Source organism: Lactuca serriola, chromosome 4 (assembly GCF_051521515.1).
Source record: "Lactuca serriola cultivar US96UC23 chromosome 4, Lser_US96UC23_V15, whole genome shotgun sequence".
NCBI lineage: Eukaryota > Viridiplantae > Streptophyta > Magnoliopsida > Asterales > Asteraceae > Lactuca > Lactuca serriola.
Window position 1 is genome coordinate 124,352,611 of NC_136411.1, and position 72,089 is coordinate 124,424,699.

Consider the following 72,089-nt stretch of genomic DNA (forward strand, 5'->3'; position numbering starts at 1 on the left):
GTCAAGAAGAAAGATGGTTCACACCGGATGTGCATTGATTACCGAGAGTTGAACAAGTTGACGGTCAAGAACCGTTACCCATTACCGAGGATCGACGATTTATTTGATCAGTTGCACGGAGCATCTTGGTTTTCCAAGATCGACTTGAGGTCGGGATATCATCAAGTGAAAGTGCGGGATGAGGACGTACAGAAGACAGCATTCAGGACGCGATATGGGCATTATGAGTTTGTGGTGATGCCTTTTGGGCTCACCAACGCCCCGGCTGTATTCATGGATCTCATGAACAGGGTATGTAGGCCGATGTTGGATCGGTCAGTGATTGTATTTATCGATGATATTTTGGTGTATTCGAGATCTAGAGAGCAGCATGAGGAACATTTGAGGGAGGTTCTTGGGGTTTTGAGATCGGAGAAGCTTTATGCAAAGTTCTCCAAGTGTGACTTCTGGTTGCGGGAGGTCCAATTCCTAGGACATGTTGTTAATCAGGAAGGGATATTGGTCGATCCGGCCAAGGTTGAGGCGGTGATGAGTTGGGAGGTGCCGAAGTCACCCTCTGAGATCAGGAGTTTCCTTGGATTGGCAGGGTATTATCAGAGATTTATTAAGGACTTCTCCAGAATTGCAGTGCCACTTACTAGATTGACCCGAAAGGGGGTTGCATTCTCATGGGGACCCGAGCAGCAGACCTCTTTTGAGACACTTCGCCAGAGATTGTGCGAAGCCCCGGTGTTAGCTCTCCCAGAAGGGATGGAGGATTTTGTAGTTGATTGTGATGCATCTATTTCGGGGTTGGGTGCAGTTCTGATGCAAAGAGGGCATGTAATAGCATATGCATCGAGGCAGCTGAAGCCTCACGAGACGAGATATCCCACGCATGATCTAGAGCTGGGGGCGGTAGTGTTCGCCCTCAAGATTTGGCGTCATTACTTGTATGGGGTTCATTGCACGATATACACGGACCATAAGAGTTTGAAGTACTTGATGGACCAGCCCAACCTAAACATGCGTCAGAGGAGGTGGTTGGATGTGGTCAAGGATTATGATTGCGAGATCCTGTACCACCCGGGCAAAGCTAATGTGGTAGCAGATGCGTTGAGCCGTAAGGGGGAGAGCACTCCACTACGAAATGTATGTTTGAGGTTGACCGTGATAGCTCCAGTACTGGATGCCATTCGTGGGGCACAGTCTGAGGCTATGCAACCGGAGATGTAGAAGAGAGAACGGGTCGTTGGGTTGGTTTCAGAGTTCGTTACCGATGTTCGAGGGTTGATGACCTTTCAGGGTCGGATTTGGGTACCGTTTGTGGGCGGTACGCGTACTACTTTGATGGAGGAGGCACATCGATCGAAATTCTCGATCCATCCCGGGGCTACAAAGATGTATTTGGATTTGAGGAGAGAATATTGGTGGCCCTGCATGAAGAGGGACGTCGCGTGGTTTGTTGAGAGGTGCTTGACCTGCCGTAGGGTTAAGGCCGAGCACCAGAGACCGCATGGCAAGTTGCAGCCATTGGAGGTTCCCGAGTGGAAGTGGGAACAGATCACTATGGATTTCATCACCAAATTGCCGAGGACTGCCAGAGGAGTTGATGCAATTTGGGTGATTGTAGACAGATTGACGAAGAGCGCTCACTTCCTTGCCATTAGTGAGAGTTCTTCAGCAGAGAAATTGGCGGAGGTGTATGTGAGAGAAGTAGTATCTCGGCATGGGGTGCCGATCTCAATTGTTTCAGATCGTGATGTGCGTTTCACTTCTAGGTTCTAGAAGAAATTTCATGAGGAGTTGGGTACTAGATTGCATTTTAGTACCGCATATCATCCCCAGACAGACGGTCAGAGTGAGCGGACGATTCAGACGCTCGAGGACATGCTTCGGGCGTGTGTGTTGGATTTTGGGGGTAGCTGGGATGCGTATTTGCCCTTGGAGGAGTTTTCCTACAACAACAGCCATCATTCGAGCATCGGTATGCCGCCCTTTGAGCTGTTGTATGGTAGGAGATGTCGGACCCCCATTTGTTGGGGAGAGGTGGGACAGAGAGTGATGGGCAGTACAGAGATCGTGCTTCAGACGACAGAGCAGATTCAGCAGGTTAGACAGAGGTTATTGACCGCCCAGAGCCGACAGAAAAGTTATGCAGACAGACGCCGATCCGAGCTTGAGTTTCAGGTCGGCGACTTCGTACTCCTGAAGGTCTCTCCTTGGAAAGGAGTGATTCGATTCAGGAAGAGGGGCAAGTTGGGGCCCCGGTATATTGGGCCTTTTCGTGTGATTGCGAGGGTAGGCCGGGTGGCCTACCGTTTGGAGTTGCCAGCGGAATTGAGTCAAGATCCACAACACTTTTCATGTGTCGCAATTGAGAAAGTGTATAGCCGATGAGTCGGCAGTGGTTCCATTAGAGGACATTCAGGTGGATGCGAACATGAATTATGCCGAGAGACCAGTGGCCATCAGAGATCGGAAGATCAAGGTTCTGAGGAATAAGGAGATACCTCTGGTGTTAGTTCAGTGGCAGCACCGGAAGGGATCGGAAATGACCTGGGAGCCGGAGCGTGAGATGCGGGAGCAGCATCCGGAGCTATTTTCAGAGTGAGACTTCGCGGGCGAAGTCTAGTCCTAGTGGGGGAGAGTTGTAACAGCCCGGAATTCCAGGTATCGTTATATTTATGATTTTTGGGTGTTTTAAGAGGGGACTCGGCGAGTTGGAGCTCAGACTCGCCGAGTAGGATCGCGGATCTGGTCGCGGGTTCGCGACTGGACTCGACGAGTCCGGATATGGACTCGGCGAGTCTGCGCTGTTTAGCGAAACCCTAACCGTCCAGGTTTGGGACATATATAAGGGGCCTTATGGCCGTCATTGTTCATCCTAGTCCTTTAAGAGAAACCCTAATTCGATTGTGAGCATCTGGAGCAAGGTAGAAGACCATTATTGATCTTGGAAGTGTTATTTTGCAAGGAGGAGGAGGCTTGGTTAAGGGAACAACAAGAGAAGCCACATTCTGAGGATTGGGGACACAGAGCAACGTTATTCAGGTAATATTTTCGAGTTGCATTCTTCTATGTTGATGTGTATATGGATTTAGGGTTTATTGAACCCTTTTGTGGCTAGATTGAGTGTTTCCTTAGTCCCCCAAGCGATTGGAACCCTATATTGGGACCCTTGGAAGTCCAGAATGTCCCATGCCTGAGCATTTCGGGAATCAATGGAGGTTTTGGATTGGAATCCTTATGCCTTAGGTCAAAACGTAAATTATGAGTCATGGGGTGTATTATGAGCACCGAAATGAGGGCTTTACGTGATGAACCAGTTTAGGAAGGCCAGACCTGTGAATTGTCGGAGCAGATCTGACCTTAGAAAGCAGTTTGAGCGGTTGCATGGCATGGACTCGCCGAGTCCGATGAACAGACTCGGTGAGTAGCTTGAAGATTGCCTTAGAGTGGTCCTGTCCGGATTATGAGTTGGATCGGTGAGTCAGGGCGAGTTAGAGAGGGTTAATAGGTGGTCTGAGTCGAACTGGGACTCACCGAGTTGTTCTTCAGACTCGGCGAGTTGAGTCGGGGTGGCCCCGCGATTCTTCCAGGAGGAACTCGTCGAGTCAGGGGGGATACTCGACGTGTAGAAAGGGAATCTTAGAGAATTGGTGAGAACGTGTAGACTCGCCGAGTCGCCCTAGCACTCGCCGAGTCCGGTCAAAGTTGATCGTTGACCAGAGTGGACCTGTGTTGACTTCTTAGGGATAGTCAACATTAGAGATATAAAGTGTTAACTAGGGACATTATGATGTTATAGGAGGATTAGAGCTCGGAGAATCGGGCACGAGGGATTCCCAGGTTGTGAGATATCGAGACACGCGAGGTGAGTCTTCTCACTATACTTTACCTTGAGTAGGTAACCAGAGTTATATGATAGAGTATTTGTATGCTATGTATGTTATGTGTTGCACTGCATTCTTCTATGTGATTTATGCTATGCTTGTTTACAGAGTTAGAACCTGAGGGTTCACAGAGTATGGGTGCACGGACCCACAGAGTTATAGCCTCGAGTGGCTAATATGTGTTATATGGTATTTTGGGGAAGTCACTAAGCTTTATGCTTACAGTGTTGGTGTTATTTGTTTCAGGTACTAGTGAGGATCGCGGGAAGGCGCCGGCCTGATCAGTGCACACACGCGGGATTTTTATATTATGTGATCTTGGGGTTTTTATACATGTTATGAAATGAATTACAAACAATGATGTTTTTATGAATATTAAATGAAGTTTGTCTTTATTAAATGCGAAAAATTATTTTTAAATTCTTGGCGTTACACTATTAGCTCCAACAACACTCACACACTCACTAAGAACGATGGGAGGCTCTCTCTTAGGGTTTCACTCACTGATATGGAGGCTGAGAAATGAGCCATAGAACCCTTTAAATAGTGCACAAGTCAGAATAGGGTTTTGCACCTGGGCCGGGTACGCCCAACGTACCTTGGTGACTCCGCGTCTAAAATGAGCGCATGAGTATGCGCAACTTACTCTCGAGTACGCCCAGCGTACTCATTTGCCACATATTTCCTCTAAAGGGCTAAACTTGACAACAAGAGAAAAAGAAGGAGGATTGAATAGCTGTACTTGAATCTTGGAATGTTACAATTCTCCCCCACTAGAGCCAGACTTCGCCCTAGAAGTCTCATACTGAAAACAACTCCGGATGTTGCTCCCGCATTTCTGACTCTATCTCCCAAGTCAGCTTAGACCCCCTCCGATGTTGCCACTGAACCTGAACCAGGAGCACCTCCTTGTTCCTCAGAACCTTGGAATTTAAATATAAAACATAAATGTATAAGTATAAAATGTATATGGGTCAGGTTATAAAAGGAGTAGATCAGTGACGATTCATACCCGAATCTTTTAATAAAAACATTAATGGGTAAACGAATAAAAAATTACGATCCAGACCTATATCATTCTTAGAAGGTCGGGTTGGATCTGGGTCAGACTTCGGTCAATTGCCTCCGATGCCACCCTAGAATCTACCCATCTCTAACCACCACCATGTGAAGCAATTCCATCATACCCTCCATCTGGAACTTGTCAATGATCTCTCTCGTTTCCACCTCTTGTATTCTCTATCAACAGCACCTTGGTCGTCAAAACTTACCTCTCAATGTCTCTCTCTTTCGTGTTCATTTTTGGTTTGAAAATTTTTCGGTTTTGATTAACGATTTAAGAACGAAATCGTTTTGGATTTCAAACTTTTTTCATGAATGATAGGTTGTAAATAGTTTGATTTATGGTTTTTGCTTTCGGATTTTACTAATTGGTGGTTATGGTGGTGGGACTGGTAGCGGTGAATGGTGGTGATGTTCGGATATCGGTAATGGGTTGTGTTTTTTAGACTTTTGAAGTATATTTTTCTCTAGTTTTTTTTTTTGAATTATAGACAATTGTGATCGATGGTGGTGTTTATATGGACAATATTGATGATGGTGGTGGCGGTGTTAATATTGGTGATGGTGGTGAGCGATGATCGTGGCAATGGTGATTTCCCCTTTGTTTTGGAATTACAATCCCTAATGATTAAAAGTCAAAAGGTTGCTAGTCTATCCAAGACTGAACTTCAATCCCTAGTAAGTTTCATTATAAATAGTTAGCATGACTAAGTCATAAGTTTGTTATACATGATATTTATGACTAAATAATAAAACCAAAATACTAAAATCTAGTATCTTATAAGTGTTCATTTAAATGTAAAATAATGCATGTCTATTAGAGACTAAAATTTATTCTATAGAAAGTTTCCCTCCAAATGAAAAATTAATGCAAGTATATCAATGACTGAAATTTAGTCCCTAATAAGTTCTCTACAAAATCAAAATTGGCACAAGTCTACCAGGGACTGAAATTTAGTCCCTAATAAGTTTCCCTTTAAAGTCAAAATTGATGCTAGACTATTAGAGACTGAAATTCAGTCCCCAATGTGTTTCCCTCCAAACATAAATTGGCATAAACAAATTAGGGACTAAATTTTTGTCTCAAATATGTCTAGTCAATCTCTAATGATACACACATTAAAATCAATCCTAGATAGTATCTAGGACTAATTCATCAGTCCTATATACATGGTATCCAAGACTAATTAATCAGTCTTTCATATTATAGTCATAGGATGCCCCTTTTTCTTGTAGTCATTATAGTGTTAAACCATTAAACGAGTAATGGTGCACACGACTTTATGAACGATATTAATGGCTATAAGTTGGTGAAAATATAGATAATCATGTATAGTAGAGGTGTGAAAAAAACGAAGTGTAAAAATGACGTTTGGTGCCCGAAAAATCGAAAATAAGAAAAATTATAGCTAATTAGCTATGATTTTTCTTATTTTCGATTTTTTGGGCACCACTCGTCGTTTTTTCCGCTTCGTTTTTTCACACTTCTATTATACATGATCATCTATATTTTCACCAACTTATAGCTATTAATATGATTCATAAAGTCATGTGCACCTTCGGGATCAATTACTCCTTTCACCAAATACATACACACGAACATACATATACACATACACATACACCTACATATACATGTATACACACATACATGTATACACACATACATACACACATACACACATACATATACATACGCACACACATACACGTACACACATATACATACATGCACATATAAATATACATATTTCCCTTTATTATCATCATTTTTTATTATTTATAAATTAAACATAGATTATTTCACCTTATTGATGTGTTAAACATAGTTTTTTTCGTTTAATCGTTTGTTTGTGTGTTAAACACATTCATTGCAATTATTATATATTATTATGATGTTTATAAATATTATTATTAGTAGTACTATTAGTTTGTTTGTGTGTTAAAAACATTCATTGCAATTATTATATATTATTATGATGTTTATAAATATTATTATTAGTAGTACTATTAGTATGATTGTTAATTATTCGTGTCTTAAATATGTAAAAAAATGATCCCAAAAATAATTAATACTCGAATAATGAAAAATAATAATAATAATAATGGAAATTATAATAATAATAATAATAATAATAATAATAATAATAATAATAATAATAGATGTATCATTATTTGTATGGATTTTTATGGATTTTTGTAACTTGAAATGTGTATTATGTTATATATGTATCATTAGTTGTATATTATATAGAGAAAATGACAAAAATAGCCATTTACATTAATTGCATTACAAAAATAGCCAAAAAAAATCGAAATTACAAAAATGGTCACCCATTTCGCGGATGAGAAGGTCCCATCTGCGAAATGGGCTTCTCATCTGCGAAAGTACAAGTACCTAAAGCACAGTTGTGCTTTAGGTACTTGTACTTTCGCAGATGAGAATTTTTTTTTTTAATATTTTTTTCTGTATAAATAGGGTTAATTTCGCGGATGGAATACGTCCATCTGCGAAATCCTCTCAGTCTATCTGTGAAATAGTGTATTTTTTTGTATTTTTTTTTAAGTTTGACTATGAAATGAATTGGTTTGACTACGAAATCACGTTGTGAATAATAGTAAGTCAGATCCACAATATGAATAAATTCATTTGTTGATTTTACAAAACTAATTTATACGTAATGAAAACGTTAAAATATTATAAAACTATATATGAAATATATTTTGATTCATATGTAAATTTCACTAAGTTAATTTGCAACTGATCAAAGAGTTGAAATAGTAAGTCAAATTCATATTGTTAATGTTACAAATTGAAATATTTACAGTTTAGATTCACAGTATGAATCTGAACTGATCGAACTTTTTCACATTGTGAATGTTGAAAATTGAAATATTTACAGTTTAGATGCATACTGTGAATCTACATTAATCGAGGTTTTTTTTTTCTTTTTTTTAATCGGTATTGATGTTTATTAATAAAGTATAAAAAATTAATATTTTTGGTATAATTAGTTTTTTTTGGATAAAAAAACTTAAATATTGAAAAAATAACAAAATAAAGTGGGTTTTTTTTCAAGGAAAAAAAGTTAGTTTTTTTTTTAATCAGCTACCACCACCATCCATAACTCCATGCCACTTCCTTCGTCATTCCTATTCCCTAGCATCTCTGATCCCTCCTTTCCGATAACGGTGGTTATCCCACACTACCCACCTCTGCCGCCATAGCATTGATGTCACCGTGACTCACCCCCGTCTACTTCACCTCTCCATCGCCGAACATATTCGTCCCCACCATCAATGTAATTTTGCTTACCCTTTTTCAATATTTGACAAACATCTATGAAGCAACCTAAATTCTGTAATTTTACCTACCTATGAAGATGTCAGAATGCCCTAATTTACCACCACCAGCCGTCAATGAAACCCACAACCACTTCCAGCGCCCTTCCTTTTCCCTAGCAGCAAAGGTTGTTTGGCAAGCACCGATATAGAGTCTGTTGGCATGGCTTAATTGTTCGAACTCCTTAGTTAATTAGAAATCACAAATCTAAGCCTTCAAACGACTTTGTGTTGAGTTGATATCCAAATACTAGTCGTTGTGAGTAGCATTTAGTTAAATCATTGAAATTGTTTCTCTGAATGACTCGATTCGAATTTCTCTCATCTATTCACGAATCGATTTGAGTTTCTCTGATGGAAATTGAAGCATTTTACTGTAAGTCGATGGATGATAATTTTTTTTTCTGAAAGTGCGTTAGAACAAATTAATAGAAATAACGATTTCATTTTGATGCTTCACTGATTTTCAGATATTCTTGAGGATATGAGGATTTTGTAGGTTTTTTTCTTGATTTGTTGAAATCAGATATCAGATGGCAAATTATTGTTGTGTTGATTTCAATTGGAGAATCGATTTGGTGAGGATGGAGGATGATGAAATGGTTTTGATGATGCAGGGAAATATTCTGAATTGGAGTTTGTTCAGCGGAACATGAATGAGGAAGGGAATTATGATGATGGCTAGAAAGATATAAGAGAAAATGGTGGGATGGATCGAAACTGACCTTCTCTTTTGTTGTTCCATTGTTTTAGCAGGTAGATGGTTGTGGATGGCATAATTGAAACAGAAAGAAGGGATCTATACATATGGAGGTGAAGAGAGGGGAATCGCATAGAGATATGGTGTTCATGTGTAGTTGGATGTTGGATAAGACTATAAGAGGGAAGATCTTATTAGGCTTTCTATTGAGTTCAAGTTTTTTACAAAAATGGTCCCTACAATTTAGTATTTAAAACCAATAGGTGGAAAGACGAAAATACCCCTGTCTTTATTGCAGCTAACGACATATATGGATGGAAGTTAGTGTGAGGGGCCAAAAACAATAAAAAAAAAATCCAATTTTGGACCAATGGTGCACCAAAGTTTCGTTTTGGACCAAAAGCGTATAAATTTACCAACCACAGGGACCATTTTTGCAATTTTGTCATATATATATATATATATATATATATATATATATATATATATATATATATATATATATATATATATATATATATATATATATATATATATATTAGGTCATTTGAAATGGTCTAATTTTGTGAGATCGTGAGACGCAATTCTAGACATTCATTTGGTAGATAAAACAAAAAACATTTTTAAAATGTAAAATAATTGAAAATTGTCGAAAAAAATTTTCAAATACTATTTTCGGAATTTATATTTTCCAAAAAAATACCATAAAACTAATACCGATGATCTAAAAAAATGATAAAAACAACGTACATCCTCATAATTTGGATGATAGTTTAGCTCAAAACAAAAATAATACATATCTAGAAGGTAAGAAGCATGGGGCTGAGGGATGTTGTTGGAATTGTAAAAAAAAAACTTGTATAACCTTGCAAATCAATATTCATTTTATTATGATAAGTGTATATAATAAATGTATCCGAAAACACCATAAGCCCTACTCATGAAGATAAAAAGGACCCTGGAAAATAGTTTTGTAACAATATCGATCAAAAATAAAAAACATCCCGTTTTTTTTTGAAAAATACGTGAAATATTCTAATAGAATATTACACTAACATATTCTAAAAAATAATTTTAAAATGCAAAATCAATGGAAAAATCTAAAAATTCTTTTTTTTTAAATATTATTTTCGGAACTTGCATTAACTAAAAAAAAATAAAAAATAAATAAATAAATCCCATTTGTTTAAAAAAATACGTGAAATATTCTAATAGAATATTACACTGTACGTATTCTAAAAAATATTTTTAAAATGCAAAATAAATGGAAAAATCTACAAATTCTTTTTTTAAATATTATTTTCGGAACTTAAATTAACTAAAAAAAATAAAAAAAAATCATGTTTTTTTTTTGAAAAATACGTTAAATTATTCTAATAGAATATTACACTCTACATATTCTAAAAAATAATTTTAAAATGCAAAATAAATGGAAAAATCCAAAAATTCTTTTTTTAAATATTATTTTCGGAACTTGAATTAACTAAAAAAAATAAAAAAATCCATCTCACAGTCTCACAAAATATAGGTGGTCTCAAATGAACCTAACTTGTATATATATATATATATATATATATATATATATATATATATATATATATATATATATATATATATATATATATATATATATATAGGTTCAGGTTCATTTGAGACCATTCTAGTTTTGTGAGACCGTGAGACCAAATCTAAAAATAATTTTAAAATGCAAAATAAATGGAAAAATCCAAAAATTCTTTTTTTAAATGTTATTTTCGGAACTTGAATTAACTAAAAAAAATATTAAAAAAATATAAAAAAAAATAAAAAAAAAATAAAAAAAAATCCGTTTTTTTTTTGAAAAATACGTGAAATATTCTAAATAGAATATTTCACTGACATATTCTAAAAAATAATTTTAAAATGCAAAATAAATGGAAAAATCTAAAAATTCTTTTTTTAAATATTATTTTCGGAACTTGAATTAACTAAAAAAAATAAAAAAAAAATCTATTTTTTTTGAAAAATACGTGAAATATTCTAAATAGAATATTACACTGTACGTATTCTAAAAAATATTTTTAAAATGCAAAATAAATGGAAAAATCTACAAATTCTTTTTTAAATATTATTTTCGGAACTTAAATTAACTAAAAAAATAAAAAAAATCATGTTTTTTTTTTGAAAAATACGTTAAATTATTCTAATAGAATATTACACTCTACATATTCTAAAAAATAATTTTAAAATGCAAAATAAATGGAAAAATCCAAAAATTCTTTTTTTAAATATTATTTTCGGAACTTGAATTAACTAAAAAAAATAAAAAAAATCCATCTCACAGTCTCACAAAATATAGGTGGTCTCAAATGAACCTAACTTATATATATATATATATATATATATATATATATATATATATATATATATATATATATATATATATATATATATATATATATATATATATATATAGGTTCAGGTTCATTTGAGACCATTCTAATTTTGTGAGACCGTGAGACCAAATCTAAAAATAATTTTAAAATGCAAAATAAATGGAAAAATCCAAAAATTCTTTTTTTAAATGTTATTTTCGGAACTTGAATTAACTAAAAAAAATATAAAAAAAATAAAAAAAAATAAAAATAAATCCGTTTTTTTTTTGAAAAATACGTGAAATATTCTAAATAGAATATTTCACTGACATATTCTAAAAAATAATTTTAAAATGCAAAATAAATGGAAAAATCTAAAAATTCTTTTTTTAAATATTATTTTCGGAACTTGAATTAACTAAAAAAAATAAAAAAAAAATTCTATTTTTTTTGAAAAATACGTGAAATATTCTAAATAGAATATTACAATGTACATATTCTAAAAATAATTTTAAAATGCAAAATAAATGGAAAAATCAAAAAATTCTTTTTTTAAATATTATTTTCGGAACATGAATTAACTAAAAAAAAATAAAAAAAAATAAAAAAAATAAACAAATGCGTCTCACGGTCTCACAAAATATAAGTGGTCTCAAATGAACCTAACCCTATATATATATATATATATATATATATATATATATATATATATATATATATATATAGGGTTAGGATATTTTGTTTTTTATATTTATTGTGTGCTAGAATACACCAATAGAGATTTAGTAAACTAAATAATTATTTATTTAAATAAATATAGATATTAAATTATTTCTATAATTATATGTATATTAAATGATATCCATAATTGTAATTCTCTTTTTATGGAAACTAATTAAATTCGTCATTAATGTTAGCAATAACATTTTTTCAGAATGAATTCACATCTAGGTTTTTATATATTAGTTCATATTTTATTTCAGGGCTCAATCACTTAAAATACAGTAAAGTTGCATAGAATATGAAGAACGAAGGTGTATTCTACTAAAATATACTATCATTCTGCTGTAATGCACTCTCATTCATCTAGATATGAATTTATTCTGAAAGAATATTATTGTTGGCATAAATGAAAATTTTAATTGGTTTCCATAAAAGTGGGTTATGAGTATGGATAGCATTTAATATATATAATTAATACTAAATTTCTATTGGTGCATTCTAGCACACAATAGATGTAAAAAACATTTGAACATATATATATATATATATATATATATATATATATATATATATATATATATATATATATATATATATATTAATTGTGTCCCTTCATGCAACAACCTAGGCTTCTCCGTTTAGTAGGACCGGCTTTGGTTTTCTCCATTTCTGCATATAATTTCTTTCAATCCGGTAGAAAGGTTCTTGTAAAACAGCATACTCAACAACACTTATATACATTAACAACGTTTTCTCCTGAAAATGATTTATAAAATTAAAATGAAACATGCATGCAAGCAATTCTTGACATTTTTATTTGTATACCTTGTGAAATTCTAATGCGCTAAAATCGTTCAAATGGAGAGCATATTCAAAACAAATCTTGCCAAATTCAAAACTAAAAAGAAACTTGAAGAAAAAAGAAGATGTAGAACAAATGAACTCACTTTCCAAGAGTTCTTTTATCCGGTTCCCGTCCATTCCAACCCTACACAAAGTATCACACCCAATTAGGACTACCAAAGATTAAAGAAGCAAATAAAAGCGTACATTTGTATTAGTCTAGCTATTTATTTGTATAGTCATTTATTCTTTGCTGTATACTTGAGGGGTGTATATGTATTTTTATTGACTATATATATGAGGTAACCCCCATGCCTCTTGGTGTGGAAAACTCATAATTACAATTTGCATAAACAGAATGTAAACCACATTCATAGAAGTACCAGTGTTATCTTACAAATGTTATTCTACAAACACACAAAAAATTAACATATTAGAACCATGTTAGCAATATAACGAAAGAAGAGAACCAAACATATTAGAACCATGTTTCAAAATAAGTCAAAACTCCTATTATTATTAATCAGTTTCAGTAACAGCATACTTACAGCCTTTCATTGATCTCTTTTTGATTTCTGGAACACATATGTATTGATGCACCGAATCCTGCTAATTCCTCCACTATTGAATAGCTACAGCAAACAAAAAAGAATTTAAACACAAATGAATACAGTTACCATATGTATATAACATGAATGAATATAGAAGCTGTCAACAACAGTTGTTTGAAAAGTTAGTTTATAGATATTAGAAACATATCGATTCGATGGCAAGTAAGATGACTGATCCTCTGTGACGCGTAAATATAACCATACCTGCTTCGGTGCTTCCGTTTATGATGGTAGATGAGGGTTCAGTAAGCCGGTTTCCTACTGGCCGAGAGAGCGGTGACGAACAGAAAGACGAACACGTTAAATCGATTTGGGTAAGGCTCACCAGCATGGGAATCCGTGTGCGGCTCACCATCGTTAACATATTGTCCGACCACCTAGCTCAACGTCGTCCGGTTGAACCGCCATCGTCGCCCAACCGGCGCGTACGACTGTATTAGCGGAAGTAGGCGATGGTGTGATTTTAGGGCTTATTGAAGGAAGAAGCAAGCGGGCATCTACCGGTTTCATAGTTTCGTTTTGAGAGAGAGAGAGAGAGAGAGAGAGATTAACGTCGACGATGAAGCGGTGCAGAATTGAAGGGGCATTTGTGGGTCAAAGGCAAAGAGTTTTTTACCAAAGTCTTGTAGTTAGGAAAACTATTTACCAATTAAAGGCAATTTTTTACATAATTACATATTAATTGTAGGTTTTATTTTAGAAGAAAAAAAACTAATTGACCTTGTTTCCTTCACGCGTTTTCTCCTACATCGTTTCCTCTTCATTCTCCTAACGCCTGTCATCGTGGGCACAATTTACAGCCTTGTTGTGCTTGCCATCGCTAATAAGTCGTTCCTCTCAACGACACCACCTAGCTAGGCACCTACCGCTGGTGTCCCTGCCATTTCCGGTAACCCGTTCTTCTTGTCGGTTCTGTTTGTTAGTGCTTGGTTTAATCTCGATGTCAATTTCTTTTTCTCTGGAGTTGCAGTAATTAATGTGTAATCTTTTGCTCCCTATTGATATTTGTAGGCTTTGTTTAACTTTTGTAGCATGTATTCTATTTTTTAACTTTGATGAAGTTGCAGTCTTCTGTTTTTGTTTAAGATATTATATCAATATTCTAGTAGCATGTGTTCTCTTTTGTTTGAAGTATCATGTTTTGTGGGATTATTTAAAGTTGATCACTTGATTGTATATGACAGATTATAAATAAATTGACCTTCAATTATCCCCTCTTGTCAAAATACTGAAAGCGAGAGTGAAGCATGTGTTTCGTTTACATTCTAACTATTTTACCATAGTTAAGAGAGTCAAGACAATCTTCCTTTTCTTTTGCCCTAAGCCCCAATCATCCGTGGAGCCTTTTCATATCATAGCTAGGCCTCCTCTTTTTCGATGACTTAGGAGGGAAATTCTCTTCTCGCAATTAGGAGTCAGTGGATGACATCCCATTCTACGAGTTTACTTACGGCTGGAGTTAGCAGAGAGTCAAAAAAATTCAGGGAAACTTTTCAAGTAGGATTCAAACCTACGCCCGACTAGTCAGTTAAGCCGACCGCTCTACCACTGAGCTTGAAATAAAAAAGAGGTTTTCCGGTGATTAAGGTAATTGGAGTTATGCTCAACAGATTTAGTTGTTGTTTCAATGGAGGAATGGTTGTTCAATTGTTTTACCTATTGATATCTCAATTTTGCACTAATTTCAAACTTATTCGATCCATTTTCTCCATCGAAAGCATTAACCCAGATGTTCAACATGATGTATCAATTCAAGCCGGAGATCTCTTGTGTCGCAACACTGAAGAAACACATTGGGTGCACTATGTATATCATCAACGAACCCACCCACCTGCGTTTGGCCATCGCCTTCAAAGTCGCTGTGAAGAACCACCATTAACTTCGAAACATATTATCGTTGAATCTTCGACTCCCATCCAAGAAGTTGGAGCACTTCCTCTCCCTTATCCTACCACCAACAACAAATCCTCCCTCGTGTGCAACAATGTCATCTATGCGGAATATCTTCAGTATTGATTAAATTTACTGAAACTAACAAGTGAAAGATATATAACGGCTAGGGTTTCGAATTATTATCAAAGAAAAATACAAATACAATGAAAGAGAAAGACATAATATATAGACTAGTTAATTAAGGCTTCCTAGCTAAAAGACCCGATCATAAAACCCAATATAGGATAAAGCCTAAAATCTTATTAGACTAACATCCCCCTCAAACTCACAATGTAACAACAATAAGCATTGAGGGTTTGCCAGACAAAAAATGGAATCAAGGAGCAGTCAACGGCTTTGAAAGAATACCAGCAACCTGCAAAGAGGAATGAACATAAGGAAGGGAGATAGTGCCCTTCTGGAGATGATGTCGTGTGAAATGACTATCAATCTCAATGTTTTTTGTGTTCTCATGAAACACTGAATTTTTGGCAATCATTATCGCACGCTCGTTGCCACAATACAATGGGGTAGGCTGAGAGATGCGAACGCCCATATCTGCAAGAAGCCATCTCAACCAAATAATCTCACAAGTGGCGATAGTCATGGCTCGATACTCAGATTATGTAGAAGATCAAGAGACAACATCTTGTTTCTTGCTTTTCCATGATATCATTGAATCTCCAAGAAAAACACAATACCTAGTAGTGGACTTACGATCATAAATATCGTTATCTCAATTTGCATCACTATAGGCACGCAACTCAAGAGATGATGTAGATGGAAACGCAAGAGTGTGGAACTGAATACCACATAGATATCTCAAAATATGAAGAACAACTCCCCAATGAACAGTAGTAGGAGTAGTGACAAACTGGCTAACTATATGAACAACATGAACAATATCCGGTCTAGTGACAGTCAGGTAAACCAAACTCCCTACAATGGTAGGATAAAGGCTTGGATCAGATAATGGGACACCATAAGTTGGAGACTACTTTGCATTACTCTCTATAGGCATATCAACTGTTCGATTATCTGTGAGTCATGCGCTTCAAACAAATCTGAAATATACTTCATTTGAGATATAAGATAACCATTTAGAGACTGAGCAACTTCAATCCCCAAGAAATAACGCAGCAAACCCAAGACTTTTATAGCAAAACGGTGAGCCAAATCACGCTTTAAAGACTCTATACCATTATGATCATCACCAGTAATAATCATGTCATCGACATATAAGGAAAGAATAATCCGACCTGCATTTGTACATCGAAAAAATAGAGTCAAGCCATGGTTACTTTGTTGAAAACCAATCGAAGTAATCACCGTAGAAAATTTTTCAAACCAAGCACAAGAGGCTTGTTTGAGGCCATATAGTGCCTTCTGAAGTCGACAAACTTCACCTGGTTGGTGAGCAATACCAAGGGGGATGAGACATGTATACTTCCTCATGAAGATCACCATTCAAGAATGTATTCTTGACATCCATCTGATAAATCTTCCATTGGAGAATGGAAGAAACTGCAATCAAGGTGCGAACAGTCATCATTTTTGCAACAGGAGCAAACGTCTCCTCATAATCCATACCATACTTTTATGTGTACCCTTTCGCAACAAGTCTGGATTTATAACGCTCAACAGATCCATTCGACTTTGTTTTGATTTTATATACCCAACAACGACCAATTGTGTTCTTTCTGGGCGGAAACAAAACCATATCCCATGTATGAGTCTGATAAAGAGCTGCAAGTTCCTCGACCATAGTGGTCTGCCAAAGGGGATCAGAAACATCCTATTTGTAGGATGTTGGCACAGAGAGACGATGTACATTAGCAATAAAGGAGGAAAACACTAGTGAGTAAGAGTAATAGATAAAGCCATGAAGCTTTGTGGACTTCTTATTACGATAAGGCCTCAATGGAGGGGGGGTCTTGATGATCTGCATGTAGAGGATCAGCGATAGGTGGTGGATCAGTGACATGTGGTGGATCATCAATGTCAATGCTAAAAGGATCAATAGTACGAGACTCCTTTCGGGCTGCATCATGTGACTGAACAAGAATGCTATAGAATGGAATATGCTCCAAAAAAGTGACATTGCGAGAGACATAATTTTTGATTTAATGGATCATAGCACGGATAACCTTTATGACCAATACCATATCCCAGAAAAACACAGAACTGATTTTGAACACAACTTATATCTCTCTATATGAGGCTTCGAGACAAAACATATACACCCAAACACTCGTAATGAAGAATAATCTGGAAGTTGTCCAAACAACATTTAATAAGGAGACTTCCCCGAAGTGTATGTAGTAGGAATATGATTAATAACAAAAGTGGTGATATGAACAGCTTCTCCCCAAAACATATTGGGAACTTGAGCACAAAGTAGTAAGGATATTGCAGTTTCTAAGAGATGTCGATGTTTTCTTTCTACAACACCATCATGTTGAGGAGTGTCGGTATAATGATTGATGTACAGTGCCATCATATGCCAAAAATTGTTTAAAATCATTGGAGGTAAATTCTCCTCTCAAATCACACCGTAAACATTTTATGACAGCAGAGTGTTGAGTCTTGACAAGAGCTCCGAATTCACTATATATGGTGAAAAAGTCAGACATGTGCTTCATAAAATAAACCCACGTATAAGGAGTGTAATCATCAACGAATGAAACATAATAGTTAGCTACCGATTTAGAGGTGATCGGAGATGGACCCCACACATCATAATGCATGATATCAAAGGGAGCAACAGAACGAGTGACACTTTTATTAAAAGGTAAAGCAGAAAATTTTCCCATTTTACAACCACGGAAATAAAAAAAATATTATTAGTTTTCAAAGAACCTAATACACCAGTGGAAACCAAAAACTGTAAACTAGACACTGACACATGTCCCAAACAAGAATGCCAAAGATAAAAAAAACAGATGACGAAGGGTTTAAACGAAAGACAACAAATCGACACTAGATGCAACAACATCAGCAACATGTAGCTGCTTCAAAATATAGAGCTCCCCAAGTCTACGGCCTATCCCAATCACCCTCCGAGACCGAATGTCATATACACAGCAGAAGGAATCAGAAAAGAAGACCCAACAACCAGGTTTACAAAATTGGTTGACCGATAAAAGATTTAAAGCAAGGGTGGGAATGTAATACACATTTGTTAAAGATATATAAGGAGTGAAAATAGAACCAAGACTCTCTACTGACATGGGTTTAGCACTAGCATACATAAAAGAGACAGGTGTTGGGCCCAATTTAGCAAATTGGGCCATTAGTAGGCCACTAGTAGGCTTGGGAAGCCCATCTAGTGTTGGGCCTTTTTATATTATGATTTTGAGCCTTGGATATGGACCAAGTTGGACTACGGGTAAAATGGTCATTTTACCATAAGGAGGATTATTGTTTTGGACTAAGTGATATTTTGGCATTGGTAGCTCGGGGAGCCGAAGGATAAGCAGTTTGGGGATTGTCAGATAACAGCCAGAGGGGTATCAGCAGGACTTCAGCAGTGCAAGGTGAGTCTCCTCAGTGTGTGCATGAGTCTAAGGCCATAATGTCGGCCTATTATGTTTGTGTACAGTAGGAAGACCTAGGGGTTAGCCCCGGGCACTGTGTGTATATGTTCCGGATCACGATCTGATGTCGAGCGAGGCCCGAGGAATGTTAGTATGCTAGAGGTCTTTGTGATTCTTGCATGTGTCAGTACGATGGGTTCCGGATCAGGGTCCGATGTCGGGGCAAGCCCGAAGTATGTTTATATGGTAGTGTGTTCCGGACTAGGGTCCGATGTCGGGGTAAGCCCGAGGAAGATTTATATGTGCATGTTAGATTATACTTGTTGTCTTTGTGACACATGCATGTGCCTGGTAGGGAACTGAGTGTGGGTGGGGTCCCGTATCTCATCACTAGCTGAGTATAGATGGGGTTCCATATCATAATATTAGCTAAGTAGGGGCAAGGCCCGAGAGTAGTGAGTGTGGGCGGGGGCCCGTATCTCACTAACAGCAGGAGAATGGATGGGGCTCCATAGCTTATCAGTAGTAGACCAGGGGCGAGGACTTAGAACAGAAGTACAGTAGAGTAAGGTTATTTATGTGCTAGTATGTTATATGTTTATATGTGTATAGCGGGAAAGGCCCGATGCAGCGGGCGGGGGCCCAATATGTGGTTATGTGTATGGTATGTGGTAGATTGGGGAACTCACTAAGCTTCGTGCTTACAGTTTTCAGTTTTGGTTTCAGGTACTTCCGGTAGCAGAGGGAGGAGCTCAGGATGACTGCATGGCACACACCAAGAAGTTTTTAGCCTGGGATGTTTACTCTGATAAAAAGAATATGTTTTGAGATGATAATCTGATTTGATATAACGATTTTTGTTTATGAATGAAATGGTTGATAATTATGGTTTTTTTATTAATGATTTAAAAAGAAATTTTTGGTCTGGATTTTTGGGGTGTTACCGAGATGTCCATTTCACTTCCAGATTTTGGAAGTGGTTTCACGAGGAGATGAGACTCGTCTCCACTTCAACACCGCTTTCCACCCACATACATATGGACAGAGCGAGAGGACGATTCAGACTCTCAAGGACATACTTCGTGCATGTTTATTGGATTTCGGTGGCTGTTGGGATACGTATCTTCCATTAGCAGAATTTTTGTATAACAATAGCTACCACGCCAGTATAGATCGGCCTCCCTTTGAGATGCTCTACGGGAGGAAGTTTAGGACCTCAATTTGTTGGGGTGAGGTCGGTCAGAGGGTCATGGGGAGTACAAAGGTGGTACTCAAGACCACAGAGCGGATCCAATAGGTCCGGAGAAGGCTCCAGACTGCTCAGAGTCGGCAGAAGAGTTACGCCGACAAACGGCGTTCAGACTTGGAGTTTCAGGTGGGCAATATGGTCCTCCTGAAGGTGTCACCCTGGAAGGGTGTTATCAGGTTCCGGAGGCGGGGCAAGTTGGGCCCCAGGTTCATAGGTTCGTTTAGGGTGTTGGCCGGGGTGGGCCGGGTTGCTTACCGGTTAGATTGATGAGATTTGTAATCGAGTTTAAAATCAATTCAAGTATGAATTTAGAAAGAAGAATAACGATGAACACGAGAGTAAATATAATATTTGTTCAGCTCATATTATGCTTTTGATTTTACAGAGTACAAAGAATAATCTGTAAAAGCTGAGTGAAAAAGTTCTACTACTCACTTAGTACAGACCCCTATTTATAGGAGAACAAAAGCATAACAATACTAAGGACTAGACATTAAGACTACTCTTTATAATGCCTTAGTACAAATAACATTACATCCGAAGACCCTTCTTACGAAGACAAAATAAACTTCGTAACAATCTAACTGACACTTCGACTATTACAACATTTAAGCCCTAACAATCTCCCCCTTTGGAATAAAGGTCGAAGTCTTCAAGACGTCAGTGATTGAACGGCATACATCAGCACTCTTCGGATTTCCATGTACCAAGAGATAACTTTCTTTATCTCTTTCTTATCTCCTTCCGAGTTCTTCTTGCAATGGTTCATATGAACAATTAAGTTCGTATATTGTGAGTTGGTGTATCTCTCCACTTCACAAGTTTGAAATAAAAACCTTTTAGCTCTTCCAGCTTTGTCTTTCCTGCAAAAACAATCCCCAATGGCTTTAAACGGATTTCACCGTCTTCGTAATTTTTCAACTCATTCTGCTTCTTCGAAGGTGCCATTGGTGCAGTTATGTCGAAGCCTTTGACAGTAGCAAGTTCGACATCTGTTTGAGCTAAGCACTCAAAATAATTCTCTAAAAATATTTTTATGTGCTTACACCCAAGACTGAAAACATCTGGTTCTGTTTCTTGGAGAAAAGAAAATGACTTATCTTTAAGCATCAAGGCAATGTTGATGAGATCATATGTGTTCATCAAAGGAAAGTTTGCCACTGTAAATTCTTGTAACTTTCCACTTGCTCTTGCCACAGTGTACTTCAAATTTTGAAACTTCCCTTCGAAAATGACATCCCTTTTTATAGATATCACCTTCTTGATCTTCTCCAAAAAACCATACTTCTTCTTGAGCCTTCGCTAATACAACATGAAATCTTATCTTCATCTTCTTTCCTTCTTCAATTTCCATTGATTTTGTTTCAGCCTTGAACTGTGGCATAACGAACATCATTTCATTGACTGGAAAGTCAAGTTGACCAAAATCTGTGTTCGTCACCACAAAGCTCTTCTTCGGAACCTTTTCAAAAGAATACATGTGATCAAACATCACCCTGGATTCTATTGTTTCGTAATTGAAAACTTTCGAAGGATCACCCTTATCAACATTCGAACCATCCAAAGCTCTTTGTCTCATTATACTTTGAACATGCCTCATTCTTTCAACCTCAGCTTTCTTCTCTTTATTTGACTTCTCAACCATAACTCCTTTTCCCTTGTCTTTAATATTTGACGAAGCCATATTCTTTGAAGAAGAGACATCACTCTGTTTCTCAATTACAATACCTTTTGATATAGGTTTTGAAATTGGAACTGTTGTAGTCACAGTTGAAATAACTGGAGCAGCTGAAACAACAGTTGGTTTTACTACCACTTTCGAAGGATACACTTTTCCAACTACCTTCGTATCTTCAGTTGTCTTCACTTGTTCCCCAGCCTTTGTATGACCAATCTTTTCTCCCCCTTGCACCCCTGTGATAGCAGGTGGGGCATCTGATACGTTTGGTAAAAGGCTTGAAATACGAAGTAATGGACCTAAGTGTTTGTGTAGGATAGCTTCGAAATGAGTAAATTTCTGAGAAAGAAATTCTTGAGAAACAATTGGAGAGATAGATTTCGAAGACATGTCTTGGAGTTCTTTCAACAACCTGACCAACTCTCCAAAATTTTGTTCTTCTTTGGCAAAAAGAGAGGTCATTTGAGGATTCATCTGTTCGAACATTTTGACACATTGTACAACCGCATCACAAATAATGTCGATCTTCTGATGTGTTGATTCATAACCTTGTTGAATATTCTGAACCTCCTTCGTCATGTCTTCACAAAGTTCGCGAATTTGCATGTTAACATCTTCACGTACCTTCTTGACTTCTTGTACGAATAGCACATGACGCTCCTTCGTAACAATCTTCAAATCCTTCACTTCCATCATAAAATCAGACCTCAGGGAATTGATTCGATTCTCTGTAGAAATATCATTTTGATCAATCTTCTCAAGAACTCTACTTTCTGAATCACGAATTAATCCTGATGCCTTCGAAATTACCCTGCCTTCCATTTCCTTCATTATTGAACCAACTTCCATGGTTGTAACTCCAGCACTGCCCACATCTGCTTGAGATTGCAAGATAGAATTCAATTTCGAATTCAAAATCTTGAACTGCTTCATGGTCATCAGCATATGATCATAAAAATCTTCTTCGGCTTTATCAAAATGAAGAGCTTCGAACGTTCCTCTAAAGCCTTCGTTATCAGTTTCATCATCAACAGCCATGGTTTCATCAATAGGTGATGATGGATGGGGTGGATCAGTTGATTGAGTTGAGAGTATTGTGGTAAATGGTTGATCCATAATTGATTGAAATGTTGGAGAATCAGTTGTTGATGTAACCTGGGGTAAAGAAGTTGGTGCAATAAGCTTCACATTATCAAGCGTCGAAATACCAGTAGGCTGACTGATATCTACTGCTATTGGAATTTCGTCCTCAGGTGTCTTAGGAACTTGCTCTACCTCTTCGATTCTTTGGTTTTTCTTCAAATATTTTGCAAGATCTTCAGCCCTTCGTTTCTTAGACGATGGAGATACCGGAGCTGGAATTTCCCTAACTGTGACCCCTTGATGTGTGACTTGTGTTTTCTTCACCAGCTGAGACTTTCTCTTGATTTTGATACGTCGAAAAACACCTGTCTTCGAAGGAATCGTTTCTTTCGATGGAGACGCTTCGATTATTGGTGTATCAACCACTGAGGTTAAAATTGGAGACACCTCTTCGACAGTACCAGATGTAGCTATTGTCATTTGGTTCTTTGTTTCTGCCTTCACCCCTTTTTCCGAAGACCCACCCTCTGTCTTCTTCGATTTCTTAGACTTCTTCTTCTCTTCGTGCTGTAACATACCAGTAACAACAGTTGTGTCAATAGATTGCAAATATGACACCAAAACATCATTCGTCGGATCCACCTTCTTAAGCATTGCATCCGGAATGCGAGCTATTGTTGTAAAGATAGCCGGATCATCATGCACCTCCTTCGGACTACCATACATGTGAAACACCGCTTTTTCTTCGAATTCCGGAACTTCGATTTTCTCCTTCTGATAAACATATTGTACTATCAGACTCCAATAACGAGCACAAGAAATCCCCTGCTTGGCACTCGTCTTCGAAATGCTAGTTAAAAACTCTGTCCACAATTGTTCAGAGTAATCTACTTGCAGATCGTAATACAATCCAGCTACCATTGCATACACCTCCATCCTTCCTTTATCAAGACCCACAGTTCGTCCAGTAAGACATCGAAGGAAAATGCCAACCAAAAATTCCATACCGTAGGTAACCCAGACTTCTTGAAATCACTGATACGCGTCAAAGGTGGTTGATGGCCCATTTCGTTGAACATGAACACAACTTGAGAAGAAGAAAGTTCATCATAAGGACCAGAATTTGGAATTCCCAAAATCTTGCAAAACAAACGCTTGGATACCCTAATTCTCGTATCATTCACCATAGTGAATTCCACACAACCTGTCTCCTTGTTGTATGATGCAGTAGAACCCGCCTTTGATAGCCAAGACATTGGAGCAGCAAAAGAATCAAACATTGCTTTAGACAGAACTGAATTCTGTAAAGCAACCACAAGCATTTGGAGTTCCTCCGGATACTTTGACAAATCCGATTCTACTTGGTAGTTTGAACCTTGGATTTTCAGAATCGGAATGCTAACAACTTCATCTGCGGTTGGTGATGATGTAGTCACCATTGTTGATGAGAAGAGCAAAGAACGTTTGAAGAAGATGAGTTGCAAAGAGAATTTTGTGTTACAGAAGGTTTGATCGCATAAAGTGTTATTGACTGCTGATTTCCCCTTTTATATGTAACCCTAGAATTTTGAATTTGAAGCGGGATACAATAAATGCTTGCTGACATGGCACCTTGAAATACAGACTGTACTCATCAAAAAGTAACAAACGTAACTGTCAACACGCCTTACACGCTTATCATACATCATGCGTCACCAAGAGACAAGACTGTTTTGGTATTCCCCAAGAGAATTGTAACCGTCGGATGCCTTCGGAATAGAGGTTAGGCTCTTTCACTTTGAGGTTTAGAAAGCGAAGTCATATGCCATAATTTCGAAATCATCAGTTTAAGTTGGTTTTACTCAAACCTCAAGGATTTCGTGTGTGCTGTGTTCCAAAAGAAATTAGTTGAGAAACAAAGAAAAAAAAAATTTAAAGCTTGTGATGTCAAAAATTTATTTTGACACAAAAACAGTTTAATCCCAGGCAAAGATATCTTCGAAAATTATCAAGAGAGATAATTGACAGCTTGCTAGGTTTCCCGTGAATTACAATCGATAACTTGTAGAGAAGTTTCGAAGGGTTTCTTTTATAGGGCAAATGGGTGGCTTCGAAAATTTCGTTACATATCAACCTTAACATAAGGTGATAAATTGTAAACAAAATTAGTTGTATAACCAATGTAGTCAGTGACAACTTGGTTGCGAATGATATTCAAAGTAACTAGAATTTTCAAAATATACTCACACAGAAATCATATTCATAAAAAAAAGTTATGTTGGATCTTGTTGGGAACAAACATCGTAGTTTTCGAATGTTTGATTAAGATCACTCAAAAGAAATGAATATGATTTTGAGTATAAAAGGTACTGAAACAAATGTTTCGTAATTTCTGGAACATGGTTCCCCGTCAATTCCTTAAGGTTTAGGATTTTTGGGTTTCACTTCCATCACGGACTCATGATGTTAGATCACAAATACAGACTTGTGATTTGTCTAGGTTTTGATTGTTTTGATCAAAGACCTCAAGGACAAATCGCTTCGAAAATTTGGAATGTAAGAATTGTTTGGTATAAAAAGATTGGATAAGAATCGAAGTGTACCTCTGTTATAATGGACAAAATAGAAAACTCTTAACTCATTTGAGAAGAGTAAGGTAGCTCTTGGTGATTTATGCAAATACAAGCCTTGTTGGGAAGAAATTTTCATGAGAAAATGTCATCAAGGCTTTCATTTCCCATACATAGAATCATACGAGGCTTGAGACAACATGCAACAGCATGCTTCTAGGGACATCCTAACTAATCCAAAGTGTATCGAGATCATACCTTTCCATAGAAAACAGACACATAAATCCTTCGTATTTGAAACTTGACAAAACCCACAATACACATGTTAAAACCGAAGAGAACAACAAAAAAAATATTTTTGGTATTTTTGAATTTTTCAAAAAAAATTAAAAACAAACCAAAACAAAATCTTTTTGGATTTTTAATTTTTCAATAAAAGAAAATATTTTTGATTTTTCAGGTTTTTCACAAGAAAAAATAAACAAACTAAAAGTCTAACCTTTGTTGAAATGTGTACAAATACGAAGCATTCGAACCGTTGACTTGAACAGTAATCTCTGATTATGTACTTCAACAAGAAATAAAGCTTCCGAATACGAAGCATTCGAAGCGTTGACCATGAACAGTAACCTCTGAACACTTAATCACCCTGTCCATCATTGTACCAAATCATTCAGACCCATCACTCTTCGCTTTTATCATATGTGATTGAATTTCCATTAATCATACCCAATCCTTCTATGATACGAATAAATGATTTTTCATCCAATGCCTTTGTAAAAATATCTGCCAATTGTTCCGTTGTTTTTACAAAATGAACTTCAATATTCCCTTCTTCAACATGATCTTTGATGAAATGATATCTAAGAGCAATGTGCTTAGTCTTCGAATGCTGCACAGGATTATGACAAATTCTTATTGCACTTTGTGAATCACAATATAAAGGAATCTTTTTCATATTAATTGCATAATCTCATAATTGACTTTGAATCCAAATTATTTGTGATGTACACGCAGCTGCAACAACATATTCAGCTTCAGCTGTAGATATCGAAACACATGTTTGCTTCTTCGATTGCCAACTGACCAATTTTCCATCTAATAATTGACACCCACCAGTTGTGCTTTTACGATCAAGACTGCATCCTCCAAGATCCGCATCCGAATAAGCTTGTACAAAGAACCCTGTTTTCGAAGGATACCACAAACCTAACGAAGTAGTGCCTTTCAAATATCGAAAAATATTCTTCACTGTTGTTAGATGTGGTTCACGTGGATTCGATTGATACCTTGCACAATTACAAACAAAAAACATAATATCAGGTCTACTAGCAGTTAAATACAATAAAGACCCAATCATGCTTCGATACAGATTGATATCAACAGCAGAATTATCTAACGAAGGAGTTAGCTTTATGCCCGTTGCCATTGGTATTCGTAACCTTGTGTTATTCGTCATTCCAAACTTTTCTAACAAATTCTTCGTATATTTCTCCTGATTAATGAAAATGCCTTCCCTGTTTTGACGAATATTCAAACCCAAAAAGTTATTAATTTTGCCCATCATACTCATTTCAAATTTGCTTTTCATCAAGTCTTCGAATTCTTTAGATAAAGCAGGGTCAGTTGAGCCAAAAATTATATCATCAACATAAATTTGAACAAGCATCAGATGATTTCCAATTTTCTTTCGAAATAAAGTGGGATCAACTGATACTTGTTTAAATTTAGATTGTTTCAAAAATGATGTTAAAGTTGCATACCATGCTCTTGGTGTTTGTTTTAACCCATATACTGTTTTATCTAAAATATAAACATGATCAGGATGTTCTGTATTTATAAAACCTGGTGGTTGTTCAACATATACCGTTTCTTCAAGTTCTTCGTTTAAGAATGCACATTTTACATCCATTTGATAGACATCGAAATCTTTATGAGCTGCACAAGCCAGAAAAATACGAACAGGCTCGAGTCTTGCGACAGGGGAAAATGTTTCTTCGTAATCAATTCCTTCTTGTTGAGAATATCCTTTAACAACAAGTCTAGCCTTATTTCGAATAATGTTTCCATCTTTGTCAGTTTTGTTTTTATAAATCCATTTGAGTCCAACAATTAACACATCAACAGGTTTTGGAATTAATCTCCAAACCTTGTTTCTTTCGAATTCAGACAATTCAACTTGCATAGCAACAACCCAATCAGAGTGTTCCATTGCAACCTTAACTGTCTTTGGTTCGATTTTGGAAATAAAAACATTAAACATGCATAACTCTTGATGATTATTCAATACCTCATTTCGTGCATGAAGTTGTGCCCTTGTCATTATACCTGCTTGTGGATCGCCAAGAATTTGGTCTTTTGGATGATTTCTTGTCCATTTATCCAATGGTGGATAATTAGGATCAAAATCCAAAGGTGCATCTTCGAACATAACATCTGTTTCTGATCCATTTATGGAAATTGAATCCTCAGCATCATCAAAATGTTCTTCTTCAAGAATTGGATCCTTCTCAAGTATGGGCTCCTCATCGATGATTGACTCTGTTTCGATGTTTTGCTCTGGTTCAATGATCGGCTCTTCTCCAATAATTGACTCCCCCTCAACATTAACATTTGTTGACATGTTATCACTTTCACAATAACGCTCCCCCTCAACAAAACTATTTGAATCCAAGTGCTCCCCCTCCACTGGATCATCAGATTGTTCATTTGTGTTTGGATTCAAAATCGAAAATGAATCATTGTCATGCTTCGAATTTTCTGATGTTTGATTATCGGGTGCATTTCTTTCTGCATCAATTGCTTGATCTGAAATACCTAAAAATCGATTCATAATTAACATCATCCATTTTAATTGAATCACCTATATTTGAAGAATTTTGCAAAATAGGATAATTTGCAAATTGATGATTAGACTTTTTAATGTAATGATCATCAAATGTCAAATTAAAAGTTTCTTCCACTTTGCGAGTTCGCTTATTTAACACTCTATAAGCAACAGAATTGTGTGAATATCCCAAGAAAATTCCTTCATCAGCTTTTGTTTGAAACTTCGAAAGATTATCCTTAAGATTCATTATGAAACACCTACATCCAAAAACATGAAAAAATTTGACATTAGGTTTTCGATTATTGATTATTTCATAAGGAGTAACATTAAACCGTCTCTGAATGAATGATCGATTTTGAATAAAACAAGCAGTTGAAACAGCTTCAGCCCAAAGATATTGAGGTAAATTCGAATAAGCCAACATTGTTCTTGCAGCTTCGCATAATGATCGATTTCTTCTCTCAACTACACCATTTTGTTGTGGTGTATAAGGAGATGAAAAATTATGCGAAATTCCTTTCTCCACCAGAAATGAATCAAAAAGACGATTTTTGAATTTGGTTCCATGATCACTTTTAATTTTTCGAACTGACTTCTTCAATGAAACCTCCATTTTCTTGATAAAATCAATCATCATTTGTGAAACTTCGGATTTTAACCTGAGAAAATAAACCCACGTAAATCTTGAAAAATCATCTACAATTACTAAAATGTACCTTTTCTTGTTAAGAGTAGAAACTGTTGAAGGACCACATAAATCAATATGCAAGAGTTCGAGGGGTTTAACAATCTTCGAATCTATTGTGATAGGATGACCTTGTTTGTGTTGTTTTCCTACTTCACAAGTTGCACACAAACTGTCATTATCATATTTAAGAATGGGTAAACCTCTTACCAGATCTTGTCCGACAAGTTTGTTGATATTTCGAAAATTGAGATATGATAATCTCCTGTGCCATAACCACCTAACATCGGCAGCAGCCTTCGAAAGTAAACATACAGCAGGTTTGCCTACAATAGGAACAATATCCAATGTAAACATATCACCTTTTCGTTTTGACTTAAGTAAAACTTCCTTTGTCTCAACATTCGAAATGACACTGCCTTCTTCATTAAAAAGAACTTGATTTCCAGTGCCCACAACAAGTTGTGAAACACTTATCAAATTATGTTGTAAACCTTCAACAAATGCAACTCGGTTGACAGTGAAATTTGCATTCGCTATCTTTCCATAACCCTTGACTTTGCATTTGTGATTATTGCCAAACTTAACCACTCCTCCATTTTCTAGGCTTCGAAAATCACGCAAGTTTTCCTTCTTACCAGTCATGTGACGTGAGCAACCACTATCAATATACAACTTGTTATCATATTGCTCGTCACAAAGTACCTACGATTATTGAAAAAATTTAGGTACCCAAGCCTTGTTGGGTCCATAATAATTAGATTTGTTTTTCAATTGTAAAGTACAACCATTAACCTAATCACAAACTTTTGTTTTGAAAGTGTCAATAAATTTAACATTTTCATTCGACGGGTCAGATATATGATTTTTTATTATTTTCAAATTTTCACTGATTATACCCTTCGCATTTTGAGTTTGTGATGTTTCACTTTTTGCTTTCGTGACCGGCTGCCAAACTTTAACTGAAATATTTGATGCTTTGGATGACGAACTACCATTTGTTGAAGGATTAGCATACTTGTCATACGCCTCATGTATCTGTTCTTTCGAAAACTTACTTGATTGATATATTTTTCCTTTTCCTTCCAACCAATGATCAATATTTCTTTTCGTTGTTATTCCCTTCGCATATGAGACTTTGTCAGCTTGTTTCTTCAAAGGATTATAACATTTTGCTAAACTTGGAACATAATCCACTTTTGGTTTTGAAATATATGATTCATGATAAGATGTATTGATTTGTGATTTTGAAATCTGTGTTCCAACCTTTTTCTGAAAATTTTTTCTTGGTAGTGTTGTTTTTGTTCCATTTGAAACTTTTGTTTTAATATTTGAAAATGAATCATTTTTCTTTTCAAAACTTTGAGTCTTTGATTTTTCTCTATAAACTTTTCTTCCTCTTGAAAAATTTGTTGATATCATATTTAATGATTCAATAGTTTGCCAAAAAATTGTTTTTCTCGCTTGACGTTTCGAAATATTATTTTCCTTTGAAAATTTTTCAACTTGAGCTTTAAATTCTTTTGAATTTAATTTTATTGCTTTGTTGACTGTTTTAACATCTGTTTTAACACCTTCGTGCTTTGTAAACACATTTTCAGTTGGGTTAACTTTCTTCTTTTCAACTTTTGACTTTTCAACCCATACTCTTTTTGGTTTTTGATGTTGAAATTTATATGAATTCTTTGTAAGATTGTTTTCAACTTTGCTTTGATTCGAAAAGAAACCTTCATTTGAAGTTTGCATATTGTCTTCCTCAACCATCTTTTTGAATTCAGGCTTTATATTTTCAACATTACCTGTTGTTACGAAGACTTGATTTGGGAACACAATATCATCAGTGTATTTGAAGATTGGATAAACAATAGTATTCGATTCAAGATAATGAGCACCTTTTTCACTAAGAATTTTCTCAAATTCTTGTGTATCCAAATAAACTTGATCAACCACCACTTGAGGAATTTCAATTTCTTTCGACCTTTGAATTGACTTCGAATTTGTGTTTTCTTCCTCATTATCACTATCATCGGTTTGACTATCATGTATTTCCACAAACTCCATATCACAAACTTTCAAAGTTGAGGGTTCATCAGTGTCAATTTTTATGAATAAATCTTCACATTTTTCTTTCCCTTTAAAAGAATTTGCTACATTTATGACAGACAATTGAGAACAATCTACATCCTCTAAATCACTAATTTCACTAATATTATCAGAATTATCTTCAATATCAGCAAAATTAGTTTCACAATTAGATGTAGAATTCTCAGTCTTTTTCAAAATTCGAAGTTGTTCTGATTTAGATAAGGTCTCATTTACAGTTTTTACTAAATCATTAGCATCAAGATAATCTTCGACTTTAGTAATTCCAAATCTAAACCTATCATCTGGAACTTTGTTAAAATCAAAAATTTATTTTTCACAATCATATGAAATACTATCTACCTTAGCTCTATCATAAGCTAAAAATGGTAGTAATTTTCTATGTTGTTCCTTACTTATTTCACTCGAATGATGTAACTCAGTTAATTTTCCATACAATCTTTTCGCAGAATTACAAAAAATATTTCTTTGTGCTAACAACAAGTTTATTTCCTTTGCTAAACTCTCCCTATCCTCCATAATATTCGAAACTTGCAATTCTAAGTAATCAATCTTAGTGACTTTTGAATCCAATTTTTTTCTTGTCTCTAGTAATTGATCACTTAACTTTTTCGCTTCATTGCTAGCAGACACAACAATTGAATCAAAGTAAGTAACAGTTTCATCAAAAGATACTAACTCAGAATTATATGCAGAAACTGGAATGTTAAAAGATTCAAGAATGTTATGTACCTTGGTAGTCATGGGCGACCTGTCAGTAGACTTCGAAACGCAGCATTGCCCACACACTTCGTAAGTCTGTTCTTCATCTGAATCCTCTTCCATCTTTGCATACATAGCTCCATGTGATGGATTTTTCATCTCTTCATCATCTGAACCCAAAGACCATATTTGATATGTGCCATCCGATTCAGTTTCTCCATGAGCCACCAATGACAAATTCTTTGCTTTCGACTTTACTTCCTCCAGTTTCTCAGTGTAATAAGCTTCATCCTTTGTTTTATTTTTCTTTTCCTCCTTCTTCCTCAACAAGCAATCTACTGCCAAGTGATTTGCTCCATAGCAATAATGGCAATTAATCCCTTTATCACCTTTCAACATCATCTTCATTTGCTCCATTTCACTCTTCGAATCAGTCTTCACTTTTTTCTTCTTCTCATCCACTTTATTTTTGTTCTCAAAACTACCCTTCGAATCTGATGACTTTATCTTTGGATTAAAAGGTTTCTTGAAAAATTTCTTTACTCGATTGTTTGAGTAAAATGCAACAGCCTCATCATCAGAATTCATCAGAAAACCTTCTTCTTCATCAGACTTCGATTTTTCATTCTCTTTTTCTGAAACCTTCGAAACAAGTGCCAATGGTCCACCAAGACTTGCAATCGCTTCCTCAGCTATTTCATTAACTTCATTTTCATGAGATTTTAATTGATTGTACAGGTCATTCAAAGTCGAAGTATCAAAACTCTGTTGATTTTTCACCATCATACTCACACTCCTCCACTCCTTTCGAAGTCCCATTACAAATATCAAGTTGTATTCCATTGATGACCTTGTAATACTATAACGATTACAACGATAGATTAGCTCGTTGAACCAGTCATAATATACTTCAATGGATTCAGATTCTTTCTTTTTGAAATCTTTGAGTTCCACCAGGCATTGTTTCACAGATGTGATCTTCGTCTTTTCACTTCCTTGAAATTTGTCTTTGAGATTGTTCCAGATTTCTTTAGCTGTTGTGCATGTTCTGACATAATTGTACACAACAGGAGGTAAGGCACCTCTTAATTCCCTCATGCATTTCTTCTCCAGTTGTTTTAAACGATTGGATTGATTATCTACTTCCGAACTGCTTGAAGACACACCGATTGGCTGAACTTGTGCAGGTTGGTTGATTTCTCCTGAGATGCATTTCCATAATTCTTCATCCAATCCGTTCAAGTAATCTTGCATACGATCTGCCCACTGATCGTAATATTCTGGAATAAGCATTGGAATCTTTGTGGATGAACCAAGCAAATGAGAAAATGATGTCATCGAATTCAGATTGAATGACGCCATTGTTGTACGGACAAAAACTTCAAAATGATACAAAAACTTTGAGAATATTAAAATCAAATTGTATTTTTCAAATCAGAATTACACAACGAACACTCGATTTACAAATATGTTCGCAGAATCAAATCCTAGATTTAGATCAAGAAGAATTTTTCACACTAAAAAAGAACGGAAACTTTTTGAATCAAACAGTAGATTCAAAAATCTTTTTGAACGTATGAAAATCAGATCACAGAAAGGATTCCTGTTCTGATACCAATTGATGAGATTTGTAATCGAGTTTAAAATCAATTCAAGTATGAATTTAGAAAGAAGAATAACGATGAACACGAGAGTAAATATAATATTTGTTCAGCTCATATTATGCTTTTGATTTTACAGAGTACAAAGAATAATCTGTAAAAGCTGAGTGAAAAAGTTCTACTACTCACTTAGTACAGACCCCTATTTATAGGAGAACAAAAGCATAACAATACTAAGGACTAGACATTAAGACTACTCTTTATAATGCCTTAGTACAAATAACATTACATCCGAAGACCCTTCTTACGAAGACAAAATAAACTTCGTAACAATCTAACTGACACTTCGACTATTACAACATTTAAGCCCTAACAATCTTCCAGCAGAGCTCATCCATATTCATAGCACTTTCCATGTGATTATTACTACATATATATCTTAAATTTTCAGTAATTATTCACGAAATGAGACCATTATGTATTTTAGCTTTTATATATTCTAATGTATCTAATTTTGTTATAATTTCAATCAACTTATGATTTTAACTTATAATTTTGACATATATAATTTCCCTAAAAATATTTCTACATGAATTACCGAATCCGACTACTCCCCGAGTACTCTCGAGTACTCCCAGGTACTCGCTACTTGGTAGTCGGCCGAACATGTACCGAGTAACGAGTTCTACAACCTTGGTCTTAGTTGCGGAAGTGCTTAGTGGATAAGTCAGCAGTGGTACCCCTTGAGGATATTCAGGTTGACGACAACCTGAACTACATTGAGAAACTGGTGGCAATTCTAGATCGCAAGACGAAGGGGCTGAGGAACAAGAGGTTTGAGTTAGTTAAGGTGAAGTGGCAGCACCGTAAGGGTTCAGAGTGGACATGGGAGCCCGTGGAGGAGATGGGGGAGCACTACCCAGAGTTGTTTTCAGATGCAGCAAACTTCGAGGACGAAGTCTAAGACAAGTGGGGGAGAATTGTAACGCTCGGTTCTTTGGTACACATTTCATTAAGTATTTATTTATTTTGAAAGAGGGACTCGACGAGTTGGTAGCCCCGACTTGTCGAGTAGAGGGCAGATTGTGTGCGGGGTTTTAATGAGCTACTCGACGAGTCGCAGCTCGGACTCGACGAGTCATAGCTTGGACTCGACGAGTAGGATAGGCTGGGTGAAACCCTAATCTTTAGGGTTTGCACCCTATTTAAGCATCATATATGGCATCCATTCCAGCCTCCATCACCTCCAAACCCTATTATCGAAACCCTAATCCGCCATAAGTGAGCTTGAGCTATTTCTTGTCATTTTGAGTGTTAAGCTTGTGGAAGAAGTAGAAGATAGAATACGCAAGAGGGAAGGAGTAGATCCAGAAACTACACTCCTTTGCTACATTTTCTGATAATCAAGTTTCCAACTTGATCATTCTTCTCTTAGATCTATTTATGTCCATTTTATGAAAGTTTTGGATCAAGAACCTTGGTCCTTGGGGTTTGGACGTCCCAAGTGATTCATATCTCAGATTTAGGATCTAGAAAGGGTTCCATGCAGGGGTAGACACAGGATTTCATAGTAGGGGTTGCACGGGAAGATTAGGGGTTACACGATAGTAGAAAAAATAAAATTTTTCGAAAATTTTTCCACTGCGGCCGGAAAATTTAGGGGTTGCCGGTGCCACCCCGGAACCCCTCTAAATCCGCCCCTGGTTCCATGGCATAAAGGTGCAAATTTTATGACCATGGAATCCCCATGCAAGCATATGATCAATTTTATGGTCTTTTTAGCCCTAAAAGACCATGCATGAAAGGAAAGCTTGGAGCTTTATGTGTCCAACAGATGCTAAAACCCTAGATCTAGGTTTATATGCATGGATTTGAGATTCTATGGCCTTTTGGACAAGATTCATGTCTAATAAGAATTAGGGTTTTATCTAAACCCTTTTAGAAGAACAATGGACGTGTAAAGTTGGAAACTTTACCCTTGGAAGGGCCTTTCCAGTGGGCAAACAAGCTAGGGACCATGGATCTAGAAGATAGGGGCTTAATCTGTTAAGATGGCCAAGCAGACAGAAGAACTCGTCGAGTCCATAAGGGAACTCGACGAGTCGTATCGTGTTGTCCCGATTTCAGTTAGTAGAACTCAGTGAGTCTGTAGAAGGACTCGACAAGTGGATGAGCCAGGCCGCGACTAAGCAGCTCGATAGAACTCGACGAGTCGGTGGAATGACTTTGCGAGTTGAATCGCGTTTTGGGATTTCTAAGTTATAGAACTCGGCGAGTTGGTCAACTCAGAATGTTGACTTTGACCAAAGCGTTGACTTTGACCAGGGGTAAAATGGTCATTTTACCCTATGAAGAGTTATCAGTTTTTGATTAAGTGTTATTATGGAATTTATAGCCGGAGAGTCGCTGGAGCAGCAAACAGGGATTCCTCACTCGAGTTCAACATTTAGTTTGATAGGTGAGTCTTCTCCTATAGGAACGGGTCTAAGGTGTAACAACGCGAATTTTCGAAATAAATTTTTTTGATTTTTGAAAGATTCATTCATTCATAAACATTGTCAAACACATTGTATCAATGTTATTATCACAAAACATTTCCCCAGAATCTCCACAAAACTCCAATGCGTGTGTGTACGAATCATGTCGGCACCTTCCCGCGCTCATCACTAGTACCTGAAACACATAACACAACAACTGTAAGCATAAATGCTTAGTGAGTTCCCCAAAATACTACATACAGCACATACGCCACTCAAGGCTATAATACAACCCTCCGGTCGTTGTGTCTCAACGGGACCCTCCAGTCCCGTAGCTCGTTGGACCATTAGGTCCGGTCATAGCTCGTTGGACCCTTCGGTCCGGTCTATATCATCATACAACATACAAATATCACATAACACATAATCTCATACATAACAAATAAGACCCTCTGGTCATCGCATAGTACCACTCTAGGTAACGTATAGTGAGAAGACTCACCTCAATGTCTCGAAAAATATCTGACTCGGAAGAAGTATGATCTAGCCTTCGCCTAATCACATAAAGTAATACTCCCATAAATACAACTGTACTCAACCCTAAAGTCAACAAGGTCAACGGTCGAACTTAACCCGACTCGGCGAGTGCACAATGGCAACTCGGCGAGTCCACACGTGTCCACGGACTCTCTTAATCCCTCTCATGACACGTCGAGTTCTTCCCCTGACTCGACGAGTTCCACCTGGCATGAATCGAGGGGCCACCCCGACTCAACTCGCCGAGTCTCAAGAACAACTCGGCGAGTTCCAACTTGAACTCAGACCCCTGACTCTCCCTAACTCACCAAGGCATTCCCCCAACTCGGCAAGTCCACTCACTGAGTGATTAACGGGCAACCTTCATACTACTCGCCGAGTCTGTTCTTGGGACTCGGTGAGTTCATGCCATGCACAAACTCAAAACAACTTTTGAGGTCAGATCTGTTCCATACCATCATAGATCTGGCCTCCCCAAGCATGATAATCACGTAAAGTTTGGACCTTGACACACATATAACATAGGAATGGTCCAAAATGGTGATTTAGCCCCAAAAAAAGACATTCCAAGCTCATGACTTCCAAAATGACTCATAAAGCTCCAAGGGTTAAGGTCTCTGGACCTCTTTGGGTCCAGATCCAGAACACAAAATCGAGGAGGGACCAAAATACCACTTAATCAATCTCTAAAAGGGTTAGGAAAACCCTAACACAAAGAATCAACACTAAAACTAAAGAAGGTCCGAGAATAATACCTCAATGCAGTCTCTATGAGCTCAAAACCACCAGAAATCGCACCTCCTTCAGCCTCCTCTTGCCTTAAACACTTCCTTGTTGCAAAAACACCCACCAAAACTCAAGATTAGCCTCTCCTTCCTCACAAACGCTCTAGATCTCTTTAGGGTTTCTCTCTGGGGTTGGTGGCCGCAAATGACGGCCATAAGGCCCTTTAAATAGGTCTCAAACCCTGGAAATTAGGGTTTCATTAAACAGCGTGGACTCGCCGAGTCCACTCATGACTCACCGTGTCCAGCTGTGAACTCGCGTACCAATCCGCGACCATACTCGGCGAGTCTAGACGCCAACTCGCCAAGTTCCCCCACAAAACTCAAAAATAAAGGAACAAAATATCATACCTGGGAATCCGGGTGTTACATAAGGCACCATGGTCGGCCCGTTTATGTGTGATTGCATGTGTCAGGGTTAGCCCGATGTAGGTTTTATGTTCCGGACTTCGGTCTGATGTCGGGCGGGGCCAGATGCAGTTAGTATGCTTGATGTCTTCGTGATTCTTGCATGTATGTGATTATGTGTTCCAGACTTGGTCCGATGCCGGGACGAGCCCGAGGAATGTTATCTTTCTTGTTATGTTTATTTTTATGTATATGATTATGTCATGCTCATGATATGTATATCGGACTTCGGTCTGATGTCGGGCAGGGTCCGATGCAGGGGCTAGGCCCAAGTATGTCGGACCTCGGTCTGATGCCGGGCGGCTAGGCCTAGTATGTTATTATGTGTATAGTATGTGGTAGCTTGGGGAGACTAACTAAGCTTTGTGCTTACAGTTTTCAGTTTTGGTTTCAGGTACTTCCACTAGCAAAGGGAAGGGCTCGGGATGATCGCATGACACACACCATAGATTCAGTCTGGGATGTTTTGACTCTGATGATTACTTATATGATTTTGATACAGTATTGACATGATGTTTTGAGATACATGATCCTTGGTTTTTATTATGATGATGGATGATTATTGGTATTATTAATGATTTAAAAACGAAATTTTTGGCTTGCATTTTTGGGATGTTTCATAATGTGTAGTATATGTTGTTCATGACATGTAAACAAAAAGTATGCTTTACATGTATTATATATTTATACTACACCTACTTATGGATATGTATAGTCTCCATATAACCCATACAATCCTTACATCCTCGGTGTTATGATAGGAGCTGATGGTTGCTACGTAGAGGCACAATAGGAATGGGTGCTTCAAATTAGTCAATATTCACACACCATAAAGAAGTGTAAGGTTAGGTACATGTGCTAATTTTTACTCCTTAACTTAAAAATGTCTTCCAAAAGGTCAGAAAAATAAAGTGAGTTGGAACTGGACAGTGAATTTAGATACATACAAACTCAAAAAATTCTTTAATTTACAAAATAATTGTTTCAATAGTATACTTTTGTAATCATATTATTATTTAGTACATTACTATACATAAAACTCAAAAATATGGCCAAAAGGCGTTAATGGGTCACCCTGATCCGTTTGACATGTATTAAAAGTTACATGTTTGACCCAAATCTATTTTCACATGTTCACCAAACTGCCCGACCTGGCATTGTAGCCACTTGTACATTTTTTTCCCATGTGTTGATGTTAAGGAACAAATATACGAGGGCATGTATGTAAAAGTTTAGACTTAATAGGAAAAAATTACACTATGTCGGTTAAGTAAAAACAAATAACACCTTATTATGAACATTAAGGAACTTCTTCAATTTTCTAAGAAAACAATCTTCCAGTTTAATGTGTCATGTTCCATTGTTCAAATCATATACACTATGCAATTTGAAGTTGTTATATATGTGTCATGCTCTTAGTTTTTTAGGTTGTATTTGTTTATAGTTAAGGAGTCAGGTTCATATTCGAAATTGAATTCTGATTCCAATTTCGATGACCATGATCCTTAGACAGGATCTATAGGTATAGATGAAGCAAATGCGACAAGAAGAGGGACAAGATGAAGTACAACTTAGCATCAAATAACAACCATATGAGTTTCTCATGTTTTCTTATTCAGATTTCACCATTTAGAAAATCACATTTCACTAAATGGAAAATGTGTGCCTCTTCTATGTAGTTAAACTAAAATATAAATGGACAATGATCCAGAAGTTTTATGTTTTGTCATTTGAATTGTATATGTTTAATTATTATTTAAGCATGTTAATTGAACAATAGATCACATTAAATTTTAATTGCCAACAATCCAAATTAGATTTTACATTGTTAGCATATGCTTTTAACAATTTCATAATAACTATAAGTTAGAAAGACAAATGTTTGAGTTTGTATTTTTGCAGGATTATGATGCCACAAAAAAATATCGTTTATATTAATCCTTTGGATTTTCGTGTGGGTCTTTACCAAAATTAGCAACTAAAAGCATGAAAAGAAATACATTATCTCATTGACCAAGATTAAACTTTATATCATCTATTATTTTTTATTCTCTGACCCTAACATCAAACAAACTTTTCATTCTACAAAATAAATAAATAAATAAATAATCGTGTTTAAAAGTCGAGTAAAAATCATCATTATCATATCTATAAAAAAGTGCTATAATATATTATGAATATATAAAAGGTCGATATCGAAATTCGGAACCATATTCCGTCTATCCTCCCCCAAAAAAAATTAACATTTTGGTTTCGAGTTGTTTATAAATTAACATATTTGCTGTTTAACAATTACATTAATAAGTTTAAACTATATAATAAATCAAATATTAGATTTTTTAAATACTTGAATAACTAAACTTATTAAAACATAGATACAACGATATGCAAACAACAAAGAATGATGGCATTCAATAAAAAAGAAACACGACACAATTAAGTGAACAAGTTACGCACGTTATGTGTTTGTGGTTTTTAATAAAACAATACCAGAAAAAGAGTTGTCCAGGAGGTTACGATAATGATATCATCGGCAACCAATCCCAAATCTCCCTCACCCTAAAACCCCTTTTTCCTTTATTTTCGCCGGCGACAAGGTCTTCTCTTGAAACTTCAAAGATCCAGCTTTCCACCAACTCTAGATGGGTCCGCAGTTATTTATCATGAATCAGAATCACACCACATACTTGTTGAATTGGTAAACTGAGAAGAGATGGTGGGCAATGGTAAGCTAGGCCGGTGGAGATTTTCTTTAAGGTCTTCGGCGGCGCCGGCGAAGAAATCGGAGAAGACGAAGCCTCTCGTTGAGTTTATTTGTCCGATTTCTGGTTTATTGATGCTTGAACCGGTTGTGGTTTCCTCTGGCCAGACATTTGAGAAGACATCCGTTGACGTCTGTAAAGACCTTAAGTTTGTTCCAGTTCTCGCCGATGGGTCGAGGCCTGATTTTTCGACCGTGATCCCTAATTTAGCTCTTAAGAAGGCGATTCATAGCTGGTGTATGTCGACGGGGGCGGATTTACCTCGGGATGTGGATTATAGCTCCATTGAGGATTCAGTTCGTAGGATGATGGCTTCTTCAACTCAAAGTGAAGGTGATTCGAGGTTTAGGGATTCGGAGAGGAATTTGCTTAAAGGAATGGCGGAGAAGCCGCCGGTGATTTTGACGCACGCAGCGACGGAATTGAATCCTCGATCTATTCCTCATCATCATCATCACTTTTACTCCTCGAGTTCAGAAGAATCGGTGCTCGCGAACGTTCCAGATACTCCACCGCTTCCATTCGTGACACGTCCGTCTTGCTATTCATCTTCTCCTTCCGCTTCAACGTCGTCGGAGATAGTCGTTGACGAAACCCCAGACCCTAACTCATCCACCTCCGACGAACAACATTTCGCATCAAAGCTCCAGAGCCCCGACATTTTCGAGCAAGAACAGTGTGTGATTTCGCTGCGGAAAGTCACCAGGACCGATGAAGAACTTAGGGTTTCTCTCTGCACGCCGCGGCTGCTCTCAGCACTCCGCCAGTGTCTCCTTTCGAGGTACGCCACCGTTCAAACTAACGCCGTCGCCGCTCTAGTGAACTTATCGCTAGAGAATGCAAACAAGCTGAAGATCGTCCGGTCGGGGATCGTTCCGCCGTTGATCGACGTGTTGAAGGCCGGAGTTTCCGAGTCTCAAGAACACGCCGCCGGCGCGCTCTTCAGCCTCGCACTGGAGGAAGAGAACAAAACAGCCATCGGCGTCCTAGGTGCGTTGCAGCCGTTGCTTCACGCTTTGCACTCGGACAGCGAGCGAACTCGGAATGACTCAGCTCTAGCGTTATACCATCTCTCTTTGAAACAGAGCAACAGGGTCAAACTCGTGAAACTCGGCGCCGTTTCAACTCTGTTAACAATGCTTGAAGCCGGTCTCGCCGGAAGGGTATTACTGGTGTTATGCAATCTAGCCGCTTCCAATGAAGGTAAATCATCGTTGCTAGACTCAAATGCAGTCGAATGTTTATTTCGGAAATTGAGAACAGAAAATGTCAACTCCGAAGAGTCAACCCGTGAGAACTGTGTGGCGTGTTTGTACTCATTGAGTCATGGAAGTATGAGGTTCAAGGGGTTGGCGAGGGCGGCAAGAGGGGCGGAGGTGCTGCGTGTGGTGGAGGAGAATGGAAGTGAGCGGGCAAGAGAGAAGGCAAAGAGGATGCTGATGATGCTCCGGGAACGGGATGAGGCCGGAGAGAGTGTGGATTGGGATGCTATATTGGAGGGAGGAGTGAGTCAGACTCTGTTCAGAGGGAGTTCGACACAGTTCTAATGGGGTTTAGTTAGTGTAGTTGTTTTTGTTAATTTAATTTCATATAAATTGTTTTTGAGCTGTGGTTGGTGGTATGCAATGTTATGTTCGTTTGGGTGGATGGAAATAATTGTAAATAATAATTTTTGTAACCCTTCTCTTTGTAAAACACTTTGTAAAGCTTTTTTTAGGTGTTTTGCTTTGAAAATGGTATCTAAGTGAATGGTATATTTGACATATTCAAAGAGAACGTAACAAAAATCAAGGGAGTACTCCCACGGTGGGGTGTTCTCCCTCAATGAATTCATTGTGCTTTTGTGAATCCATTTTGCTTGTGTGATGCCAAATTGCGAATCCATTGTGAGGATCCATTATTCATATGTAAATCAATTGGTCATAAATGTGAACCCATTTTGGTTTGTGGATCCATATCTTATTAATCGAATCGGAATCAATTTTATATGTGCTTAAATTTGAATCCATATCTTTACTAATTGTAAAATTAATCAATATATATATATATATATATATATATATATATATATATATATATATATATATATATATATATATATATATAATCATTAAAAAATAGTTAAATCAATTATTAATCTAGAATTATATACAAGCAAATTATATTTTTTTATGAATCTTTAAAAAAAATATACTAGTATAAAAAAGTAGGATAATTATTTCCTAGGCCCAGGCAAAAAAAAAAAAAAGTTGTGGTGTTAGTTTTCAACAGGGTGTGGCCTAAATACTACTCTCAAAATTTTCCACATTTCTAAAACGTAACGGTGTATTTCGCAGCCAAACTAGGGACTATCATATTTTTTTTTTCTTCTAAAAAGTGGTTTATCGTTTCGACAGTGGTCTGTGGAATTCACATTAATAATCAAATGACATTACCTTTAATCTCTTTGAATTGGCATTTATTTATATAAACTAGAAGGGGCTTCGTTCAAGAACGTTTTTTTTTTTTTGTGTGTTTTTTTATGTAAAAATGTAGATGTAGATTGTAAGGACCAAAAATCTCTAAGTGACTAAAGAATTGTGGCAAAAACCTAAAAACACTAAAGGTTACTATTGCTAGGATCAACATGCTTTTATATATATATATGTATATATATATATATATATATATATATATATATATATATATATATATATATATATATATATAGAGAGAGAGAGAGAGAGAGAGTTTATTTGAGACCATCTATATTTTATGAGACATGAGGACCAAATATTAGTCTTTCATTAAATTTGATCTTGTGGCTTATAAAAAAACGGATTAACACTAATTAATCTAACTGATTAGTTAATTATGAGCAGATTAGTCATTAAGTTAAATATAACATGACTACCACATCTGATACACAATTAACGTCATCTTCAAGAACATCTTCATCTACTTCGATTTTTCTACCAAAATTATCGCTCTTATGTGATCAACATTTCTTAATCTTCTCATTAATCGATCTTCAATCTCCTTAAATCTTCACTTATTTTAAACATATCATCCTCTGGTTTTTTGAGATTGCTTGATCGAAGAATGATTGTATCCTATCTAAATCATAGCTTCTAAATTCATGATTTTTGTGTTTTTCGAGTTCATCTTCTTCATTCTTCTACATATGTAATTGATAGTCGGATTGATTGGGGTTGATTTTCATCTATCGACATCTGGGGGTAATCATCAGATAGAGGTTATTTTCAACAATATACTTCATCAAATCACATATATCACCATCAAAATGTAATCGATTTTTAGCATCATAATCATCCATTTTCAACAGAAAGAGTTAGTTTTTCTTCGTTGATCTCCAATTTCAATAATTCTTCATCATATCACATTTGTTTAGTTGTTTTAGATCTATTTTGAGCACTTTCAAGATTCGATTTCTATTTATCAGATTTATGATTTTTACAAATTGTCAAGGTTTGACTTAGAGCACTTTTAAGGTTTGATTTTCAAGCAATGTGTTTTGTAAAATTGATAAGGTATGTACAAAGTAATTATTGTTATTCAACAAATTCACTTAAACTATACATGTTTTCTACATGTTTGATGAAAGTCCTAAATGAAAAAAGAGTCAGACATATCACCCCTTCTCATGACTAAATTATCCTTTAACAATATGAGTATATTTCCAAAATATTAGTCACAATTAGTGGCAAATAATACCATATTGACTAATGTTATTAAACTTACCATAGTTTTGTTAAACTTATGTTTTTTTTTTCTATAGACACATAATGTTAGTGGTCTTTTTAGCACCATTTTTTTTAATATGCTCTTGTTAACTTTCCAGAAAAGAAGTTGTACCAAAGAAAATATTGCTTACTCTTATACCCGCTGCTAGAATATTATCATTATCATTATCATAATTGTGTTAAAAAAATTATTCAAACATAAAAGTTGGAGACGTCTTTTTTAACAATATGAAGTGCTCTAAGTGATGTGTAGTAAGGGTTGTACTTAATAAAATATTGATAGACTTAGAATATTTTTTGCTTATATTTGTTTTCATTGTTTGTTTTATGATCGATTATATTACTATATTATGTTGTTGTATCATCAATTACATTACTTTAACATGTTGACTTGAATTTCAAATATTTGTATAATCCATGTTTGATTCTAACAATTCTTTCATTCTTTGTTGCAGATTCTTTTAGCTAATGAATCCGAACTTGAATGAAACTTGAATATTTCAAACTATAAATTCTTACAAGAGATGCTGAGATTAATGAATATTTAATAGATCTTATATGTTATAAACATGTAATAGATTTTTATGGATTATGGCGCAATGTTATCTGATTATAACTTTGTAAAATCCCTTTGAAATCCATCATTCCTCTTTTTATCTAACAGTGTAAGCTTCTGATAGATTTATTATGGTACAAACTTGAAATGTGGTTTCAAACTATCAGGTTGTAAGAATACCTTTTAACTTTTATAGACAATTTTTGATATTTTTTCTAATAATATTTGTTTCATTCTACAAATTTATGTGGTTCTCACTGGTTTGAAAAGTTTATTATTTGGATTTCCTAAACAGTTGAAGGGACCGCAAGAGGGGGGGGATGGGTGGGGAGGGGAGGGGATTAGAATATTATACATTGTTTTAGAATATTACACCTTATAACATCATGATAGATATTTTATGGTACAAACTTGAAATATTTTTCCAAATCATTCGGATTAGAATTTTACATATTATATTAGAATATTACACTTTATATCACAATTTTAGAATATTTCACATTAATATCATAATAATATACGTATTTCGTAATCTTATTTTAGAATATTTCACATTAATATCATAATAATATACGTATTTCGTAATATTACACGCTAACATAAGAAAATTTTGTTTACTATAAGTTGTTTTGTTTCTTATAAATTATTTTAGATATTCTTCTAACATTATAAATCTTACACTTACAATATTACACAATACTATCATAATATTACATATAATATTAGAATCTTACATAGTATAAGTTCATTTGACACATTACAACACAATTTTAGAATGTTATACATAATTTCATAATATTACATATTAACAACAGAATATTAATATTTCAAACATAGAGTAACTAGAATAATAACATATCAATGAGTATTAGGAAAGCTCAAATTTAATTAGATATTTTTCTATTAGAATATTCTACATATACACATTATTTTCATGTAATAAATCAAATTATTTAACAAATAACCGAAAGCATTATTTTAGTATATTATCAACACCACACACACAACCCATAACATTATTCTAATAGAATATTATACATGCAAACTTAATTTTAAACTCAAATAATATGTGAAAGATATTTAGAATTCAACAATATTATGAAAATTATACATTAATAAACAACACATTAATCATTAAATCAACAACATTCTTGTAACATTAACTTTTAATTTTAGAATAGAAAAAACATCATAAATGGTCCCTGTGGTTACCCAAAATCTAAAGTTTAGTCCTCGTGGTTTAAAAACCTCATAAATGGTCCCTGTGTTTTCAAAACTTTTGATGTTTGGTCCTTTTTGCTAACTCCGTTAAATTTGTCTGTTAACCGAAGGGTACTTTTGTCATTTCACCACCATAGGGACCATTTATGATGTTTTCTCATATTTTCTTTAAAAAAAATTAAACATAATTAAATATATAAAAGGTCTCTCTCTCTCTCTCTCTTTCTCTCTCTCTCTCTCTCTCTCCTTACCTGCAAATCAAAATCTCACAAAAGATAAAAACACATATACATGACACAAATGAAAAAACCCATTTGAAACTCTCATTGAAGGCGACATAGAGCTGAGATCTAAAGAGCTTTTGTTCAGTTTCAATCAAAGACAAACACACGCCTCCGATGCTGGTTCGATTCGGGGAAGGAGAAATCGGAAGCAGAAATCGACGGAGGGTGGTGGCAATCGATAGTAAAGGAATGAGCACCTCCGTTTCTTGTCTAATTAGTAGAAAGGAGAAGGAGAACAAAATCAGGAAAAAAACACGTAGGCATCAAAGATTTTTGGTCCTATGTTTGATTTTTCGAGTAAGGAACGAGCACCTCCGGTGCCCTCACTAGTTCATAGAGGGAGGAAGAAACGAAAGCATCAAGGACTACTAAAGCAGTTCTTGCACTTTCTGTCTCGAAAAGAAATATGATGAGGAAGGGAGAGACGGTACGATGGAAGCAGAGCAACAACAACAGTACAGGTGGGTGTTTGGCTGCTATGGATTCGACGAAAGAAGAAGAGAAGGTGCGAGGGGGTTGTTGCCCTCTTGTTTGTCGGAAAAACTCCATCTCTGGAGAGGGTTTCTTTGATTGAAATTGAATAGAAAAAATAGAAGAACAAGGGCTAAACTGGACAGTGAATTTTAGGGGTGTTTTGTTGCTTTGCTCGACAGAAAAAGGAAGAAGGAGGGATGAGGGGTTGCTGCTACTCTGTTACAGGAAAACCACAAGAACACCATCTCTAATGGAGGTGTTTTTGGTTGCCTATCGAATAGATAGATAGATAGATAGATAGATAGAGAGAGATTATATATATATATATATATATATATATATATATATATATTAAATAATAATATTTAATTTAAAGAAAAAGAGAGAACATCATAAATGGTCCCTATGGTAGTGAAATGACGAAATTACTCTTCAGTTAACAGACATAACTTAACGGAGTTAGTAATAAGGACCAATCGTCAAAAGTTTTGAAACCACAGGGACCATCTATGAGGTTTTTAAATCACGGGGACTAAACTTCAGATTTTGGGTAACCACATGGACCATTTATGATGTTTTTTCTTTAGAATATTACATATTCTAAAATCAGAATATGACACATAATTTTAGAATATTTCAAATTACTTCATTGTTAATAAAGTACTATCACAATACTTAACAAAAAGGTTCAAAATAAGTTGTTTCCAACAAAAGTAGAATGTCTAAAATCATATATTACATATTATTTAACAAAAATATTCGAAAAAAAATTGTTTCCAACAAAATCAAAATGTCTAAAATGATAATATGACACACAATTTTAGAGTATTTCATATTACTTTATATATGTCAAATATAATTAGAATATCACACATTACATGACTAAAATGATTAGAGCAAGTAGTTTATGACAAAAGAACATCTAAAAAACATCTGACTCTTCAAATTAGAATATGTAGAATATCAAGTTTTCAAATAAAAATTTATAATATTAGAATCTTACATAATATAAGTTTATTTTACTCATTATAAAATATTAGAATATTACACTTTAATATCATAATATCATACACAGTTTCAAAATATTACTCCATCTGTCCCAATATTATTGTCCACAGACAAAAAACACGCAGATTAAGAAAAACATTAATTATCACTAACTTTATATAATAAAATGACAGTTTTGTTCTTACTTTGCATTTAATGTTCCATTAAATGCATAGTTTGTTAAGTAATAATGAGGGGGTATTTTGGTAAAATGTTATTTATTTTTAAAAGTGGATTATTATTTTGGGACAAACCAAAAAGGAAAGATAGACTATAATTTTGGGACAGAGGGAGTACATCTTAACACAATATTAAACATTGAACAATTAGAATAACAAGAATAATAACATCTTAATGAGTATAACATAAGCCTAAATTTAATTAGGTATTATTCTATCAGAATAATCTACATATAACTTTTATAATATCCTACACCATTATTATTTTAGAGTATTCTAACTTTTAGAAAACAGATAACATATAACATTTATTCTAGTAGAATATTCTATGTCACACCCTAAAATCGGAACGACGGAAACGTTCTGGGGCGGAGGACGTCATGCGTAGTATCACAACAATTGTATCATAACAAGCATAGTAAACACAACCAAACATTGAATACATATATGAATAAGGTTTACATTGTCTTGGTACATAGTTTTGTTCATATCCACAGTAAAATAGAAAGACGTGACTCTAACGCTACGACTTCTCCAATCTCCTGAAAGTACCTGTCTACTAATCCCCTGAGAATACAAGCAGTTTTGAAAGAATATCTGCATAAAGCTGGTGAGTTCATAAGCATTTAGTTTTTGGTGGAAAATGTTCTTTGTTTCTTTTGAAAAGTGTTACTCAAGAAAATCCCATATTTTCTTATGAAAAACTGTTTCGAAAAAGTATCTATTAGTAGAAAATAAACCATCAGTTTTAGAAATGCCAGTGTTATCCTGGGAAAATCCCATATTTTCCCTAAAAAAACAGGTTATCCATCCTAGAGGTAGAGATGCAAGTTTAGAAAACCCTGATTACTATCACAATATATATATATATATATATATATATATATATATATATATATATATATATATATATATATATATATATATATATATGAAAGTAGTTTTATTACTCAAAATAAAACAAATGAAGAGTAGAGTCCGTAAACCAAAGTTAGTTTATACTTATTTGCGAGTCGTATAACCATACTTGATATGACCGAGAGACCTTTATAACGTTCTTCAGGCATTAAGCTAAATGACATTTGTTCACCACAAGCATGCCTGCCTAACTGTAGCTAGCAGTTCTGGTGTGGGATTGTCAGTCCCGAATAGATCTATTCACAAATCTCACGCTCTCCCTCCAGGAGACTCTGGTTATACTAAAGGATTTATCCTTGTACACCTAAGGGTACAGTATTGAAGTAGCGCCTCACAGTTCGGTATAATCTAGTTCACTAGCGGGAAACAGCATAAAACAATGAAATAATTGTATTCTATACTCCTGAGAAAATATATAACATAAACTAAATCTGTCATTGTTTATATATATATATATATATATATATATATATATATATATATATATATATATATCCATTCATGAAATCTGATTTGGTAAAAACTGCCTAGAGGGTTATCCCAAACTATACCCATTATAGTTTATTATAGTTCATATAGAAATTTCTTTGTAAAAACCTTTCTGAAAGCTATTGTCACACCCCAAAACCGATAACGGCGGAATACGTTTCGGGGTGGATGACGTAGCGAACAGTATCATCACAATTGCATAATAGTAGAAACAAGAAACATACAACCATAGTATTACATAGTGAGTTTAATTACAAGCGTGTTCTGTAATATTTAACAATCACCCAAAAGTAAATCAAAAATAAGAGATGAGTCTTGTGTGCTCCATCTTCTCCAAAAACACTGCGTCTATACCTGTTTATCTTTGACCTGAAGATACAAGTTATTTTGAAAACGATTATCAGCATAAAGCTGGTGAGTTCATAAAAGTTTAGTGTGAGTTTGTTCATAAGTAGTAGAAACTTAGAAAATCCCATATTTTCCAGAAAAACATTGTAAATGACAATCTGTGAAAAGTATGCATTCTTTATTCCTTTGGAAACAGTTTATTTTATAAATACATTGGCAGTCTCCAAATAACAAGTGTGATGGAATAGGTTGAGCCTGTAAATCAGTGATAGAGGTGCAAACTTCCTTTAGTGATAGATATTTACTTACTTCGGGATGCAGTTTAGCATTTAGTGTAGTAATTTAGAGTAGTTGTAGGGTATTCCTTGTATATTACCATTAGTGAGGATAATAGAGGATCCCATGACCTTCCCGGTCATGCATAGTATAGTGAAGTAGTGGCATCCCTGGGCCTGTACGGCGCGGACTGAGATTAACAGTCGGGATGTAATAGCGTCTGCCCCGTATAGATCTATACATAAAGAGTCGTCTCCTGCTGGAACACTCCGGGCGTAGTGAATAGCGAATAGAGTATCTCATAGCGGGTTAGTGTATTATTGTTTGTTTAGTGTTTTCTCTATGGTTATAGTGTAGTAATCTTTTAGTATTGATCATGGTGTATTCCCTTACTAGTGTATCGTCTAGTAATAGTGAGTATTATAGTGTAGATAGTCATAACTTTAGCGAGTAGTAGCGGTAGCGACCCTAACCATACCTATTATGGTTATCTTAGTGGGGGTGTTTCTTAGCACGTAGGTGACTTTAGCATTAAGTGAAAGCAGTAATATTCGTATCCCATACTGATATACAGATTTTATATAAGTAAGAAATCAACGACAGTCGGACGGATAACTACTACCCTAAGCCCACAATCAAACAAGAACAGGAAATAAGGCGAGATATCGGTCCTAAGTCCTCCAAGTCTTATTTATATAAATATATCAGAGTGGTTACCTTTTATAAGCAAATTGATTAAATAAAAGTATTTTCCAAAAGAACATTTAAATTCTGATTCACTGTTTAACAATAGTTTGAAAAGGGTAAAACCCGTTTTTAAGGCATAGGGACAAATCACATGTGATTTGAGCTAAGAGTAGTGAATCACATGTGATTAATCCTTGTAACTCGGGAATCGTTTTGTAAAACTTTACATAAACATTCACAAGCAACTTGTATCTCCCCCCTAAAACATGTAAAACACTTGAAAGGTTCATTAAAGGGGTATGAACTCACCTGAAATCGCGGAAATCGGGTGAATCGGGTAAATCGGGTAATAGTGTCGATTGAGCGTTTGGTACCAAATAACCACTTGAGCACCTTTTAGGACCCTAATGTCATATGAAATATGTATTTTACAAGAAGTTAATCATCTTATGCTTTACATTAAAGAATTTGGACATCCTAGTGTCGTTTTCGGGGTTTTAAGGCCTAGAAGGGGTTCCCGGGAGTGGTACAAGGCCATGGATGATTTATGGGAGGGTCCATGAGTTCACTTTCTTAGAGTTTATGGCCTAAAAGCCACCCATTGGGAGTTTACGGCCGTAAGCCCCCTAGGCTTGGCCGTAAACTCAAGTGGTGTCCCAAAGTGTATGTTTAAGGCCTTATATCACTTCCTTAATTTAGTGGTGGGTGTTTCGGACCAAAAGAGAAGGATTAACATCAAAATTTGTGACATTTTTGGGGAGTTTACGGCCAAGACTTGTTCTTGGGCCGTAAACTCCTATAAATCCTTCAAGATGAATGTTTTACTTGTACAACATTGCTCCATATGTCTTAGAAAAATCCTAGAAGGCCCTATAGTGAGTTTGGAACAATTTGGCATACATTTTTGGGGAGTTTACGGCCCAAGAATATCCTTGGCCGTAAACTCTTCATTTGGTATCAAAATGAGGTGTTTAATGGTACAACACACTTCCAAAGGCCTTAGGTAAATTCCTTTCATGCATTAGGGTAGTTTAGGGACTTGTTTGACACAATTTCTTGGGTGTTTACGGCCCAAGCTTAAGCTAGGCCGTAAACTCCTCTTTTTGGCCTCAAATGGAGTTGTTTGATGCATTTAAGTGTTCCTTGGAGTCAAGTCTAATTTACCAAACATCCTAGGAGTGTTTTTGGGGCTTAAAACATAGATTTTTGGGGTGTTTGAGGTGTTTACGGCCTAAGCACATGCTTGGGCCGTAAACTCCTTTTTAAGCATCATTTTCTTGTGTTTTAATGTCCATACCCTTCTAGATATATGCCTTAATTAGTATACTAACTTAAGAGAAGGAAAAACTTGGCCTTGGGCATGAATTTGGGGGTTTACGGCCTAAGGAGCTTCTTAGGCCGTAAACTCCTTTATGGTCCTTGATTTCTTTGATTTTTGGCCCTCAAATTCAATGAAGCATGTCTAGAATAAGGTAGAGGATGAGTACTTACGTTTGGAAGTCGGAAATTAGCGGAAATTGGGGTCGTTTTCGAGTCTAGAGAGAGAAAGTAGAGAGAGAAAGTGGGTGTGTAGTAAATGAGTGTTCAAATGTTGTGCACACCCATCGCATATGTCTCGGGAATCGCACCCGATACACGGCTACCCGATGTTTAAAGTTACCTGGGTTAAAACTTTTTACCCGGGTGAAGTGGTTGAAAAGGTAATACAACTCTATTAGGTTAAACGGGGTTAACACATACGAGTTATATTTCTTATGATAATATTAAGCCATGCATAAGTTTAGATATTCGGATATTGACGATTCCAAATATTGCATAAAATAACGTATAGTGACACGTTCCGTTAGTGAAAATGGGGTTTGTAACGGAATTAGATTTGGGGTTGTCACAGCTATGAAGTTAGATTTCCAAAGTAAAAGTTTCCCTTATGCTCAATATATTACAAAAAGGGATAAAATATCTGAATATGTTATTAAACGTGGAAATCGTTGGACCGTATTAATAAGTTTAAAACTTAATAAAATACTTTAAGTTTGGTTTGTATTCCCCCTGAAAACATTAAAAACATAAAAAAATGTAGGGGTATGAACTCGCCGTTTTGACGTGTGATTCGAATGTAGGATCGTTAGGGATGTTGAGTGTCAAGTGCAACCTCGAGCACAAACGGACCCTATTTAACATATAACGATGTATGGACATAATTATTGTATAATACAACTAATCATGATAAACGACACCCTACGGGACTAGGAAACACTTAGGACAAGTGTTACAATCATATATGATTGTATGAAGGGAGTGTAAGGCCACACAAAAGAGTGTGTGGTCGGAGTGTGCGGTAAGAGTGTGTGGTCCAAGTGTGTGGTCGGAGTGTGTGGTCGGAATGTGTGGTCAGAGTGTGCGGCCACCAAGAAGGTGTGCGGCCGTACCCCTTCATGATCATGCTAAAGTGGTCGAATTTAAGGTGAATCAAGGCTCAAATCATTAAGTCTTTCAAGTATAGCAAGCTAAAAGGATGGAATACTTACGCTTTTGAAGCCTTAGAAGTGTTTGTGGATGATTCAAATATATATATATATATATATATATAGAGAGAGAGAGAGAGAGGTGTACGGTTGAGGAGGGGGAAATGAAGTGAAAATGAGGCTCATCTATATATAAATAATGGGTGTACGGCCACACACTCGGGTTTGTGGCCACACACTCGGGTGTGCGTCCACACACTCATTTGTGCGGCCACACACTCGAGTGTGCAGCCACACACTCCTCTAGAGGGAGTGTTTGGCCTTTTTGCAACCCTAAATCTTAAACCAACCCAACCCTAAGTCAAAAAAATTTTGTATGAGGCTTTAGATCATCCAAACAGACTCAAACAATGCTAAAAGATAGCTAAAACAAGTTTAACATTGATAGTATTGAATAGGTCAAGAAGGTAGAAGTTCTGGGGCGTCACATCATCCCCCCGTTAAAGGGAATTTCGTCCAGAAATTCAAGGATAGAGTACAAATCATGAACTTGGAAAGAGGTGAGGGTACTTTTGTTTCATTGAGTCCTCGCGCTCCCAAGTGAATTCAGGTCTCCGCTTGGCATTCCAGCGAACCTTCACTATCGGGATGCGACTCTGCTTCATACATTTGACTTCCTGGTCCATGATTTCAATAGGTTCTTACACGAAACATAGACTTTCGTCTAGCTCAATCTCGTCGAGAGGAATCACAAGAGTTTCGTCGGACAAACACTTCTTAAGGTTTGGTACGTGGAAGACAGGATGGACGCTGCTGAGTTCTCGTGATAATTGGAGTTTGTATGCTACGGGAACGATCCTAGAAAGGATCTCGAATGGTCCAATGTTCCTTTGAATTAGCTTTCCACGCTTTCTGAAACGTATCATGCCTTTCCATGGTGATTTCAAGACTAGTGAGAGTATTGTCGTGGACTTGACTCTTGACTAGTTGCATGTTGCCCACCTCAGCCCAGCACAAAGGGGATCTATACTTACAACCACAGAGACTTCGTGTGGTGCAACCTTGATGATGGAATGGTCTTCGATGTTGCAAGAAAGTTCCACTAAGGGTAGATGAGTGTCCCACGACCTATCTATAATTGTTCGGATTGTTCTCTTACTTTGTCCATTTCTTTGTGGATGATACTCTTCGCATGAATACTTTCGGGTTTCGAAGAGAGGTGAATTTTTGAAGTTTGCGTCTAGTTTGACATTACGAGAGACGAGTTCGTGATTGAACGATTTAAGACAAAAGGGTTTGGTATACATAGACTCAGTCGGACTAAGCAGGACAACGTCGTAGAATCGCACGTTAAGTTAGTTTGGACTGATCGTTTTGTTAGGACATTGATGCCCCTGGTTAATTGTCTCTGGTGTTTTCTGTGTTTGAAGTTAACGGGTACTACTAACACGTGGGTTCTGATGTTTTGAAACTATGAACTTTCATGAAACGGTTCTTAATAGATCTTTCTATGATCGTTTGGCATACACAAGTCGTGTATAATTACAACGTATTCACTTATGTTATCATGATTTGCTTATTAGGGCTTTAAACCTTATAAGGATTAAACGATTCAATCCGGATGAGATAGTAATCACAATTATGAAAAATTATTGGGGTTTTCGAAATTGTACCAAAACAAGGCAGGGTCCTTCGATGCTTCCTCCTTCTCTGAGGTCAGACTCCTCCTATTTCCTCATTTTTCTTTTCTATTGGGTAGTCTATTTTGAAGTGTCCCATTTCGCCACATGTACCGCACACTTGAACTATGTTAGCATCGGTAGTGGAAGTGAATCAGTGATGCGCCGAGTCGGGGTCTTTGCGGAGCGAGCTTCCTGACCATTCTTAGCCCTTGGACAATTTCTTTTGAAATGTCCGTGTTTGCCACAATTGTAGCAAAATTGACCCATCTTTTCACCCCAAATCAAGGCGTTTGACGGTGCTAGTGTTCTGCAGTAACAAGCGGTGTGTCCTTGCCTGATGCAGTTCATACATTTCGATTCACCGCATTTTCCTACGTGGGTGAAGTTACATTACTCACAATTTTGAAGTTTTCCAGCATATCGTTGCACTGGCATTGGCACCGGTCTGGTGGATGTTGTGGCAGTAGGAGTTGCCACGGGTTGTTGTCTCTTGGCAAGTTTCTGAGACAACTTGCGCTCCCTCTTGTTCCAAAATTTTCGTTTTGCGCTCTTAGGTTTGGGAGTTGGAGTGTCCTCCTGGATAAGCCCTTGTTGGTTTTCTGGTGTTTTGTTACAGTTCGAGAGGTGGAAATTGTTCCCATTTGGGTTGTTAGCGTTAAGAACAGCTAGGGCAGCCAGTGGCGGAGCCAGGGTCAAACTTAAGGGGTATCCCAAAAAAAAATTGTGTAATATACAATAACGAAAAAAATAAAAACCGCAATTTCATTAGATATAAAGTTCAATTTCCATAACAAAATTACATTTTAAAGTTCACCTCTTTGATCTTTCATTTTACGAAAGCGAGTAATTACATTTTCAGTCTTAACATTCTCTAGTGCTTCTTTTTCTACACTACAAATCAAAGCACCGTTCATAAAATCGTCACCTATTCTATTACGCAAATCGGTCTTCAAGAACTTCATTGCATAAAAACACCGTTCAACGGTTGCGGTTGCGACGGGCAAAACCAAAGCTAGTTTTAATAATCTATAAACCAAAGGAAAAGAGAGGTGCTTCCCGGTTTCCACCAACAAACGAGAGAGGTCGGCAATTCCATTCAAGTTGAAAAATCTTTCATTATGGAGCAAAGAGTGATAATAGATATCAAGTTGTCCATTAAGTTGCGCCCTTTCTGAATCGTCAAAATCGTTTTTGTATATCTCACTTAGCTTTAACATCTTTGTTTTATCAAAACTAGAAAATGAGTCACAAGGACTCAATGCCGCCATGTTCTCCATCAACTTCGTGCCAACTTCACTAAATCTATCCCCAAATTCTTGAATTTGCATATCTAAAATTGTGTTAAAAATCACATCTTCAAAATGATGTTGATTAGTCTTATTGGTCTTACGCTTGCGTGGGGTAACATAATATCCCAACATGTCCACAATTTCAATACTATGTTTTTCACAAAAAGCACATACCTTCTTCCAAATTTGTGGAAACCCATCTTTTCTAAAAACTAGCAATGCTTTCTTTGTCCCTTTTACTAACGAAGCCGCTTCCAAAATATTTTGATCTTTTTTTTGAAGATGCTTTGACAAGGTATCCGTGAGACATAGAATTTCCAACATCAAGTGTAAAAGAAACACGAAATCAAGTGTCTTGAAATATGACAAAATACCCTTTGTTTGATTACGGTTAGATAAAGTAGACCCCTCCTCTTTGACATATTTAAGTACCGCAACAACTTCTACAAACAAATTCACCAAACTTACAATTGTTCTAAAATGTGAACCCCATCTAGTATCTCCAGCTCGAACAAGAGAAATCTCTTGATTCAACCCTTTTCCAGTTTTTGTTTCACCGATACCAATTTCAGCTGCCACTCTTTCTTTTTGCATCTCTCGTATCATATCTTTTCTCTTACAAGAACCACAAACGACAGTAACCACCAAAGCTAGTACTTGTTCAAAGAATTCATCAACATCATCATGTTTCTTTGCAACCGCTACAACCACTAATTGAAGTTGGTGTGCAAAACAATGTATATAATGTGCAGAACTGTTTTCATTTAAAATCAAAGATTTCAAACCGTTGAATGCACCACTCATATTACTTGCTCCATCATAACCTTGTCCCCTCACCAATATATTTAAAAAAAATTAATAAAAAACTATAAGAAATAAAAATAAAACTAATATCGTATTAAAATTTAAAGGAATAAATATTTTATGATTTCTCACCTGAGTCATACTCAAGTTATTGTTGGAAAATACGGTATCAATGACGGCTTTAAGAGTCAAAGAAGATGTATCCAACATGTGAACAATTCCAATAAATCTTTCCTTTACAATCTCTAGTCTATCAACATATCTCAAAACTATAGTCATTTGTTCTTTTCTGGAAACATCACTAGACTCATCAACTAAAATAGCAAACACATCTTTACCAATTTCATCACAAATAGACTTGATTATCTCTTTTGAAAAACAATCGACAATATCTTTTTGAATCGTGGGAGAAGTCAACTTTTCATTTTTTGGAGCATTTTCTAAAGTAACTTTAAAAATCTTCTCATTATCTTCTCTAATCAAAGATAATACTTCAATGAAAAGTCCTTTATTATTAGACTTTTCCGTCTCATCATGTCCACGAAATGGTAATGTATTTTTCAATAAAAATCTACAACTACGGATTGTAGCACGTAATCGAATTTCATAATTACTTTTCTCAAGTTCTATTTGCTTATGCAAGACTTCACCGATAGATTGGTTTTTTCTCAATAGCAAATCACACTTTTTTTGGGCCTTATGGTGATAACTTTGAATATTACCCATATGATTCTGGAATAAGCATTTTTTACTCCAATTGTCAAAACCTTCGGTTATAAATGCATCTCTTCCACCTTGTTCCCCTACCATATCTCCAAACAAATAGCAACAAAAACAATACGCCTTCTTATTTTTTATGCTATACTCTAACCATGGAAAATCAGTAAACCATTGCACAACAAAACGTCTTGGTTTATTACTAAATAATGTATATTCAAAACTATGCCCCTTTGGTTGACAAGGCCCTTCAATCAAATATACCCTCCTTATTTCATCCCTTTGATTAGGACTATAAGATGTAATTTTTGGCCTATCCCCCGGGTCCGAAGGAAGATCATTCAAATCAAAAGATTGTGTCGCTTTTGGTTTGGGCATTGGTTGATTAGTTTGTGGAACTTGAGTAGGTTGATTAAATTGTGTTTCTTGTGGTTTTGGTATTGGTTGATTAGTTTGTGGAACTTGATTATTTTCACTAGCCCTGTTTTTTTTGGAAGTTCCTTCACAATTGTTGTCTCCAGCATCTAAATGTCTTTTGAAAAAACATTTAATAGCAACCTACAATAAAAAAATATGAACTATAAACTTGATTTCAAGTTTCAACAACAGTTAATAAATAACAACCTAGTAACCTACAGTCAAATTATCAATTATCAAGATATATCAACTATAATCCCGATTCCCAATTTCAACAACAATTGAACAAATAGCAATCTACAATAAAAATATATCAACTATAACTTGATTTCAAGTTTCAACAACAAATAAGCATTAAGTATTAACCCTATTCCTAATTTAACAAAGTTATTGTTAATTTCTAATTTTTCAAACATAATAACAAAAAAATTGAATTTTAATTAACCTAAAAACATAATAGGGATGAGTATTTTGATTATACTAACTTGTTTCATTGTGATGGAATATCCGATGAGCGGAAGAGGTGCCCGGAATTTTGCAATTGAGATTTGAGAATTGAGAATGCTCGTTGCGTTCACGTCACAGAAGTCGGCAATTGAGATATCACGATCAAATATGTGTTTATCGACAATTGAGATATCACGATCAAATATGTGTTTAATCGACATTACGTATGCTTTTTTTGTTAGACAATTGCCTATTGGGCTTATGGACCTACAATAAAAAAATATAAATTTTGCAAACAGACATTCTAATTTTTAAAGTTGTGGTGTTTTGAACAAAATACCATTTAATATGGGTTCTAATTTTTTTTATTGGACTATTGGGCTTAAATCTTAATACCTCTTTGTTTCAATAAATCAATTGATATGGGCTAGTTTGCATTTTGGTCCATTTAGAAATAACCTGAAATTTTTTAGGGTAGCCCAACTTTTTTCCCGATATAAAACCGCAATATAAAACGAATTTTTCCGAAAAATTAACACTATTAAAAAATTTTTGAGGGGTATCCCGGGATACAATATAAATCCGCCTATGAGGGCAGCTGCTACGGCTGTTGTGACAGTAGCTTGGAACGTAGCTGAGTCCCTCTGGAGGATTGGCGTCTTGCCTGTGGGTTGGTTGCGTTTCTTCGAAGGCATGATTCTACTATATGTCAAGAAAAGAGGCTTATAAACAACAATGATTGACCGTGGATGTGTCTTAAATGTTTATCTATGCATTAAGATTTTCGTTTTTGCCATCTGACTCTCATTGATTCAATCCACATCCCCATGATGTGGTCCAAGCAAGAATAGAAAACGATTTGAACGCAATAAAGCTCACATCCAATAAACTTACAAACTCCTTGTTGTTCAGCTCATTGCACTGGCTAGATAACTCTCACACTTTCTTCGACTCTAGGCGGTATGGAGATTTAGCTATAAGGGTAGTTTTGGGGATCAAGTCGATATGGGATTTAACTTGACACTCGGAAGAAATCCCAGGAATGTCTTTGGGGGAAGACATCAGGAAAGTTGCAGACTTCAGGGATGCCCTTGATGTCTTTAACTTTTTGCGTCTCATCAGCCATATAAGCCAGGAATGCATGGCATCCCTTTCGCAGATACTTCTGGGCTTTGGCGTAGGAAATGATACAAAGGTTCAAACAAATTTTATCACTATTACCAGTGAGGGCTTCATCAGGGGGAAAGATTGAGACAAGTCGCTCTTTCGAATGCAAGGGACATCAACACGATTTGGGGCTCAACCATCTCATGCCGATTATAACATCGTAGCTTTTTATAAAGACTGATATGAAATTGGTGGGGAAAAGGAATGATCGTCTAAGTACATGCTATGATACATGTCTTGAGGCCAAAACAGTGATAGGACCTTGATAAAGTTGCTTAATTTGCATGTTATTGTTCTAAGGTATACTTTTGACGAAGATAATCTTTAACTGGAATATGATTGTTGCCATCATAACTGAAACTGAGATTACACCTATTTCGGAACCCTTGAACTAAAAGTAGGTTGGCCTTGTTTGTGACTCCATCTGTCCAAGCTTCCGACCCACATAGGTGTTGGGCCTTTGAACTCAAGTCGAGGGTTAGGATTTGGTATCGAGGCTACTTGAGGTAGGTTCTCGACTTCAAGTTCTGAGTCGGCCACTTCGGGGAATTGTTCTGCGAAGTCATCGTCCAAGGGAATTTCGTGATTTTCTTCTGGCTCTGCCTCGAGCCATCCAACATTTCGTTGGTTAGGAAAATACGGGTCGCCGGGGAGATAGAATCCGGCCATGCTATCTACGCGAGATAAGGGGTAAAGGGATAGTTATTAGACATCGAATATAATAATACTTCCAATGTATTATAGTTTCATGATTGATTCTCGAGGGATGGATTCCTGGGTAAGTTTCCAGTTCGGTTGTTATAGCATCCTAAAATACTCCTATAGTATTTTAACCCTTATGTTTGACTCTAGAACTTTTCTGGTACCTAGGTAAGTTTTTGACTTGCTGTGACACCACATTCACTCCCAAGCACATGTTGGTCATGTCTCGAATGAATATAGTTGATCAGGCTATATTGACCCTAGACATGATTACATAACTGCCCTGGTTTAACCACGATGTCCAACATCCAAATACTTTTGTTTTGTTCTAATTATGACACTGGTTCGGGTACTTAGGTATACTTGTATACTTTTTATAAAAATACTTATATTTTTGAAAGTATACTTTTAGTTTAGAGCACTTAGCCCCCTCAATGTTTGAAGTTCTATACCATGTATGGTTCGGTATACTTAGTTCACTATAAACAAGAGCTCTGATACCAATCTGTCACACCCCAAAACCAGAACGGCGGAAACATTCTGGGCGGAGGATGTCATGCGTAGTATCACAACAATTGTATCATAGCAAGCATAGTAAACACAACCAAACATTGAATACATATATGAATAAGGTTTACATTGTCTTATTACGTATATGAATAAGGTTCGGGTACATAGTCTACTAATCCCCTGAGAATACAAGCAGTTTTGAAAGAATATCAGCATAAAGCTGGTGACTTCATAAGCATTTAGTTTTTATGGAAAATGTTTCTTTGATCCTTTTGAAAAGTGTTCCTCAAGAAAATCCTATATTTTCGTATGAAAAACTATTTTGAAAGAGTATCTATTAGTAGAAAATAAACCATCAGTTTTAGAAATGCCAGTGTTATCCTGGGAACATCCCATATTTTCCCTAAAAAACAGGTTATCCGTCGTAGAGGTAGAGATGCAAGTTTAGAAATCCCTAATTACTATCAGTATATGTAAATGTAGTTTTATTACTCAAAATAAAACAAATTAAGAGTAGATTCAGTAAACCAAAATCAGTTTATACTTATTTGTGAGTCGTATAACCATACTTGATATGACCGAGAGACCTTTATAACATTCTTCATGCGTTAAGCTAAATGACATTTGTTCACCACGAGCATGCCTGCCTAACTATAGCTAGCAGTTCTGGTGTGGGTTTGTCTGTCCCGAATAGATCTATTCACAAATCTCACACTTTCCCTCTAGGAGACTCTAGTTATACTAAAAGGATTTATCCCTGTACACCTAAGGGTACAGTATTGAAGTAGAGCCTCATAATTCTGTATAATCTAGTTCACTAGCGGGAAAAATAGTATAAAACAATATTTATCCTTGAATAAATGTATTTTATACTCCTGAGAAAATATATATAACATAAACTAAATATGTCATAGTTTATACATATTCATTCATGAAATCTGATTTGGTAGAAACTGCCTAGAGGGTTATCCCAAACTATACCCATTATAGTTTATTATATTTGATATAGAAAATTCTTTGTAAAAACCTTTCTGAAAGCGATGAAGTTAGATTTCCAAATTAAGAGTTTCCCTTATGTTCAACATATTACAAAAGGGATAAAATATCCGAATATGTTATTAAACATGGAAATCATTAACTGTATTAATAAGTTTAAAACTTAATAAAATACTTTGAGTTTGACTTGTATTCCCCCCTGAAAACATTAAAAACACGGAAAATATAAGGGTATGAACTCACCGCTTGACGTGTGATTCGAATGCAAGATCGTTAGGGATGTTGAGTGTCAAGTGCAACCCCGAGCACAAACGAAACCTATTAATCATATAACGATATATGTATGGACATAATTAGTGTATAATACATGTAATCATGATAAGTGACACCCTACGGGACTAGGAAACACTTAGGACAAGTGTTACAATCACATATGATTGTATGAAGGGAGTGTAAGGCCACACAAAAGAGTGTGTGGTCGGAGTGTGTGGTCGGCGTGTGTGGTCGGAGTGTGTGGTCAGAGTGTGTGGTCAGAGTGTGCGGCCACCAAGAAGGTGTGCGGTTGTACCCTTTCATGATCATGCTAAAGTGGTTGACTTTAAGGTGAATCAAGGCTCAAATCATGAATTCTTTCAAATATAGCAAGCTAAAAAGATGGAATACTTACGTTTTTGAAGCCTTAGAAGTGTTTGTGGTTGATTCAAGTAGAGAGAAAGTGAGAGGTGTGTACGGTTGAGGAGAGGGGAAATGAAGTGAAAATGAGACTCATATATATATATATATATATATATATATATATATATATAGATAGATAATGGGTGAGCAGCCACACACTCCTCTAGAGGGAGTGTTTGGCCTTTTTGCAACCGTAGATCTTAAACCAACCAATCCCTAAGTCAAACTTTGGTTGTACGAGGCTTCAGATCATCCAAATAGACTCAAACAATGCTAAAAGTAGCTGAAACGAGTTTAACATTGATAGTATTGAATAGGTCAACAAGGTAGAAGTTTCGGGGTGTCACATCGACCCTCTTAGTATAATGAGGAAAACTCACCTCACAAGTAGTGTTGAATGAAGAATATCAAACCCCAACTTGTTGGATTAGGTGTCTAAGCCCATAACTATTATTGGTATGTACTTGACCCGAGAGTAGCATGGTCCATTTGGGTTGCATATCATCAGGACAATTTGTTAGGATGGACTCTTGAGAGAAGGTTATATATGATTTATTAATATATTATAAGTACTAATATATTAATATGAAATCATATGGTTTTAATTAGTATTGATCAAGAATTAATTTAGAATTGATTTAGTGATCAAAAAAAGACTAATTAAATCTATGGGGACTAATTATGTTAATTAGTTATATTCATGTGTGTTGGGCTTATGATCCATGTTGGACCAAGTTCATGAACCATGAATCATAAGACCCATGGGTATAGATTTGGGTTATATCCATGACCCTAGAAATCTCACATATAAATACATACTTCATTGCCCAAAATTGACACTGGTGTATTCTTGGAGTTCATGATGGTTTTGGGTGCATGGAGATTCTCTCAAGTTCCTCCTTTGTCCATGATGTGTTGTGATTCCACTTGAGGCTTCCACATTATTAGGGCTAAGCTGTTAAGGCTAGATACGTCAAGACTTCAATCTCCACCATAAGGTATGTTATCCTAACTAGATTCTTGTGTGGTATATGACAATTGTATGCTAGTCATAGGTTTAATACCTTGGAAACACCATTGCATGTATAATTAGTGAAAACATAGATCCAAGGTATTTAGGGTTGCATGAACACCTTAGGAGTGTTAGAATGCTCAAAAATCCAACAGTGGTATCAGAGCCTAGGCTTGTTTTAAAATTGCTGAGAAAATCGATTTCCCGCTGTTCTGGACAGTGGACTCACCGAGTCCATGCATAAAATCTCCAACTCGTCGAGTTGGTTCTCGCACTCGACGACTTGGACCCCCAGACATCATATCTTCGAGTTTTTTAGGCTGGAATGGGTCTAGAATCATTACCCTAAACTGTTTTGGACTTATAAAACCTGTTTTTGATGTGGTAATGATCATTCTAATCCAATTCAAAAAAAAATATTGTCAAAAATTTCATGTTTTGTATTAGTTAATGATTAGGCTAATTACATGAAAATTGTTTGATTTGAATTGTCTAGTTCATATGAGTTTAATCAAGATTATGAATATTGCTATACATTTTTGTGATAGTTGTTTTCAATCCAAATTAATCTAAAAGTTATTCATAATATGTGTTTTGTAACTTCTCCTCAATTTATATAAAAAGTCTCATTAAAAAAGTTATTAAAACCATAGGTTAAGAAACTTGAAGAGTCTTTTCTTCATAAATAGTTTTATGAACTCCATAACTTGTCCTCAAGTTATGGATGTTCAAGAGTCTCTTCATTAAAAGTTTTAAAAACCTATATTAAACTCAGTGTTCTAAAAGGCGCGCCATGGCATGAGGCGTGGCTTCGCCGTTACGAAAAACCTTATAACGTTGGTGTTAGGCGTGGCGTGTGGCAAGGCGCGATATGGCGCGACATGGCGCGTTATGGCGTGTTATGGCACGTGTTTTTTCGTTTGAGTCACAGTTTTTTGCTATTTGTTATGTCTTTTCTAATCGGAGATACAAGTATTTTGGTTTTTGTTAACTTTTTGTTATTAGTTATTGAACTAATATAGCTAAAAGTAGTTATATTTAATATAAATTTATATTTATGTGGTAATATAATTTTAAATTAATACAAAATTCCCGCCTTACATCACGCCTTGAAAAAATGCCATGGCTCGCCATGGCTCGTTAAGCTTGAGGTTTGGCCTTGCCGCCATGCCACGCCTCACGCTATTTAGAACCTTGATTAAACTCATATGTTATGAAATTGAAGAGTTTTGAAAAGTTTCAAAAACTTTCCCTCAAGTTTTGGAATTTACAAAGTTACCTCCCCATGTATACTTTAATTCCAAATTAAACCTTAGAATTTTAAAAGTTTAAAACTCAACCTTATATATTAAAATTTTAATATTATATATATTATAATATTAAAAGTTAATGGTTATATATATATATATGTATACGATAAATTCAATCTTACCGTTAGTAGGCCTCATTCACGAAGCCAGTCTCTAAGGAGGGTATAAGGTTGCTGCCTATAAAATGGCAGTTTAATGGGTGTCCACTCTCACCCACCGCTTCTTTGACTGGTGGAGGGTCGTTAACTGAACGGGTAGGAAAGGACTATAATTCTCCTTTCATTAAAAGTATAATGATAAACCCTAACTAACTAAACACTTATAAATTCCGAATATTAGTTACTTATGAAAATGTGAATTTGGTGCTAACCCATGAAATTACACTTTGCACCCTTGTTAAGTCGTTAGTGGAGCGTGTGTGGTTAACCGACACATTAACATGGGACTGAGAATTTGTAGCAAGGGATGACTTAAGTTTTATCATAGATCGATGGAGCGCATGTGGTTAACCGGCACATCGATTGGGTGATAAAATTAAGGGTACCAAGTCAATTTGCATGGTTATTCACACCTTGTTTGTGATCCTCGGCATCCGAGTCACAAACTTGCGAGGGCACAATCGATATTTAAACATGCTATTGAAAGTTCAATGAATCTCAAAAGATCTAGGAGTTTCAATCCAATTAAAAGTTAATAATTTATTTCGTTTTGATGGGTTTTGGTCATAAGACATCCTATGTGCTCATACAAACCCTAATGCTTGGATCTAGGTTTCTCTATTGTACATGCTTTGAATCCAAGACTATAAACCCTAATTCTAGCATATGGAAATCAATATTAACATATAATTAGGTTTAAGATATTACCTTGATTGTTATGTAGCAATAACAATCCTAATTCCTCCTTTGAATTGACTTTGGAAGGCTTAGAGTCACAAGTGTCACTCCTCTAATGGCTCACAAACACCATAAGCAAGAGGATGAAGAGGAGAGAGGATGGAGGCTGCCAAAACCATGTGAAAACCCTAGAAGGTTGCTTGTCCACGTTTTTGAGCCTTAAGGGTTCTATTTATAGTGAGGCTATTAGGGTTATCTAACAAGGAAACCCTAATTTGGTTGCTTAAGCCCTAAGCAACCCATAAACTCCTTTAATCAAGCCCATGGACGATTTCCTTATGGGTTTCCCCATAGAATTCGTCCACCTCTTGATTCAAGGCAATCCATGGCCCAAATTGCAATTATCCTATTATTACAATTCCAGTCCCTTAAGTTTAATTAATCTCTTTTAGTCACAAAACTAATTACCAATTAATTATTGACTAATATTAATTAAACAATATGATTTCTCCTTTAATATATTATTCCCATAATATATTAATAAATCATATTTAATCCTTTCTCTCCATAATTCATCCTATCAAGTTGCTTTGGTAAAGGCAACCCAAAAGGACCATGCACCATCGGGTCAAGTACATACCAAAATAGTTATGGACTTAGACACTAATCCAACAGTCTCCCACTTGGATAAGTCTAACAACTATTATGCGTATGACTTCAGATCCTGGTCTGCAATCGTAGCTTTCCAAAGCCGATGTCAACTCTGATCCTATCAGATACGCATGTCCTTAGATAAGGGATCATATATTCCTCCATTCTAGATATCATATGAGATATGATTTCAAATCATTCTCTTTGTACTATATCTCGATTCCCGATTTATGACGACTGACTAATTGAACAAATCAAATTAGCCCTAGCACGGCCGAACATTTACGTTTGTCATCACTAAACCATCGAGGGGCCCAAAAGATATCGCTTTTATCCTACCTTGGATAAAAGGAACGGATAAACTTTGATACAATGCTTGCTTGTACTCACGCACCGAATCACACACAACAATATGTTTTATAACACCAAGTTACTGGTGCGTTTACATATTATCAATGTGCAACCGATTTGCAAGATACAACTCACACATCTCGGTTTCAAGAATATAAGATGTTATCGTCTCACCAATCACTCATGATACAATCCATGGAGTGATCCAAGTGAGCGTGGGTCTAATCCAATGCTCAAATCACATTCATAAGCACTCATGAACGTTGCAGCAAACATTTGCTTATGTCTAATACTTTTCTAGACATTCCACACACCAATTCACGACAGTCTTCATTCATATCTACTTCCAACATATGAACGACTGTGGCCCGTTTGAATAATTCAATTATTCTTAATAAATTCAATTATTCTGGAAGTCAAAACATGCAAATGTGAAACACAAGAATAATACTAATCCCATATGGCCTCAAACCTTTGAGTATAAATAAAACGCCTTTTATTTATCACCATATTGATTACTCATTATTTGTCGTTTCGGGTAATCAACTTCTTACTTGAATTCCAACACTTGTCCCATGCTCCTAGCATGCACACAATGTTTACCTATGGTTCTTACTTTGTGAAATAGATCTCATTGAATACATTTCCAATCCTTCTCATTTCACAACTCCAAATCCGTTTTTCATAAGTCAAAGAATATCAAATTCTTGCTACTTATAGAATATACTAGATTCTAACATTCTATGCAACTATCCTTTCGTAATGTTACTGCACCAAAGTCACAAAGACTATTGCCAATGATATTACAAAGTCCTCTATCGGAGATTGTTACAAGACAATTCCATAGACGTGATGTCTCTCACTTAAAGTACATTCTTTGAACATCCTTTTGCATAGAAGTTTCTAATCTAGTCATAGATTTCTCAATATTCAATTCCCAATATGGACACACTTCCATATGTTCCATATGACAACTCATTCTTAATAGAATCTTATCTATTCGTAATGATGTCGATACGGTCCATCCAATATGGAAACATTTCCATATTTTCCAATACTATACTTCCAACTACTCACAAGCGACCAATCCTCGTCGAACTTTGGGTTGTCCTTTGATAGTTGTTTAATTATTTTAGTCAAAACCAATTCTAGTCCCTTTTCCCTCTAAACGCGCTCGACATTTGGAAAATTTTAGAATGGTCAAACATTAAATCATTTGCAATCGATCCTATAACCGAAGCGTATGGGACACGACGCATAGTGTTTTATTTGCTATGTTCTCAAAATTCGAATTGTGAATAGGGATGCCGTAATCATAATCGAAATTTTAAGAACACACTATGTACCTTTGACTAAATTTTATTAACATTCCACAACCTAAGCCTTTAGATTTGAAATGAAGCATAATATTCTCTCCCTTAATTATAGCAAAACAATTCTTCAACTATTGCGACTTTGCAAAGTATGACTCTTGTTTTCTATAATTAATATTGCTAACCTTGCAATACTTTCCTTAATAATCATACAATCATAACTTTTATGCTCCCACTATCTTGATGATTATTATAAAACATAACACTTATGCTCCCACTAGCTTCGACATGTATTCTTAAACATCTTAACTTCCAGAAAGACAATACCTATTGAATTTCTTAAGTCCATGTTTCTATTACATAGTGCTTTGATAATCTTTTATCAAGGCTTCTTGAACTTATACACCTTTGCCTTCGATAGTTCATATGTGTGTCTAAACAATTAAGACTAATTGCCAAACCTCACAATTCAAATTATGCAAAGGGATGCCGTAACCATGACTGAATTTGAGAATGCAATTTTACAATCACTATCTTCTTAAAATCTCTCTTAGTGAAAGCATTTCTTCACAATCATTTTCATGAAGGAGGAAATCTTATGACACTTAGATTTGAGCGGTGTATGTGTTCTTATCCATGTGAATTTGTTAAAACTAAAGTTTACGACAAATTCAAACTCATATGGACCGAGCTTTCTTAATCTTGATTTCTTGCCTTATGGTAGCACAGCTGCCCACCATGTCTTCCAAGTAGTTAAGCAGCTCACCTTTTCTTATCAATGTACCTTTCATTGATTATGGTGCTTTGCCTTTTATGCGTTCAAAATGAGAACTCATAGAACTCTCATGCATAATTAACTCGATTGGATTGGCACAGAATCAAAATAATGTCATCACGATAGGTTGTAAACCTTAACTCGTGTGCTAGTGATGATCGATAAGGTTTATTTGATTTGTTCTTGAGACCTTTCAAGACCATTAAGACTCCCACTGACTCCTTGACATATAAGGTTCTCTTGTCAATAACCATTTCTTAACAAACAAATATTCAAGAGTTAGTGTAGTTTTTATCAAAACTCCTCATAAATTGGTCCTAGTTGATCTTTGTCTTATCTAAGACATCACAACTTACCACATTTAATGAATGTTTTAAACCTTCTTAATACTTTTCACTCATTGTCACAATCTTAACTCTAAGACTTGTTTTTGGAACGAAGTATGATTGACTTCTTGATTTGACCATTTCTTCAATCTTTGATTCCTCTTCTTGGACATACAATTGTACCAAGACTCACTTAGAGGATCAATTGAGATATGGTTCTTAATCATTAAGACCTATCATAAAGCATAAAAGGTACTCTCCCTTCTTCTTAGAATGGAGAAACTTTTATCTCTCTGCCTACTTGATTCTTGTTATTCGTTCTACTATTGATTTAAACCTTTTCAATCAATTCAGAATTACACTTAATCTTATAAGTATAATCATATTTACTAAACCTTTAGTAAATCATGACGAATATCTCGTTACTCTTATGGTGGACTTTGATCAACACACAACTTTGTGTACTCGATCTCCTAGTCCTACACTTGACACTTTGTCAATGAATTGGTCTAATTTCCAAATACGAAATTTCTCATTCATCGTGCATCCACGTTGCATGATTCCAAGTTTCTGTCCAATTGAAACTTGGGCGATGAGAAACTCTCCCTATTTGGTAAATTCTCGACTTTCCATAACATAATAAGAACCAAATCCATTATTGCTAATAATAGAAACATTTTATCATCAATTTTTTCATACTCGCCATTGCAAGGATAAATAAATAAAATTTAAAGTCAAAATTTATTTTATTGCGGAAAAATTTGTCCTTACAATGCAACTCATTGAAAAACTTATGCTAATACATCTTTCTTAGCAATCTAATTCTAACTCTAAGTAGTAGCTCAAGAATCTAATCTTCGAGAAATGCGATCGAAATCCATTCCTTTACGGTTAGATTTTGCTCACTTCTTCCCTTAAGCTCCCTTTCTTTTCTTCGATCCTACAAAACATCAATTGTAATCTTATTGCATTATGTATTAAGAATCTAGAATAGAAGCTTAAAAGAGTTAGTAAATGGATTTTACCTATATTAGAGCCATACGTTTCGACTCTCCCATCTCTTAGATCTCTTAGGTAAATGGGGCAGCTTCGTCTCCAATGCCCCTTCTCTTGGCAATAAAAGCAAATCGACTCTTTTGGAACAGGACATGCAACTACTTCAGACATCGCCTTTCTCTTATGATCAAACTTTTCGATCATAGCATGTCTTTCGTTGCCATTGTCTATATCCATAGAGGTCTCGAAGGCAGATTCACCAATCAACTTTGCTTTTCTATTGCGCCAAATCATTGCAGATTCAGCAGCAATAAGCATATAGGTGAGATCTATAAGGGTCACGTCGTAGTTCATCATATAGTACTCTCTTACGAACTCACTATATGAGTTGGGAAGTGACTGAAGAACCCAATCAACAGCCATTTCCTCACAGACAACGGATCCCAACATTCTTAACTTATCAATGTGTGACTTCATCCCTAGGACGTGTGCACACACGGACATTCCTTCTTTATGTTTACTTGCCAAAAGGGCTTGAGTGATCTTGAACTTTTCAAGCCTTTGAACTTATGGGTTAGGGAGAATAATTGGAGTAGGAGGAGGAAGTGAAGCATGATCTCTTGTTCCTCGATCGAATCGTGGAATATCATCTTCATGTGGAATGCTTGTTCCACGGGATTTGAGAAGACCATAGTTGTCGAACTTTGACATCTACAAAACGGGAGAAAAATGAATTCAAGTTAGTTGATAGATTGAGTCCTTGGTAGATCACCCAAATGAAATTCCAAGGCTAGGACCCAACACAATACGCTACAACCTAGAAAAGGGATGCCGTAATCTAGTTGCAGAATATTTGAAGGTAAGTGAATGACGATTCACTAATTTCCACCATGAAAAACGAAAAAGAAATTTAAGTTTTAAATCTATGAAAACTCCTAGATCCTTTGAGATACATTGAACTTTCAATGGCATGTTTATATCTCGGTATGCCCCTCTTGTTTGTGACTGGGATGCCGAGGATCACAAAGCGGGTGTGAATAACCATGCAAACTACATGGTGCCCTCACATGTTACAGTCACCTATTCGATGTGCCGGTAAACCACACACGCTCCACCGAACCATGACAAACATTGAGTCACCCTTTGCTACCTTTGCTTAGACCCATTTAGTGTGCCGGTTAACCACACACGCTCCACTAACGTCTTCGCAAGGGCACAAAGCGTAATTTCATGGAATTGCATCAATTCACTTTTGCCTAAGTAACTAAGATTGGGAATTTCGAAAAACATTTAGTTACTTTAGTAATTCATTATACTTATAATGGAAGGTTTCGTCCTATCCTACCCGTTCGGCTAACGACCCTCCACTAGTCAAGAGTGTGGTGGGTAAGAGTGGATACCCATTCAATCGCCATTTTATAGGCAATTTCCTTAAACACCCCTTATAGACTAGCTTCGTGAATGAGGCCTACTAACGGTAAGACTGACTTTTACTCATACATATATATAATGTTAGACTTTTAATGTTATATATATAGTATAGGGTGTATTTTATACTTTTAAAATATTAGGTGGTCTAATTTAACAATTATACTTTTAATTCAATTAAATTGTAAACCTTAACTTTTATGGATTTATTAAATCTCTATTAATTATACACCTTAATTAATTAATAAACCATAAGGGTGTGATTTGAACTTTTTCAAAACTATACTAGTTTTAGAATTTAACATTCCTAATTAAACTTTTAATCAACTTTTAAATTCCAAAACTTGAAGGCAAGTTTTGAAACATTTCAACACATTAGGGTTTAGAATTTAAATATACATCAAAATTAAACAATTAATCAAAATTTAAATTCCAAAACTTGAGGGCAAATTTTGAAACCTTTTTCAAAACATTAGGGTTTTAACTATTTAAATTTCAAAACAACAAAACTTTTGGGTTCAAATTTAAAATATAAAACCTAAAGGGATTAATTTGAAACTATTCCAAACTT

The 72,089-nt window shown here is 35.9% G+C and overlaps 1 protein-coding gene, 1 long non-coding RNA gene and 1 pseudogene across 3 annotated transcripts; 1 reads left to right on the forward strand and 2 right to left on the reverse strand.

Moving 5' to 3' along the window:
- Nucleotides 1–12,666: 12,666 nt before the first annotated feature.
- Nucleotides 12,667–14,079, reverse strand: LOC145100337 (uncharacterized). 2 transcript variants are annotated; one of them, XR_013704976.1, is made up of 4 exons: nucleotides 13,715–14,079; nucleotides 13,448–13,531; nucleotides 13,004–13,044; nucleotides 12,667–12,812 (listed from the first exon to the last, which is right to left on the reverse strand). It is a non-coding gene; the product is annotated as an uncharacterized LOC145100337 (long non-coding RNA). The 2 variants fall into 2 exon arrangements; XR_013704975.1 differs by having other exon boundaries at nucleotides 12,667–13,044; nucleotides 13,715–14,072.
- A 26,032-nt stretch (nucleotides 14,080–40,111) lies between these two features.
- Nucleotides 40,112–42,161, forward strand: LOC145102478 (U-box domain-containing protein 40 pseudogene; annotated as a pseudogene).
- A 13,438-nt stretch (nucleotides 42,162–55,599) lies between these two features.
- LOC145098782 (uncharacterized) lies at nucleotides 55,600–56,889 on the reverse strand. The gene has a single exon (XM_079036389.1). It carries the CDS (start codon nucleotides 56,887–56,889, stop codon nucleotides 55,600–55,602), a length of 1,290 nt encoding a protein of 429 aa, XP_078892515.1.
- Between the last annotated feature and the right edge of the window lie 15,200 nt (nucleotides 56,890–72,089).

What these genes read in the sequence shown, in the direction of transcription:
- LOC145098782 (XM_079036389.1), bottom strand. Translation starts at nt 56,889, where the DNA reads ATGAGTGGTGCATTCAACGGTTTGAAATCTTTGATTTTAAATGAAAAC.